The sequence below is a fragment of the Carya illinoinensis genome, chromosome 15 (genome assembly GCF_018687715.1).
Source record: "Carya illinoinensis cultivar Pawnee chromosome 15, C.illinoinensisPawnee_v1, whole genome shotgun sequence".
NCBI lineage: Eukaryota > Viridiplantae > Streptophyta > Magnoliopsida > Fagales > Juglandaceae > Carya > Carya illinoinensis.
The window spans coordinates 31,342,309-31,412,017 of record NC_056766.1 but is presented as its reverse complement, the minus strand read 5'-3'; the positions used below and the strand labels follow the sequence as shown (position 1 = coordinate 31,412,017).

Sequence of the window (69,709 nt, the reverse complement as noted above, 5' to 3'; positions counted from 1 at the left end):
TTGATGACTTCACTCGAAGCACTTGGCTATATTTACTTCACAACAAAACAGAAACCAGAAAATGCATTACATCTTTTTCTAATCTGGTTGAGACCCAATTTGACCTTAAAATCAAAGTTTTAAGAAGTGACAATGGAATTGAATTCCAAATGACAGACTGTCAATGTCTCTTATATTGATGCAATGCATATTATAAATAGAAACAGTAGACTGTCCATGCTCTCAAGAGGCATTTCATCAAACCCCCTGTGTTCAGTTTCTTATCTGTCCTTTGATTTGGATGGACTGAAAAATATGGCTACAGCTACAAGATTTACCAAACTTCTTAGTTTCTTGTTCTTTCCATACCAAATCAAGTTTAAAGACCAAAGAGCACAAAAAAAAAATGAAAGGAAAATCTCACCTGAAATTCCAAAGAAATAGTAGCAAAAGGCCACTTGGCCTATCATTTAATTCAATCCAATTTTCTTCTTTTATGTGCTCTGCTTTCATGCTTGTATACAATATTGGCTCCCCAACTCCTATAATATGGCATCCGCAAAAGAGCACCATCACCAAGAAGTTGAAGATACCTTTAGCTCAAATGATTCTAAATCATTTATTTGCTACCTAACTATTAGACAAATATACCCCTTGATTAGTATTGAGTTGGCATACTCGATTTGAGCTTTTAATGGTTACCACAGAATTCTCATAAATGATTAGTATCAACTTGGCATTCTTGAAAATGATCATTTTAGAAAAGAAATAAAGACAGGTTATCAAAATCTACAAAATAAATAAAGACAGGTTTATCCATTCTTGAAAATGCAAAAATAAACGAGTGGTAAAATCATTGAGCTAATAAATGAATGGCAAATTCAAGACCAGAGAGAACAAACGAAAATCTCACTTGAAATTTCACTTGGGCTATGATTTAATTCAATCATCGGCTCCCCAACTTATATAATAATACCGTGACCAAAGACGTTCCCAAAGAGGATCCCTAGGATTGGGAGGAATACAAAGTTGAACCCTCAAATTGTCCAAAACCTTTTACCTCAAATGATTCTAAATCACAGCACCGCATCCATACTCGATATTGGTCTACGCCTTCGTCATAATCCGGTTCATCACTATCAGAAGAAGCTGGAAGTTCATTAGACAAGAGTAGACATTCTTCAGTATCAATATGGCATACACAATTTGAGCTGATACCGTTATTTCAATATCAGGATCAAAATTATCATGCCTAAGATCTTCGTTAAAAAATGTAACGAGATATATTGCAATTCCGCTTATTTCCAAATGGTGTGGCCTCTCATTATCTATTACCCATTCTTCATTTCCTTTCAATTGGACATCATCAGCCCCTCTCTCAGCAATTTTATTTTCTAAAAATTCTTTATGATACTGTAACCACTTTGGAATCTCATTTTCCGGAAACATAGTGGCATTATAATATCCCTGTTAAAACAATATCATCATCATCATTTATTTTAAAGTCATGCATCCTATATCGAATTTAGAGAGAGAGAGGGAGAGGTTGAGACACATACATACCTTCCACAGTAATCGATTTGGCACTTTATAATTCCAAGTCTTCTCATCCATTTTGTCGCAGCCATTCAAGTTAATATGATATAGCGAGCTGATGTGGCTTCCATTGAATTCCATTATTCTTGATACTTCAGGAAATCTTTCTAATAACCTGCATCCCCAAACATTTACCAATTTTATATTTGGTGGAAGCTCTACGATTTCTTCAAGTTTCTCGCAATACAACAAGTAGAGCTCTCTTAAGTGCAGCAAATCCTCTTATGCTTGTAGGAAGTGTGATGACCCGCTTTTGCATGTATTTTCACTGAATGGTTGTTTTTAATTTAATTAATATATTGGTTATTTATTTTAATTTATTGCGTTTTAAAATTGGTTTTTATTTATTTGATGTTGTGTTTTATTTATTTAGTCGTTTTACGGTTTTTAATCTCGTTTACGGCGGTTTCTTTTGTTTTCCCGGAGTGAGGATTGGACCTCATTTCTTTCCTACATCTTCTCTTTTCCTTTTTCCTTTTTCTCTTTTTCTCTTTTCTTTCCTTTTTCTTTTTCTTTTTCCTTTTCTTTTTCTTCTTCCTTTTTCCTCCTCTCTCTCACGCGTAACCCCCCCGATCGTCTCTCTCTCTCTCTCTCTCTCCTCTCCCACGCCGGTTTCAACCTCAGCCCCGACCCACTGCCGTCCGACCACCGTGGTCGACACCACCCCCGCCGGTCGAACCCCCTCCTGCCGGCGCACCACCCCACCGAACCCCAGCCCCATCCGGCCAGCCGTTTGGCCGGAAAACGCCCAGCAAGCCCCACGGTTTTTGCCCCGATCCGCCGCCATCGCTCCACCTCCGGCCACCACCTCTTCACCACTTCATCACCGACTCCTTACCGTCCTAACCCACCCATTTCCGGCCTCTAATAGTCACCGAAACAGTCCCCGTGAGCTAGCTTTCCGATTTAGGTATTTTGGCCTTCAACCGCCGTTTTCGCCGCCACCCACGGCCAACCACCACTTCCACTAGTTTCATAAATATCCTTAGACCATTCCCTATCAATCCCGAGCTTTGGTTTGTCCCCGTTCAAAAGTGGGTATTTCACAACCCACGGCCACAGTGAAATTTCACTGTTACGTTGCTTTCCTTCCGCCGTTTGCAACGCCGCAAGCTTTCTAAAAATACCGTATAGCGTTGTAAGTATTTTCCAAACCCTATTTTCAGATTTAAATATATATTGCTCTTTCAATAATTTTATTTGCTGTTGGTTGGTTGATTCTGGACTGAATCCGAGGAGTTCGGGGATCGGATGGATGAGGACGGAGTTGCTTGTTTTATTGGTATATGTTGGTTGATTATTTTTGTGCATTGATATAGCATTTACATGGTGCATGCACGTGTGTTTTTATTTAATTGAGAAAGGCCTGTTTAATTAGCGTAAGTGGACTTACGGGTGCGTGTGTATCACGACCCCAAGCCGGGATGGGGTATTATCTCGGTGGAGCTCCTCTGGTCACTCGTGAGCAGAATAAACTGTGTGACGTCCCCTGGGTTGTCGCTGGGCGACGACGGGAGCGGGGCTAGGGGATGCTTGGCTACGAACGCGCCGGGCGCGGAACCGGGCATTGCTCTACTCACCGACTCCGTGGCCCTTCGCTGGCGAGGGCTAGAGGATGCTTGGCTACGAACACGCGGGGCATGGAACTGGGCATCGCTCGTTAGGTGTCACATGCGTGGTGGTACTCTGCGGTGTGGCACTGGAGCCAGGGTGTGCGGATGACCCCTAGGGGAGGTCATGGTGCATACGGATAAAATGGATAATGGTTTGAGATGGATATGGGCCAAATGTGACTTTTGGCGTGTGTGGAAAAATATGTTTTTATGGGTTTGCGCATTGGCATCACTTCATGCATATTGTTTGAGTTCTATATGCTTTTATCTGGTGGTGTTTGGATTTTACTTACTTGCAGCACCATTTTTGGTACCGTAGATTTTGGTGCAAAGATCGAGGAGGAGGAGGCTGAGCCCGGGGATGCGGCTCCGCCGGAGTTCTGAGTCGAAGCTATGCTTTATAGTTTGGTTTAAAACTATATTTGTGTTTTTTGTAATATTTTAATATGTACATTTTGAACAGCTTTGTATTAAACAAGATAAATTCTGGTACTTAGTTATGACTTTCGTTATCCGCTTTCTCGTGCACATTTGTTGCTTTTACACACGCTTGGCACTCGTCGTTAGGGTGGTGACCCGTGTTGTCATCATCCGGACGTCTCGATTTCCCCGTGTCCATGTGTGGGGATTTGGGGGCGTCACAAGAAGGCTAACAATTTTACTTTCCGATAGATCTAACTGAGTCAATCTGTCTGAAGAATAAAACATGTTAAAGAAACATGATATTGGAAAGGAATTTGATTCTAATTGTAAACAATTCTGATGATTCAACACTTGTAATGCATTGCTTCCATTGCTTGAATTCGTTGGAGGCGCCAATTTCGGGAGTTGTTCTTCATTCGATGAAATCTCATCTTCAATTGCTGTAGACCCAATAGCTAGAATGGATTGTCCATCATACTCCATCTGTTTTCTAGATTATCACCAAATATCCCAAGACTTTTTAAATGTTGCAACCAATGAATAATGTTAATTGGGAGACGCTTAAGGTTTTTGCACCAAGTTAGTTGTAATTCCTCAAGTCTAGTAAGATTGCTAATTGATAATGGTAGTTCTTCCACTGCAGTTTGCGATAGAGATAATGTAGTTAAAGATTTCATTTCACACCCAGTTTCAGGAAAGCTGCGAAAGTTAGAGCATCCCCAAAAACTCAAGTGACAAAGATTCTCCAAGGATCCAATTAATGGAATTATGCACCTCAACTAAATTTTTACAATTTATGGCCATCAATTTCTTTAAATTTTGGATGCTTGAAACATTTGGAACTTTTGTTAAGAAATTACAATTAGGGAATTCCATAATTGTCATATTCTGTAAAAAAAAAATAAAAAATGAAAGGAGTTTAGCACATAGATTAAAGAAACAAAGATATTGAAGATTATAATTGTAGATACCTTAAACTTGATGAAGCTTAACTCCCTGATGAAGCTATCACACATTTTAAAGATAATGAGTTTATTTCCAAGGAAATTGGGTGGCAAGGATTGTAGTGCTTATTCAATCCAATCAAGTACTCTTAATTCATTGGAGAGATAATTAGGTCCACTTGAAAAACTTGCATTACGATTGATAAGCACTCTTAAGTTTTTTCATCCGTTCAAATGCTTTGCGACTCAACCTTATCACGTCCTCGCCTTTGGGCATATCTATTATCATGCCTGCAACTTTGTTTGTGCCTTGGTACGCAGGAGAATACACAAAAGTGTTACCAAAATTACTACATAAAATTAAGCATCAACTTTCTAAAAATAACTAGTATTTTCTCACTATTGAAATGTTAGGATAATGGAAATGAAAAAGGACATTTAGATATGAGACTTTTGACTAATCTTAATTAAACAAAATGATATATTATATATAACTACAAATTCATTTTGATTTACAGGATATAATATATATATATATGTTTACATATTTCATTTTTAGATATATATTTATATATTAACTCATAAGGCCATAATTTTCTACTGGATTCCAGTTTTAAAAATGGAAATAAATGTAAAACTCGAGTTTTTTCTTTTTTTTACTCCTACCGTGCCTTCTTCCAACACTCCACGGATATCTTTGTGAAACCAGAGTCTACTACATTCACCAAGTTCAAGGGGTGATTCTAGTCGAACAATTCCTTGACCCATATCTTGTAGCAAGTCATGCATCCAAACATGTTCAAGTTCAATAGTAATAAGGCACTTTTTTAAAAGCTTGTCAATACCATAATCTGGAAAAAAATTATAACTGTCAAATATTTTCCAGATATTAGCCAAAGGTTCTCCCTTAAAGAAAAAGGTGATATCAAGGAACATTTCCTTCTCAGTATCTTCCAAATCATCATAACTTATTCGAAGTACGCTCTGAATTACCACAAGAAATCTGGTCTATTCCGGCGATTTCATAATCACTGGAAATAATATCGTTGGGAAAAATCTATCTCTTTTTATGGCGATTAAAAAATCCCCACAAAAAGCAAAATCAGATATAACCAATTACTAGCCAGGTCATTAATAAAAACTATTGCAACGATTATGAAATCGCTGGCAAAATACAAAAGATTTTCCCAACATTCTAAACTACGTCACTTTACATTAATCTTTGGGCGCGAATTTACTTTTCCCCCCGTCCCGCCCCCGCCCCCTCCCCTACACCCCCTCTCCTCAATTTCTTTCGTCCTCCTTTCCTTCTCCACTTCTCTCTATTCCTCCCTTCTCCAAAATTGCACGAGCACCATTACTCCACCCATTTCAGCCAAACAACATCTCCATTTTCGCCACACCACGCCCACCCCATTTTCCTACCACAAAAGCTGAACCAGACTCGATCAGCCTCTTCCTCTCTCGTCTTCATATCTCTCTCTCTCACTCTCTCTCTCTCTTACTCATTGTACCCTCTGACTTCGAACCCTAGGGCCTTCACTGTAGACCCTCTCTCTCTCTCAACTGCAGATTTCTTGTGGGTTTTGTGCTGCACGTGTTGTGGGAGTTCTTGGAGTTCTGAGTTGCTGATCGCTGGTAAGGCCCTTCTCCATCTCTGCTTCTCACGAACACACCCACATTCACTTCAAGTTATAAATCAGATGCACTTCTTTTCTATCCCAGTATTGTGCATTTATTTTATATCCAAATTGAACAAATAAAAGAAACTGGGAACTAATTTTAAATAGATGGTCACTTTCCATTTTGAAAGTGAAAATTGCAACTCAATAATTGAATAAAGCTAGATTTTCCAAATGGTCTATAATGGCTTTAGTGTTTTTAAATTTATGCTGCTGGCCTGATGTTTGTATTTAATTATCTGATTTTATCACTATGTTCCATTAATCAATCCAGTTTCTTAGTTTGGTCTATGCAGCGAGTTTCTAGGGTTTTTATTTGAAATCTATGCTTCTCTGAGGGTTGTATTTATCTGATTTTCTCACTTTGTTCCATTAATTGATCGAGCTTCCTCGTTTTTCAATGGTTGTTGGGTTTTGATTGTTGCTTTACCTTAGGTACGTTGGTTGTATCAGTTGCTTGGATTCGGTCCCAGACATTTCTGAGTTCTCATCTGTTTCTTGGTATGGTTTATATTTTCTTGTTGCATGGATGATTTGTGTTTTATTGGTTTGTTTCTGTCGCCGCTGGTGGTGATGTTGTTGGTTTTGTTGTGATCATTTTTCCTAGCCTGCAAAAATTGTAAAAGGTCCAAATTATTTATTTATTTTTCTTTTAAATAGGTATGATTTTGTTGTGAAGTATAAAAGAGATTCCTTTACATGATTTTACTTTTTAAATTCCATACAGATCCATTTCTATGTTAGGATTGGGCAAAGATTCTTTAGTTTATATTAAGGGGGCTTTGAAGCCATAATTAAGCACCCTTTATAAGTATTAGACAAATATATATATATATATATATATATATATATATATATATATATATATTATGCTAAACATGTTGGTGTTGGAAATTAGTTAGTGAAATCGGAATGTTCAATTAATTGCTAGCTAGACATTTTACAATCATTACTTTTTAAGTTTTTAACAAAGATGAATGATTACCCTTTTGTGATTACTGTAAGGTCATGATCACTAATGTGCCTAAGAAGAGTCTTTGAAACATTTAAAAACCGTGATCAACAAAAGAGTACTCACTTTGCATCATGCATTTAGGACACTGATAACTCATACATAGACACATAAATTCTATATTTTCTACATTATAATATGTTATAGACATTTTTTTTTTCTTTTAGAGTAGGTTACACTTTTTTTTAAAAAAAAAAAAAATTCCACACTTTAAGTACTTTATATTTAGCATTACTCTAAATATAAACGATGCAACATTTCACAAGTTGGCTCCTTGGTCATATTGTTGTAGGGATCTTTATCGAAAGTCTACAGCTTTTATGGTAAACCACTTTTGCTCCCTAAATAAACATAAAAACACACACAAATAGACGCACACTACATACACGCACTCTCTCTGTAGATCTCAAATAGACTTGGTCTTAATTTGGCTGAAGATTAAAATGACTTATTAATTGTTGCCATTTGTATAAATATATGGTAGGAGTCAGACTAGATCATCAATATTATTTCAAGTTCTCCTAAGACATAAATTCACTCCAAAAAAAAAGTTGGTGGGTATGAGCACCACTACATATATCAGGCATATATATATATATATATAATATAGTCTCAATGGTACCCAGCTTGTACTTGAAATTTCATGATCTTCGTCACTCTTATGTCTAAACAAATGGATGAGGTTTATAATGTCAAGGATATTGTTATCAACCAGTTTAAGTAATATATATGATTGATATAGCATGACAATGATCAAGTACTACTATATATACATCAGTATTATATAGTGTTGGCACCACTGTGTATTCCATTTTCTCCCTAGTCTATTCATATTAAAAAATGGAAATGTAATAAAATTATTCTTTAGAATCTAACAAATTTCTAAAGAAGGAAACCTTTACTACCCCAGCATGTTCCAGTAGGATACCAAAGATTGTTGCTGGTGGGCATAAGTGGGGGATTTGAAAGTACAATGCTAAACCTGAAAGTTTGATTGGAATTTGCATTCAGGTTTGTGGGTAGGTAGAGGTGAAATTTTTTTTGAATATAATTTGCTTTAGGGTAGATTTACTTTTTGTTTTGGGTTAAAACTGCTAATGTTAGTCCCTATACAGGTTGTCTTTAGACTAATTAAAACAGTGTTGGGTGATAATAAAGGCACCCATATAGAAATGACTAAGGTATTTGAATTCAAAAGGAAGGTCTGAAATGGGATAATAGTTCTATTTCGATTATGATGTACAAAGACAGGAGAATTAAGTAGGAAAATTACCGACAAAAATTATGCTAATCTACAATATATTAGTGGAAATAGAATTTTCAAGGTCATCTGAGCACCAAATGTGTTAAGGACGTGTCTCACTTCCAATCTTTCACTGTGCGGCCTCAATCCGCTGACGAAACTTGGGGGGGCTTCTCCTGCAAACACTCTGATGCTTAAGTCAGTTAAGAGGTAATTGTATTTGAGTTATCCTTAATTATCAAAGATTACCTGTATATATAGGCTCGTTTGCTGTACTTATCTCATTTAGGATTTCCAGGTACGGATCACTACTTAGTACTTTGAGTAATCGCGTAATTTCCTGCGGTTTTTATCCTTCCGTTAAAGGTGGTGCCATGCATATCTTCCAACAAACTCTATCCCTCTATGGCCCCTGACCCATCATCTGGACTTCTTCGATTTTGGAATACTACGGGCCTCATTGTATGTTTTAGGGCCTTTCGGTTGGGATGGTCCCTCCAGTTACCTCGTCAATTCCATTCACCTTCTGGCGGACAGAATTCATATTGATCGAACTTGTTGTTGCTGAAACGCTGGGTGTGATCATATGGGCCTGGGTGGTTGGGAAACAAATGGACACGGACATAGGCCCAAACCACGCGTGGCCTTTTGGTGCCTTCAAGCCTGTCACGCCCTCTCTCCTCGCCACTTTTTACTATTTTATTTCCCAAACAAATTTTTGTTATATGTATTTCTTTTCTTTAAAAAAAATAAAAAATCGAGGACCCCCTATCATTTCCCGCTGCCATGTCAGAGAAGAGAGAAAGCTTTCTTGCATCGGTTAATCTCCTTCTTTAGTGCAGGGTTAACCCACAGTTTTTTACCTGTTGGCGCTTCGCATTTCGTTATCCTTCAAATACCCCACTTTTCTATTTTCTTTCGTTCCTTCCCCTATTACACTCTCTGCCTTTCCATTCCCCTTCTTGTTCTTCGCTTACCCTCATATTTCTCGCTATCTTCTTCTCACCGTCTTTAATGGCCCCCCATAGTGAAGGTGAGGTTTCTGAAAACCCCTTTGAGGTCCCTGAGGGCACGGTTTTCGCTGGACATCGGTGGCGCTTGGGCATTGAAGAGAAACATTTCACCAAGATTTGGGAAGATTTTCATATTCCTAAAATAGTTGTCTTGGGAGTTCTTGAATTTGGATGTTGCGACGACGAGGGTTCTGCTGCTAAAGTGGCTATTACTATTCCCTTTCTACAGAATGGGTTGATGCTCCCCTTCTGCCACCCTTTGCGCTACCTTTTGGATCTTCTCAACATAGCTTCCGCTGAATTACACCCTTTTGCACTAAGGGCATACCTCTACGCCTGCATCGTATTCCACATGGTTTTGGAGCCTCTTGGCGACCCTTACGCTGACCTGACTGGTCGAAAATTTTTGGCATTCTATAATGTGAGGGAAGCTAGTAAGGGCAATGTTGTTAGCTTCCGCAAGAAAGACAACGGGCAAGCATTGGCCCGGTTCGAGACTCGCCATACCAATGCTAAGGCATGGACCTCCAAATTCTTTTATATCTCTGGTCAAGGTTGGGAATACCCCGCCACAGAAGACGTTTTCCGTGACTTCCCAGTCAAATCAATCTGGCGCCCTATTCCTGACGAAAAGAAGCTGTGGCTTAGAATGGAGCGTTTGTCATGCCATGAACTAGCTTGAATTGCGACAGTCTGTTCTTAAGCCAAAGCTAATCCTGAGGCGCTTTATACTGACCTCTTGCTGACCTCCTCCCATATTGATTGGTTCTTGATGTCTCCCAACCGGTCTTATTTTCAAGGACGTACCTTCATGATTTCAGCCATCATTCCTCCTCCCATGGTGAAACCCACTGAGAAAACTTCGAGGCATGAGCCTCCTAAGAAGAAGCCACGTTCAGAAGAGGGGGAGGAGGAGGAGGCCACTGAAAAAAGGGAAAAGAGGAGCAAGAAAAAGAACGAGGTTGGCAGTCGTCGAAAGAAAGCTTGCTCAAGAGATCCTTCTTCGCTTCCTTCTCTTCAACAAGAGACCCTGGCATACTCAGGGGAAGCCTAGGCCCTAGTACAACCAGAGGTCATCGCCGCCTCCTCAGGGGGAGGTCGCAGCCAGAGTTTTACCCCGCCTAATACCACTAAACCTTCCTCGCCTTTTCCCTCCCCGTCACCCCCATGTTCTTATAGCCTGAGGGACGTGCGGGGGTTTGGCTGACCTAGCCCTTTTTGACCTAGCCGCCTCCCTGCAAGTTGTGCCCAGGACGCAAAAGCCTGTCACGACTCCTGGCCCTGCATTTAAGTTTCTTGTGCTGGAGGGGTGGGTGAGTCAGGTCGAGCTGGGCACAAAAGTGGTCGTGGCCCTTAATCTTGACTCAGTCACCGCGGCGGGAGCTTGCTCGCCCCCTCCTTCCACTGTTGCCCATGTTGAGGCGACCACTGTTTTGCCCATAAGTGGCTGCATGGAAACACCGGATGCCTCACCTTCGGATGGGGCGGAAGGTGCAACAAGGAGTGTCCCTCCACACCCGGCTGAAGCAGGTAGTGAACCAAACTTCCCCAAAAAGCTTGCCAAATACCATCTCTGGAGGAAATACCCCTTCGCCAATTGGAACCTGGGTCGGACTCTCTCTTCCTCCTCTCCATGCCTCCTCTTTTGGCGGGGATACTGACTCCTTCCTTGAGGAGGAGTGGGTGAATTTCTTAAGGGAAGACGCCGGTCTTCGTGAGGCTGAGTTGGCCTACCCGCCGCCTCCTCTGCCCCTCGTGCGCTTGGGTGAGTTGTCGGGGAGGACGATGGCTTCGTCCGTGAGGCCTGGGGGGAACCCCTTCCAGACCCTGGTGAGATTGTGAGGGGGGATGCTAGCGGTGGTTATTCCTCAACAGCCGTTAATTCCCAGGTTGAGGCCATTGCCTAGATGGCTACCCTTTCGAGAAGTTGGCTCTCTAAGGTACTATGCCTTTTGTCCCCTTTTGCATATACCCCTTTCGTATCTTGGCCTCATTTCATATTGGTTGCTTATTTTTCTTCTTGCAGGGCATCAATGATTTGGCTGCATGGATAGTTACTAACCATTCCCGTCTTGAGAAGGAGGTTAAAGAGCGTCGCCAGTTGTGCTACATAGCCAAACGTGCTTCCGAGAGATGGCGAGTTGATAGAGCAGTATTGGTAGCCTTGGCCGAGGAGAGGGAGGAGTTGAAGATCTTGTTAGAGCAATCTGAGGGTTATTCCCATTCTTTGCAAGGTGACCTTGAGATGCGTGAAGCTGAACTCCTAGAGCTACACGAGGCTGTCGTCCTAGCAATTGCGGCCAAAGTTAAAGACGACTTCGCCTTGTCCATTCTCCGCTCTAGGAGGGACTCAGCCAGGCTGCGACTTTCGGAGGCTCAGGAGAACCTTAAGGTTGAGAGGTCTCACTCAAAATCCGAGCTCGCTGCTCACGATGAGGCACTATTCTTTCTTCGTGGAGACCTGGCCCATTCTCAAGACAGCTACAGGTCCTTCGAGGAGACTCTTCAGGCGGCAAACTCGGCTCTTGTACTCTACCAGCGGAGTCTATTTGAGAAGGTGGGGGAGCTAACTACTGCTCAGGAGGAGGTGGCACGGCTCCGCGCCCAGTTGGCCCACGTCCCTACTACAAGGGACCATGCCTTTACTTATGGGCATGGTTGTGACATTCTGAGGCTGAGGAACCGTCTCCTGGTTGATCCTGCCACCAACCTTAGGATTCTTGATCGGGATTTGTTTTATCATGAGGAAATTGCCCTCCGCGAGGTTGACGAGTTCGGGCGGAAAGAGATGCCTGACGCTTTCATAAACGTGCCCCCAGTGTTCCCTCCTGATAATGCCCCTTAATCATTTCTGCCCCTCATGTCTTTGACTGTGGATAGTTTCCTTGTGTTTCTATGTTTTGTACATTTATAACAATGGATTTTGATTTTCTCTGTTGAATGCTTAGGCTACTGCGTCCTTTTAATTCTTGTCTTCTTTATGGCACCACAAGCTGTTAAGGCTTGCCTTTGGTGTTTTAGGGTCGGCATGGTCTGAGGACCTACGAGCCCTTCTTTCATGGCACCACAAGTGCTACGGCTTGCCTTTGGTGTTTAGGGTCGGCATGGTCTGAGGACCTACGCGCCCTTTTTTCATGGCACCACAAGCTGCTAAGACTTGCCTTTGGTGTTTATGGTCGGCGTGGTCTGAGGACCTACGCGCCCTTTTTTCATGGCACCACAAGCTGCTAAGGCTTGCCTTTTGTGTTTAGGTTCGGCGTGGTCTGAGGACCTACGCACCCTTCTTTCATGGCACCACAAGCTGCTACGGTTTGCCTTTGGTGTTTAGGGTCGGCATGGTCTGAGGACCTATGCGCCCTTTTTTCATGGCACCACAAGCTGTTAAGGCTTGCCTTTGGTGTTTGGGGTCGACGTGGTCTGAGGACCTACGCGCCCTTTTTTCATGGCACCACAAGCTACTGGGGCTTGCCTTTGGTGTTTACTGGTCGGGTGGTCCCTGACCTTTCTTTTCATAGAATCTATATTCATCCCTAGGAACTCTTTCCTTCGTACAGAATTTTCAATGAATAAAACGAAATATATTCATAAATAGTGATAACGCAAACATCGGACAAAAGTAAAGAAAAGGAATACTTAAACAAAAAATACTATGAAAGTTATTGATAAAATTTCTTTAAGTGCTCCGCGTTCCATGGGTGCGGTAGTTCCTTGCCCTCGCTGTCTTTCAACCGGTACAATCTAGGCATGTTCTTGGCTATTACTAGGTAAGGACCTTCCCATTGGGGTCCCATTTTCCCCTCACCTTGGGTAGTCACCTCGCTTTTCTTCAAAACCAGGTTGCCTACTTTAAAAGTCCCGGGCCTTACTCTTTTATTGACGTACTGTTCAGCTTTCTTCTTTTCTTGCAGCATCCGAGCTTCTGCCATCTCTCTTTCTTCTTCAAGTAAGTCGAGGTATTCTTCTATCTTTTTGTCGTTCTGGGCACCCCAAAAATGGCTCGTTCTGTAGGTTGGCAACCTTACTTCCACTGGAGTAATCGCCTCGCATATGTATGCTAGCGTAAACAGGGATTCCCCAATCGAAGTTTTTTCTGTAGTTCTGTACACCCAGAGTACCCCTGACAGCTCGTCCGCCCAATCCCCTTTCTTCTCCGCGACCTTTTTCTTAAGGATTGAGAGTAATACCTTGTTTTTTGCCTCAACTTGACCATTTGCTTGAGGGTGGCCTGGGGAGGAGTACTTAGCCTTGATCCTTAACTCAACACACCATTCCTTGTAGTGGTCTGAGTCGAACTGGCGCCCATTGTCGGCTATAATACTCTGGGGAATTCCGAACCTGCAAATGACATTTTTCCACAAGAATTTTGTAACGACTTTGCCTGTGATTGTTGCTAATGGCTCTGCTTCTACCCACTTTGTGAAATAATCGACGGCGACTATCATGAATTTGACACCACCTTTTCCTGGCGGGAAGGGTCCCACCAAATCTACCCCCCACTGGGCGAAAGGCCATGGTGCTGTTACCGATGTTAACTCCTCCGGAGGGGCATGTGGTAATGGTGCGTAAGTCTAGCATTTTGCACATTTCTTGGTGAACTCTCGTGCGTCCCTTAGAGCATTAGGCCAGTAATATCCCGCCCAGACTGCTTTCCTAGCCAAGGTTCTTCCCCCAGAGTGATTTCCACATATCCCTTCGTGTATCTCAGCTAGGACATACTGTGCTTCTTGTGTGGAGATGCATCACAACAAAGGAATGGAGAAGCCTCTTTTATAAAGGATTCCATCGATGAGTAGGAATCAAGCTACCCTTTTCTTTATCTTTCTTGCCTCTTCTCTTGCTTCTGGCAATTTTCCTTCATCCAAGTACTCTACTACCCTGTTCGCCCAATCTGGGTGCTTGACCCCAGGACTCCTACCTCTACGCCGATAGTTGGGATCTCGATGACCCTTCTCTCGACTTGCCATGGTAGGGGTACTTCCTCCCCTCTTGATGCCGCTCGTGTCAATCTGTCTGTGACCTCGTTGTTCTCTCTTGGTATCTGAGTTATAGTGAAATATGAGAAGAGATCGCGTATTTCCCAAAATTGTGCCTGGTATTTCTTTAACTTTTCTCCCTTCGTAGCGTACAGGCCCAAAACCTGATTTACTACCACCTGTGAATCTGACCTGGCATCCACTTTGGTTGCCCCTCTTTGGGTGGCCACAGACAATCCCGCTATAAGTGCTTCATATTCAGCTTCGTTGTTCGTTACTTTGAACGCCAGTGTGGCCATGTAATACGTCTCTTGGCTATCAGGGCTTAGCAAATATATCCCCAGGCCTCCGCCTATTCGGCAAGACGATCCGTCTATAAACAATATACACGGCTTTCCTGATGGTGCTACTGCCTCCTCCTGGGGAAAGTCTGAGAATTCTAGTACAAAATCTGCCATTACTTGTCCTTTAATTACTTTCCTTGGCTCATACTCTACATCGAACTCACTCAGCTCGATTGACCAACCTATTAGCCTTCCTGTGCTATCCAGTTTCCTCAAAATTTTTGCCAACGAAGCCTCCCCTTACTATGTGGGCTTGAAAATAAGGATGCAGTTTCCTAGCTGCCACTACTAAGGCAAATGCCAATAATTCAATTCGAGGATACCTTACTTCTGCTCCTCTGAGTGCTCGACTCACATAATATACTGGATGTTGGACAGCTCCTTCCTCCTTTACGAGAATGGCGGATACAGCATGCGGGGAGACTGCTAGGTATAAGTAGAGTACGTCACCCTTCTCTGGTCGTTTTAAAAGGGGTGGATTGGCTAGATATTGTTTTAACTTTTCGAACGCTTCGTCACACTGCTCATCCCAAGGATGTACCTTCCGCAGTACTTGGAAAAAGGGGAGGCACTTATCTGTTGACCTGACTATGGCCTATATCTTATCTGGAGAGGCTTCAATTCCTCTTTTAGACACAATGAAGCCCAAGAATTTCCCCGACTGGACTCTGAAAGCACACTTCGTTGGGTTCAGTCTCATTTTATAACTGCGTAAGACTCTAAATGTCGTTCACAAATCCGTGAGGTGCTGGGCGGGCTCTTTGCTCTTTACCAGCAAGTCATCCACGTATACCTCCATAGATCTCCCAATCTGTTCCTTAAACATCTGATTTACTAGCCTTTGGTAGGTCGCCCCTGCATTCTTTAGTCCAAAGGGCATGACCTGGTAGCAATATAGCCATCAGTCTATTTTCAACAATGTTTTTTCTTCGTTTATGGCATTCATCCATATCTGGTTGTAACCTAAACATGTGTTCATGAAGCTCAACATATGATGCCCCCTGTAGCATCCACAATGACGTCGATGCGCGGTAAGAGGAAGCTGTCTTTTGGACAAGCTTTGTTTAAATCTATGAAGTCTACGCACATTCTCCACTTCCCATTCGCCTTTTTTCACCATGACAATGTTGGATAACCACTCTGGGTAGTAGGCTTCTCTGATGAAGCCGGCTGCGAGTAGTCTTTCAACTTCTTCATTAATAGCGGCGTACTTTTCCACACTAAACGATCTCCTCTTTTGTCACACTACCTTGTGTGTTGGGTCTACGCTTAAGCAATGCTCAATGACCTTGTTGTCTATATTGGGCATCTCTTCATGGCCCCATACGAAGACATCCCTGTGTGCTATCAACAATTGTATCAGGGCTTCTCTATCTACTGGCAGGACTTGTGTCCCGATACGGGTAGTAGTCCCAGGGCGGTAAGTATATAATGTCACGAGTTCCAGAGGTTCGTTGACTTCTGCGTGTTGCTGAACCCAGTCATCCCTGACTTCTATCTCTCTCGTGAGTTACCACTACAGGTGGTGGGAGGGGCGACAAGGCCCCATCTTGTCCTGCCACAATGCAGACTTCCTTCTTAACTTTCCTTAGTTCTTGCACATAGCATTCTCGAGCTAGCGCCTGCTCGCCTCGCTATCTGTTGGGAACTTCATCTTGAGATGGTAGGTGGATGTTACTGCCCTTAAATGATTGAGTGTCAGTCTTCCCAATATAGCATTGTAAGAGGAAGGAGCTTTTACCACTAAAAAGTCAGTCATGGTGGTTGTTGTCCGCGACCCAGTTCCTGCAGTTACTGGAAGCGTGATTGCTCCTACGGGCTAGATAGTATCCCCTGAAAAACTCTTTAACGGTGTAGGGTAGAGCCTTAGTTCGCCAACATTGATCCCCATTTTGACAAACGCTTCCCAGTACAATATACAAGCCGAGCTCCCATTGTCTACTAGCACCCACATGGTTGTATAATTGGCTATCACGAGGGTAATTACTAGAGCATCGTCATGCGGGTACAGGACTCCTTCCCTGTTCGCCACATCAAAGGATATCACCATTTGCTCATTACTAAGCTTTGGTTGTTTGTGCGCTCTTTCTGCTACGAAAACTTCTTCATATCTTACCTTCTGTGCATATGCCTTTCAGCCGAATGTGAAAACACCACCTCCAACAAAACCTCCTGCTATAGTTTTTATCTCTCCTATGGGTGCCCTGTTCCTGTCACCTCTTGGGCGCGATCTCACCCCCTTGTCTGGGCAGTCATTAACGTGACGCCTCCTTTCTGGACTGAAACTTCACCTTGTTCCTTACCTAGTCTCCTGACGCCTTATAGGTTTTGATCGCCCCGCCACCATTCGCTCCAACTCGTCTATTCCTGCTAACTCAGCGACCCTCTTTCTCATGGTCATGCAGTCCTCAGTCTAGTACGAGCTCGTCTGATGATACTTATAGTACCGACTACCCGTTTTGATAGGATGACAGCTTTCCCTTTCTCTCTCCTCCTCTCGTATGATTAGATTATTGTGCACCAGTTTGAGGTTGCGATCTGACCGCCCTTCCCTCACTCTCTCTCGCCTACTTGGCTTACCCTTCTTATCAGCCTGCCTGTTTCTCCGCTCAATCTTGGTATCTTCTTTACAAGGGTCCACCAAAGCTTGTAGAGTATTTTCAGCATTGACAAAATCATCTGCCCTGTCCATGAACTCCCTAAGGGTGGAAGGAGTCCTCCGGCCCAACTCTGCCATAAAAGGACTGCGTGGCCATACCCCTCCTAAAAGTGCGGCCAGAGTGATCTTCTCATCTTGGTCATTCGTTTTTAAGCGTTCTTTGTTGAAACGGACCAAGTAGGCCTTTAAGTTCTCATCCTCCTTTTGCTTAACCGTTAATAGGTAGGCGGCTGGGCGCCGACGTCTCCTGCTAGGCATGAACTGGGTTAAGAACTGCTTCGCCAATTCCTCAAAGCTGTCTATTGACCTCGGTTTGAGGGTCCCGAACCACCCCCTAGCGGTCCCTTTTAGGGTCAGAGGGAAAGCCCGACACGCAATCTCCCCTTGGAAACCGTGGAGCTTGATATGAGCTTTAAAGTTTTCCAGATGATCTACTGGGTCCTTGGACCCATCGTACATATCTATTTGGGGAACTTTAAATTTTGGTGGGAGCGGCACAGCCATAATATGTGCACTGTACAACAGATCTATTTGGTGTAGTAGACTTTCCACCGAGGAAGGACCGCCCATCTTTTTTGCCATCTCTTCATACTTTCCTGCTAGCTCCTTCAACTCGTCATGGATTCTGTTTTTCTCTGTTTGCTCAGTATCCTTTTCGACCCTGCAATGTGCCTCTCCCTCACCCTGCTCACTGTGAGCGGGCACATTGACATCATGGGAATTGTCATTCTTCTGTCTTAAGTCATCGTTCTCTTTTTGCAAGATTCCCATGGCCTCCAAAGCCTGTCTCAACTTTTCCTCTGCTACCGCTAGTCGTGCTTCCACAGATGACTGTAAGGCATCCATCTTTCGGCTGGCTACTGAGCGCGTTACAATTGGCATGTGAGAACCACGTTGAAACACACAGATCCCACAGACGGTGGCAAATGTTAAGGACGTGTCTCACTTCCAATCTTCCACTGGCGGCCGCAATCCGTTGACGAAACTTGGGGGGCTTCTCCTGCAAACACTCTGATGCTTAAGTCAGTTAAGAGGTAATTGTATTCGAGTTATCCTTAATTATCAAAGATTAATTGTATATATAGGCTCGTTTGCTGTACTTATCTCATTCAGGATTTCCCGGTACGGATCAATACTTAGTACTTTGAGTAATCGCGTAATTTCCTACTGTTTTTATCCTTCCATTAAAGGTGGTGCCATGCATATCTTCCAACAAACTCTTTCCCTCTATGGCTCATAGGCCCATCTTCTGGGCTTCTTGGATTTTGGCATACTACGGGCCTCATTGTATGTTTTAGGGCCTTTTGGTTGGGATGGTCCCTCCAAAATGTTTAACTTCTTTCAATCTAATTGTTGCAAGACAATTTTGTATGATGGTCTTCACACCCTACCCAAGAGCACCATATGAAATCATAAAGCCTAATTATCACAAAATGAAGCTCCTCTTGCAATAAGAATACTGAAAGTCAGATTTTAACTACAAGCATATAGAGTCAATGACCACAACCATGACCAATCCAAACTTCATCTAAGTTAATGGAACTTGCCTTATATCCACACAAGCTGCAAATGACTCCAATAATTTTCATCGTTAAGGAACAACGAATTTGCATCTGCTGCTCCAATAAGGACGTTTTTGTCAAAGTAAATCTAGTCAAGTACAACAATACTAACACCTTTCTTGTAATATTAATGGCTGCTGATGGTGATGATGATGTTTAAGATTATACATCAAACTTGATCTCTAATTGGATCAAATGATAAGGGGGGTGTAGTTACAATATACACACACACTACATTACTAGTAGTGTGGGCATCAAGTCTCATCGATCCTATAAAGCAGCGATTGTAATCCAATAGAGCTTAATATCCTTATTCATTAAACTTATTTTCATTCATTAGGGGTAAATATTATGTCCATGGAATTTACACAATTTAACAAGATATTGGAATTCAAAATAGTAAAATAAACTAACGAAACCACTAAAGGAAACATTAGACTCAACCATGGCAATGTAACACCCCAGCCCCACATTGGGAATATGCATTGGTAGAACTATGTTGAGACCAGATCTGTCCATGGTCCCCTTGGCATCCCTTGAAAATTTAACTTGATTATTTAAATCCAAATAGCTTATTTGGGAGAAAATATATAAAAATCCCAACAAATATAAAAACTTCCTCCATATTTTTGAAAAATATGAAAATGTAATTCTAACTCCATCTAAAATTCCCGAGGCTTCATAAAAGTATGAAAAATAAGTTTCCATATGTTTTTTCCAAGTCCAAAAATTTTAGGACCCCATAATATTAAACGAATATATATACCTAAAAAAATCTAAAAATTCATACCCACAAAAGATTAAAAAGCATTGAACTCAAGAATTTGTAAAAAAGGTATTTGGTCGTGGAAATATGAAGGTTCATTTATATATATTTTGCAAGACTCAAAATTCTTCCACTTCTAAACTCACAAAAGAAGTCTTCTAGTGTTTTTTTTTTTTTTTTAATTTTGATTAGATTTTTTTTTTTTTATACTTTTGCTATTCTTATATCTTTCCATTTCTTCAATCAATTTTACTTCATGAAAAATTACACGAGTAAACACAATTTCATTCGAACTAAAAATTTTAATCATGTTCAATAGCTAGCTTTAACCAGAATGTTTCGTATAAATGGATGGAATATGAAATGAAATTGCATCTATGATGCATATTTTGTATCCTTATAAACAATAAGTATAGTACTGGTCAATTTAAACAGCTAAGCAGAATAGAAGGTAACTGATTTTTCAAGTGTTGTTATAATACTTGTCAATACCTTAAGCCAACCTCATTGATCAGAGTACTAAATATTAATTGATTCTTAAACCTCTAGCCACGTTAAATACATGCTCATTGTCATGTGCCATACCAAATTTGCTTTTTACAGTGTATAGGTTTTGGTCATAAATATACGTACATTACTATTAATTGATGAAAATCTCATGCATGCATCATGCTTCGAGTTGTAAGCTCAAAGTATTTGATTTTCAAGTGCAGGAGCCAGCTTTGCAGTAGAGTACTACTGATCAGATTGTCTATCATGTATGACTAGAAATTATTTGATCTTTTAACCAGTAGTACTGTTGCAAGTGGTTCTTGTCTCTTTAAGAATCAACAGCTCCCATTTCTTTGCAGCTTTGATAAAATTAACTTCCTATTAGGGATTTGTGCCACACCTTTCTTACCACATCGCAAAACTCATACATATTTTATTAGCGGATCGATCGAGGGGCAAATTTGAGCCATATGCTTTACTTTGAATCGTCACAAATTGTCTCACCAATCTAGAAAAGCGAATTATTGTTTCATCTTAAGAAATTAAGTGATCACGGCTTGCTAGAGTTTTGTTTATATATATGTATATATAAACAGCTGGTTGTGATTTGGATTACATTCAGAGGATAAATATAACTATGCCAAAGGAGATTGCCTTTTCTTGAGTTTGAATCATGTTTTGACCATGTTTAATCCTTTATTTATATGTGTTAAACTAGTGGATTTGAGAATGTATTTTTTAACACTTTTCTTCAAGATTAATAGCCTAAGTAAGCAACCAAGATTTTATTTATATTAGTAGGTTCAATTAGAATTTTAGTGGGAAGCCTTGACAGTAATTTGCTGTTTATGCTATGCTTTCTAAAAAAAAAGGAAATAATGTTTCTTCTCAAGTTTTCTTCAACTCTAGTATGCTTGGTTTATTTAGTTGAGATTGTGGTTAAATGAGGGATGTTTAAGAGATGTATTAAATCTGCTAGTTGTCCATGTAAGTGCAGAAAATTTTGCACTGCACTCTATTTTGGGGCTTAAGAGATTTACACTCCTCTTGTTCCCAAATAATTTGGTTAATGTGATAGAGCTTGTGCTTGTATGCTTGTTTCCTTGTTTCATTGGTCTGATTTGCTTATGTCCTCCTTCACTTCTATACCTCCATATGGGTTCTTGGCTTCATTTTCCATAAGCTCCCCCATATATGTGGGGGATTTAGGTATATGGATTTGGTGGGAATTTTTCTGCATGGACATTATAGAATTTGAGTAGCATAATTGACCTTTGATACTAGTTTATAGACTTCTAAGAATTTCAATTTTTGGCTATGTGTTAACAGCCAAAGTTCATACACTAACAAGTGTTGGTGTGTGAATTTTTCCATAGGTAAGTTATATTCGTAATCTTCATGGATTTAATACTAAAATGTCTTTCTCTCCATATTTTAGAAGCATTAATTCTTTCTCTCCATATCTGCATGAAGTGCATGGTTTGCATATTTTCCTCTATTTTTGCTGCTTTTATATTGTGGTTGGTGTGGTGTTGCTGTTGGTGTTGGTGTTGTCCTTTCTTGCGCAAAAATTACAAACAGGTTGTAGTTTGTTTTTCCTTCTTTTTTAAATCAATTCCATTATCATTTTCATTTCCATTTTATAAATTGGGTTTTCCTACTTCCTCCCAATACATGCCACAATTTTACGACATTCTGTCTTTAATTACATCTATGGCCTTCTCTGGATATGGCTTTTCAAAGTCTCAAGCCTCTAAAAGAATGTTGCATGATAAATGAAATGGAGGAAATTTTGATTGAGAATTTCTTGCTCGCTTTGGAGAATTTTAGGATAGAGTCCTAAACTTTATTTTTTTTAATACTATGCTTGCGAGACTGTTTCAGACAGCTTAACTGGTAATAGTTTTTGGTGATGTGATTGGGAAGTAGATTGTAGGGTTTAAATCTTTGACATGGATGCAAAACCTGATGGCAGCGATTGCTTCTCTGTTGCTTAAAAATCAGTCCACTACATGTAGGTACTTATGACTTAACCTATCTGTTGTGACTGGCAAAAATACATAGATATCAAAGTATAGCTTTAAAATTAGGTAGGTTATTAAGAGTATTAGCCTCTAGATTGTTGCTAATTGACCCTTCTATGCTGTTAGATGCATACTCATCCGTTTATGAATCGAGGACCAGTCTCTACACATAATTGTTGTTTATTTTATCAAATGTAACATTTTATCTAATTCCTGGATTTTTAATACATTCGCTGACTTTCCTCTCTTATATGTCCATATTAGTGTATATTATGTTGATTAGTTCATAAACAATATATCTTTTCTGTTTAATCTTTTTTGTTAATTTGTTCACAAAGCTCCTATCTTTCAAAATTTCTGGAACATAGTTAATCATTGCTGTAAATTACATTTGTGCAACTACTTTAATCACAAGCATCTATAAATTGATGAGTTGGCATAAATTAGAATCAACTTCTATGATGTGTTTGACGTGAGCTGGTCTATCTGTTTACAATAGTAAAACTTTGATGAGTGGTTAAGAGTTTCCCAACTCTTGGTCTCTGTGTGTTTCTATCTCACGTTGGCTTGGACTGTAATCTGATTTTTTAAGCTAATAAATGAAATTTTCATTGAATCTAGGTTTATTTCCCCTTTTTTTTCATTTTACACATTGAAAAAATTGGACAGTTAGCTAATGGTTTTGACAATCCTAGATCCAGCATTGAAGTAGATAGGGTCATTAGACATTCTCATATAAGTTTGGGAAAGGGTATTGCTTATGTCTTGTTTAAAACAGGGGTATGATCTTTTAATCTCAATACTTATTGGTTAATTACATTGAAATTAACCAATGCTTTTTTATATGAGGCATTTTGATACGTGTTGCTGTGGGTATTAGATGTTAGTGACTCTAGCGGCTCTAATATATATGGGATTTGGAGTATGTCTTATCTGGGTTTTGAATAATATGTAAACTAAAGGATTCAGCTCCAAAGAAGGGTTGGATTTGCAAGGTTCCTAATTTGTGTATGGTGTTTGATTTTCTTACAGTCATATGCTGTGTAATGATATGTGGATAGGTCGACCAATATAAACCAAGTTTTGTGTTTGATTTAATAAGATGGAAGCTAGTATATGAACTGCAAGAATTCCCATATATTTTTATGAAAATCTATGTACTGATTTTTTCTCATCATCCTGTTCGTGTCCATATTTGGAAAGCTTTGCATTTTAGTTTCATGTTGATATCTCTTTGGAGATACAGATTTATATTAATTACGTACTATCTCATGTTCCTGCTATCTCTATTGTTTATTTAAGAATCTCTAAAGACTACTTGAGATTTATAATATAATCATCAAGGGATTAATCTATGGATTTCCTTTCATGAGTACTCATGATGCATGCCAACCAGCAGCTCAAATATTTAATTAACATATGCAGAGATTTAACAGCTCGTTACCCCCTTTGTGGGTTTTAGCTTTTATTGAGTTTTTTTTTTTTGGATTCTCTAATTGGTTTATGATTAATTTTTCAATTGAATAATCAGATTGATTGTTTGCATCAGAAAACTCATTTTTCATCTGGTTTATTAATAATTGGTTACTTAGGCTCTATTTCTTTCTTGGAAATAAATGCACATGTTTCACTTTGCATTTGGGTTTCATTGCAGTAGTAGCCCATATACAGCAGTAGCCTGTCTAACACCATGCACATCCTGCTGTTAGTTTGGAAAAATAGGTAAGTATGTTTGAAATTTGTTTTACTTTCTGTGTACAAATGCTGTGAGAGGGGAAAAAATTTTAAACTTTTTCTTTGGAATCCTAGGCTCAAAACCAGACACTTTGATCTGAAAACCAGTATGCAAAAACTTTTTGGTTTAAAGACTACCATGTATGAAGCTAGAATCCACTTCCTTTTTATTTTTTATTGTTTGTCTTCCATGTGTAAAGCTAGATTGACACTAACATATACTTCTAAAATAATAAGAACAAACAAATTTGAACACTTATATATATGGCATGTCTTTTTTGCTTTCCTTTCACAAAAATTCGTCTATTGCACTCCAGGCTCATGTCTACCAAATTTATTTCATTTGTATTACTTCAGGTTGGTCTTTGTGAAGTTGGAGTGAGAGTGGAGTGAAGTGGTCTTTGGGAAGACGAAGTGTTTCATCATGTGCTATTGAGGAAGTTAATTCATCGATAAATTAATGCAAAACTAATGCAATATTCAATAAGTGTTCTTGATAAATTAATTGAATCATTTACTATGAAGTTAGGATTATGGTAGTCATATTTGTGCACTATTTTAAAGTACTAAAAATAGGATGTATTGATGTATCATATCGGCCCATGCATAGATCAAGACCTCCAACAAATGCCATGATCTTTTGTTTATAATGACCTGCATCAGCATCTACAATTATTGTGTTCTGATGATGGGGATAGATTGTTTCAACTTCCTGGCAATCAAGGATGAAAACAAAAGAACAAGCCCTATTAATGTGTTCTGTAAATCACTTCACATGTTTGATCTGTGCTGGTGTGGGGCTACAGAACGAACTAATTATGATGCCATTAATTTCTTTCCATTTATGCTTGAAGACTGCCCTTCAAGTTTAAGTAACTCATCATTAGCACTTATTTATCCATGATGGAGCTTAGGAATTCTTGAACATCTTCTTGCCTGAAAATGACAACACCAGAGACCAACTTAAATTAATCACAACCATCAACCATTCACAGTGACCATGCACATTTACATACCAGCTTGGCCTTCAGCTTGTGTTTTCTGCATTCTACTAGACTTTGTGACAGCTTGCACTACAAACTTAATATGTTATGTGGTTTTATTTTAGTGCAGCGAGATTTTAGTGCACATGATAGTTGTGGTTTAGTTTTGTGCATCTGAGTTGTGGTTCTTTTCTGTGCATCTGTGTTGTGGGTCTGTTTTGGGGTAGTTGGTTGCTGTCATCTCAGATGTAGTCTCATTGAAAATTGATATTTATTTCTACTCTTTTTAATATTGAGAAGATCTTTTGTTTTTAATATTGAGTTTGAATGAATGTTTTGAGAGGCTTTAACCCTTTATGACTATGTGTTAAACTAGTAGATCATGGGAATGTACTGAATGAATGTTTTGAGAGGCTTTAACCCTTTATGACTATGTGTTAAACTAGTAGATCATGGGAATGTACTTTGAGAACACTTTTCTTCAAGATTAATAGCCTAAGTAAGCAACCAATGACTTTATGTATTCTCATGGGTCCGATTAGAATTTTCTTGTTGAGATCTCCTCTTGCTGTGAAATGTTATGCTTTCACAAAAAAATGAGAAGTCTTCTCAAGTTTTCTTCAACTCTAGTATGGTTGGTTTATGTAGTTGAGATTGTGGTTAATTGGATGTTTAAGAGCATGAATGTACTAAAGTTGTTAGTTGTCCATGGTAATGCAGCAAATTCTGCTATGCACTCTGTTTTAGGGCTTCAACTAGTCCATTTCATCCCCAACTTTGCTCAACCAAAGTTATTTGTTAGTATGAAAAAATATTAAATCAAGGACAAAAACCACAAAATCTTTTGAGTTTTAGCCCTTCATTTAATTTGGTTCCAACAAGTTACAGACTATCTGTCAAACTGTAATTTTTGATGAAAATTCCAGATTATTATGACACTAACTTGTTCCCTTCCATTTCTAACTACATTCCTATCATTTGTACATTCTTAACCCACATTCTTCATATATATGGATTGTATAAAATTCAATGGCCTTTATTGGACAGCAACCATGCTATTAGTCATGTTGATGAATTTCTTTACCATGCTTGAAATGAGGAGTTTTAAAGTTTTGGCTTAGTGCTAAGTATGAAGATAAGTTAAATGGATTGAGGTTGTGCTTTGTAACTTGTTGATTTTCCCTAAGTGAAGAGGAGGTAAGGAAAGTGCTTTGTAGTTGATTTTCCCTAGTTGGTTTATGTAGTTCAAATTGTGATTAAAACCATTACTCCTATAATTTTTTCCTTAATTTTTTGGCCTGATTTTGTTTTTGTTATATTATGGTATTGAGTTTAAACTGAAAATTACTTTGATTTTTGGATGCAGTTTGTAAAATGGACGTCGAGTGCTTTTGATTTAAAAGGCTTTGACAGAGCTTGAGAGAATTTTTTTGGTGAGCCATTTCAGTCAGGGGTGAGCCGAAACTTGCATAGTTGGGTATTGAAGGTAACGAATGCATCTGCAGCTACAAATCCTTGTTTTTCGTTTCAATAATTCTTAAAACATAGATGGATGTTTTATGTCTTTGTTCAATCAATGGAACCCTACTTCATCTTTAGACCTTTTTTTCTAATGTCTACGTTGTCTAATCTTCAAGTAATTCTTGATCTATTGACGACTCTACTTCAATGTATGAATAATTTGTTATGGCTTTTCTTTCACTTTGATAGTTTCACATGACTACTCATTACTTTTGATAGTTTATAAGAGTTCTAGGGTATGTATGTCTACACATATACACATACATATATATATATATATATATATGAGAGTGAGGGTGGTGGACATGTAGTTGCTTCAGATAGTTGAAATAACTATCACAATCCAACATTACTTATCCAATATTGACATGTGAAGAATTATCTTAATTCATGGCCTTGCTCTAGATTGTAGTTTTTTAATGCTTTATTATCTATTATAGCCTTACAATGTGTAGAGATGATAGTTTTGGCCATTGCTTAGTATAAACCAGCAACAATATACTATATAGGGGCTTTTAGTTTGCTTTTGATAAATTACTATATAGACAACTAGAGACTACGTAGCTAGCGTCATCTCTGAGTTTTTATCACCTTAATGCAGATGACAACATATCCGATACCAATTTTCCACCATAAACAATCACATAATGTCATAAACAATCTATTAAGATTTTTAACTTTTCAATTGCCTGATGATCTTCATCTGGTACATTTATGTTTATACAGCCAATTATCCTTGAACCATACATGACTAGAAACCTCTTAGATAATTTAGTTAGGCTCGAAAATAAATGCTCTTCAAGTTAAACATTTATTCTCTGTTCTCAACTAATGGCATATGGTCAATTTACGTGTCCAATTGATAACAATTCATTTAATCACTCAATCAAGATTGGAGTACCATCAGGTGTGAGGCACCATCAAGTGTGAGGCTTCTCCTATACTTGATGTCTAATGTACAACTGCGCATAACCTCATTCATTCCACTAACTCATTGTGGACTTATGGAAACTTCTTGTAACATACCCATCTTTCTCTTATGACCTTAATTCAATTCGATACACTTGCTAGTTCTATAAGGATGAATTATACACTTCTTGCGCAACAAATAACATGTTGAGGCCACTCATTTAATTGCATGAATGGTCATATATTTAGCCTTCATTTTTCCCCACCATTCAAACGTGACTTCATCAACTATCTATGATCATGGTCTTTGTTTATCTAACTCTATTTCCCACCATTTTTTTTAGATGGACCAAAGTTGGATGAACGAGCCCGATAGACTTTTATCACCTACATATGCCGAAGGGGTTAAAAATTTCCTCACACAAGCATAAAACCATGCAAGTGGACGAGATCGCATTCGGTGTCCATGTCGTACATGCCTTAACAATTTGTGGCTGCCTATATTTGAGGTGGAAACCCATTTGTTTATCAAAGGGATCAATTCAAATTACACCCAATGGATATTTCATGGGGAGGAGAAGACAACAATGTACATCAGTGACGACGATATTGGTGACGAGGTTATACCCGAAAATGATTACATCGATGACAAGCAGCATATCTTGGATGACATTCGGGTAGGCACCTTTGTTGATGTGCCCCAAGACAACACTACTGCGCCAAATAGGCCACCAATACCTAATGATTCACTAGCAACTACTTTTGACAAGCTACTGGAGGATTCCCGACGTCCTTTTTTTGGCGGGTGTACAAAATTTACAAAGTTGTCATTCATTGTCAAGTTATTACACATCAAATCAATCGGTGGATGGTCAATTAAATCATTTGACATGCTCCTTGATCTATTGTGGTCTTCCTTTCCTGATGTGCTCTTGCCACAATCATATGAGGAGTCAAGGTCTTTGGAGCGCGGGTTGGGTTTCAATTACCACAAAATCCATGTGTGCCCCAACGACTGCATCTTATTCTAGAAGGAAAATGCCGCTCTTGATGAATGCCATGTATGTAAGGCTATGAGGTGGATGCCAAATACACACGGATCAAACGTTATACCTCAAAAAGTGTTGCACCATTTTTTGTTGAAACCAAGATTGCAGCGTCTCTTTATGTCTATGAAGATAGCAGATGATATGAGATGGCATAAACAGCAACGGGCAATAGAAGATACCAGTATGAGAGATCCGGCTGACTCTGAGTGTTGGAAGAAATTTGATGAACATTATAGTTGGTTCGCTGCGGATCCTCGCAATGTTAGGCTCGGACTAGCAAGTGACGGCTTCACTCCCTTCAACAACTTGGCTAAACCTCATAGCATTTGGCCAGTGATCCTTGTCCCGTATAACTTGCCGCCGTGGTCATGCATGAGAGACCAACTCTTTATAACATCTTTGATTATTCCTGGCCCAAGGTCACCAGGGAATGAGATCAATGTTTACTTGCAGCCGTTGCTCGATGAATTGCTTGAATTTTGGAAATATGGGGTACCTACATATGATGCATCAACTAAGGAGACGTTTAGGTTGCATGCTGCATTGTTGTGGATAATCAATGACTTCCCTACCGAAGGGAATCTCTCTGGCTGGTCAACAAAGGAAAAATTAGCCTCTCCATCTTGTAATGCCAACACAAACTCCAATTGGTTGAAGTATAGCCAAAAATATTGTTATATGGGACACTGACATTTCTTACAACCAGATCACATGTGGAGAAGGAGGAAAGGGTTATTCAATGGTAAAGAAGATCATCGCATGCCACCAAGGGATATAGGAGGATACGATATTCTAACTTAATTGTAGATAATTGGGGATGTGATGTTTGGCAAATCTCGTAGGAAGAGAAAATGTGCTACTAAAGAGCTAAACTGGACAAAGTGTAGCATATTCTTCACATTACCTTATTTGTCAACACTTCGACTTCGGCATAATTTAAATGTTATGCATATTGAGAAGAATATTGCCGAAACATCTTATTCACTTTAATGAATAAGTCAGGAAAAAATAAGGATAATATCAATTCAAGGCGTGACCTGGAGATATTGGGCTATAGAAAAGAATTACATTTGAGGCGTGAAGGTGATCATGTAACAATGCCACATGCACTGTACACATTACACGGAGATGAAAGGAATAAATTTTGTAAGTGGCTGTCCGATATCAAATTTCCAGATGGGTTCTCTTCCAATATCTCGAACTGTGTTTCTCTACATGATTGCAAAATCACTGGGTTGAAAAGCCATGACTGTCATGTTTTCCTTCAAAAACTACTCCTAATTGCTGCTGGGGGGTTTTTAAGAAGTGACATTGCCTTAGCTTTAACTGAACTTAGCACATTGTGGGCTCGAACACTGGATGTGAATCGCCTATCCCAGCTCCAAACTGATATCGTCACCATTCTATGCAAACTGGAGATGATATTCCCTTCCTCTTTTTCTGATGTCATGGTCCACCTATATGTCCATTTGCCCTATGAGGCCGTACTTGGGGGTCCAGTATAATATAGGTGGATGTACCCATTTGAGAGATATCCCGTCAAATTCAAGCGGTATGTTAAGAATAAAGCCCGATCAAAAGGTTCAATAGCCGAGGCCTACATTCACACTGAATGCCTGACATTTTGCTCCATATACCTCCAAAATGTTGAGATGAAGTTCAATCGAGCAGACCACAACATTGATGCTGATGAAGAGGAAACTATAGATGGATTTAGAATTTTTAACCAGAAAGTTCGTCCCTTGGGTATAGCTTCCAATGTGCAATTAGAAGATAAACTCTTTAAGGCAACCATCTGGTATGTGCTCAACAATTGTCCGGAGATTAGACCCTATATACAGTAAGCATCAACGAGTTTACTGCTAAATTTACTTCCATTCAAACTTAACAAGTTTTTATAAATGCAATTCCCATAACGTCAAATATTTTGCTTTGCGATTCCATGCTCCAAATGTAGGGAACACTACGAGAAATGTAAGGTGCCACACCCAAATTGCATCGATCGCACGCGTCAAACTGACTTTCCAACTTGGTTCAAGCACCGTGTAAGTTCATCTCCATCCTTATCTACGTTGAAATATTATAGATTTCTTTGACATGTTTTGAAATGATGAAAATATACGTTGTGAATTTTCAACAATTTTGGTATAGATCCAGGAACATCGTACCAAGAATCCACTTGATGTGTCCGCTGATCTATATGCTTTAGCTTGCGGGCCTGATCGTTGGGTTGCATCATATGATGCTTGCATAATAAATGGAAAAAGTTTCATATGAAGCATCGTGAACTTCACCGGCATACACAAAATTCTGGGGTGTTGGTAACCGGGGACGAGGCCACAAATAACGTAGACTTTTATGGTGTTATTAATAATATCATAGAGTTACGCTACATGGAGTGGCGTCGGGTGTACCTATTTGAATGTGATTGGTTTGAGATTGGTAATCGAAAATGAAGGGTGCAGGTGGATAACCATATGATTAGTGTCAACATGAACAGGACTTGGTATAAGGATGAACCATTTGTGTTGGCAAGTCAGGCTAATCAATGTTTCTACATAAGAGATTTAAGGGCGAAAGGGAATTGGGGTGTTGTGCAGAACTATACAAATAGGAATGTATACAACATTCCGTCCGTGTCGATGATTCTGGAAGATATTAATGATGGCGAATCAAGTACTAATGAGGCCAATCAAGAAAATGAGTCATCATATTATTATGAACCAGTGTAGTGTGATAATGTAGATCCACTATCAACTCCACTAGATAGGCTTGATATACCACCTAGCCATATTGATGCACGAGAAGTCATGCATGTGGATGGTCAATGCACAGATTCATCCGGCTTTATTAATGATGACATGATTACTTCTGGTTCTGGAGATGCGTATAGTGAGGGGGAACATTCAGATGAGGAGGACCTATCAACAGATGAAGAGTATGTGTTAGATTTATATAATTACAAGCCAGAAACTTCATTGAATTAAGGTTGGTATAGCATATTAAAACCATTAAGTATGAAATACCTTTTTTGATTTATTTATTAAAACCATTAAGTATAATTTTTGAATTCTAGGACTGAACTAATATGTAGAAGATAACATTTATGTTTTCATATACTTATTTCCTCTAAATTTGTTTGAGGGGGAAACAATACTACGTTGCATTAAGGCTTCGCTGCACATACAAGTTTGGGTAGGATTTGCTTTCTCCTAGCTCGACCAATTTATCATGCAATCCCATCTTCAAGCTGGAGGCATGAGGAGCACTATTAATTATCAATGTATATAATTTAGATCGATAAGTTATTCCTTTGTAAATAACATGCTCATAATGTAAGGGTTAGTCTACCCAGAAGTAATTAAAACTGGCAGATAATTGATCTTTTTTTGAACCTTGTCTGTGACTTTGAGATTATTTTGTGGAATGGACCTAACGTTTATTACAATGATATTAACTCATACACACATAGGTGACGTAGCGGAACCCAGTTCTAGAGGCGGAGGGAGACTCCGTGGTATTCGTGCAAGGCGCCACAACCGACCACGAGGAGCAAAAATCTCCTCATATCATAGCCTTGAGAAGTGTAATCAATCCTCCTCGAATGACTCCACACAGCCCCCAAGTCCCCCACCATCCACCAATCCAATTCCCACACCAGCGCCTATTCGAGAACCCTCACCAATGCAGGAACAATCACCTCCTAGAGAAGACGCAAGATTGGAATACTCCAATATACCACAAACAAGTGTGTGTTTTTCCAATATATATTGAATGCGTTGACCTATTTATATGTGTTTGTAAGTGTAAAGATACTTTATAATTACATACACTAATCTAGTGAATTTTGAAATATAGTTGCGAACGCCCCCACAAAGCTCGTAGTAACGTAGCAACAGAGAAAATGAACTCGTGGGCCCGCTCGATGCATTGAGTTTGAGAAGGTGAGGAAGTACTAGAAAGTGCTTTTAAATATAAACAATGGTGAGACTGCCCCGTGTTGTGAACACGCTTCTATGTTCACGACACGAGTATCATGGATTGTTAAACAATATTGTGACGTGAGTTATGCGCGATGGACTGATGTCCCACAAGCCATGAAAGAGGAGCTCATTGATCATGTTCGGGTAAGTTATTGGGTTAGTTAATTTCGATTGATGAGTTGGAAGTGGTTTATGTAGTATAACCGTCACATTAATACTAGTTCACTCTGAATTGTAGTCTGACTTCGTGTTCGACTGGGAACACGAAAACCACCGATTGACAGTGACAAAGGCACTTCATAAGTGCTCCAACTCCTTTCATCACGACTTGCACAAGATTTATCAATCCTTGGAAGTCATGAAGAAGCGTTAGCTAATGGGACAAGCTTGGTGGACCCCTTTATATGGGTCAAGTTGTGTGGCAGGTAGGGCAGCGATGCCTTTAAGATATATGTGCTCTTTCTCAAATTAATTAATAAATCCTTCCATTTAATATGTCTAAATATAGTCGAGGCAAATCCGGTTGTTCAACATAGCTAACATTGGGTGTGCATGGCAGAAAATTTCATCTCAAAATCGGGAGAACCGAAAGAAGCAGGCAATTAATCACACATTAGGACGTAAATCATTCGTCCAAATACTTGAGCAAAATGTATGAGAATGCCTCCCAATTTCTTTTCATTTCAATAGACTTGTCCAAATTTTGAACTCATAAGCCACAATAAATATTGTCCTCTACACGTGAATTCATTTTCCATATGTTTTTGTGATATTATTACCACACTGTTGGGTAGTGGTTAATTTCAATGATCTTGAGCTTAAAATGCACATGTCAACCACAATAAACTTTTTCAACCGGGAAAAAAATATTCTTATACTTATTGCTCACACATGTAGAGCGCTAAGAATGGAAATTTGGTTGACTTCTATAAGGAGACGCGCTGGTCGAAGAAGAAGAATAAGTTTGTGACAGATGCTACAGAAGATGAAGATAATTACGTGAGTAGTACACTTACAGTCCTTGTGATTTATGTTTCTTTCTGATAATAATAAATGCATACATAGCACATGCCTAGATTGTTAATAATCGTTGTTTTGTCATTGTGCAGAAGGAGATGCAAGGTAGGTTGGATGGCCTAGAACCAGAGCAACGTAATGATGAGGCAACAACGACTGTCTTTAGGGAGGTCCTTGGCCATCGACTTGGATATGCTCGAGGACTCGGGGAGATGGTCATCCTCGAGTCAAGTAGACAATGTGACCAGCTTAAGATGCAATGCTACCTGTCTGAGATTGAAGGACACAAAAAAGATGTTGAACAACATAAGAAAGATGCTGAAGAGTATAAGAGTCAGCTGGATGAAATGAGATCAGAGATGCGGGCTCTTAGGGAGCATTAGATTCAGACTGACAGAATGCTTCAGGCTTTCTTTAAGGATCATCCGTCATTCACTGAGTCATATCGACAGACTCAATGTAACGATTCCCCCGACCCATAAGGGGGGGTCCTATGTTTTTTGTACTGGATTGGGTGGTTTTTTGTTAGTCAATATGACAACTGGGCAATATATATATATATATATTACTATATCTATATAAATATATCTATATCAACACCGGGGAGATGAATCTGTTTTGGGTGGCCTCTTTTTTAAAATTTTTTGAGCATATCTTTAGACTCCATACCTGAACCATTCCCGTATTACAATTTTAACGTTATCTAGTGTCCATGTCCCGGCGAGTCACAAGTAGGAGGCAATTAAGATTGTCGCGAAAGTAAGGAGTACAGTTCAAACTCAGTGTAAGTTCCTTATAGCTGGAAAATATTTTCTCACCCAACTTAAAGTACTAATTAGTAGTGCCATACCTTATGCTTGCTAACATTGATATAACACGTTATGTACTTGCTTTGAAAGGCATTTGCTTGAAGAAGACATTGGACCATTGAGCGTTGTCAAGAACTGCAAAACCTTGAGAAGCAGCTTGAAGGAGCTTTGCAACTAGCTCAACATTCACAGCTTGGAGAAGGTCTATCTCTCTCTCTCTCTCTCTCTCTCTCTCTCTCTCTCTCTCTCTCTCTCTCTCTCAACAATGCAATGAACATTCATTTTGCCAACAATATATATTAAGGTAAGCAAAACTTGGTCAAAGTAAATGAGAAATTAAAGAGGAGCATCTTGTTTTCTCCAATCACACATGAAGTTTGTTTTTTCCATTTTGATGGAGTTCTATGATGGCTGCTTGAGTTGCCTACAATGCCTCATTGCATAGACACCCAAGGTCTTGTCCTCAATACTTTACTGCCATATTTGAATGAATGAGTTCTTTTATGGATCAAATATGTGAAGCCCAAGAAGACCTTTTAAGAAAAAGTTGTGAAAAATATAGTCGTTACCATTAGAACTGGTCATTTCATCCTTAGTTTATATATCTCGGTTCTTTCCCCAACTAGCTAATGTGTTTACGTAGTGTCTCTAGTGTGGAACTGTAGAGTTTACAAAGGAAGAAGTTGAGGCATTGCTGAATGTAAAGTTTAAGGATTTGCCAGTTTGATTTTAAGGTATGATTTCTGTCCATGAATTTAAAACTTGTTTTAGACGCAAAGTTTGTGGGTTTCTTCTCTGAGCTTCGATATGGTTTTGTTTTGTTGCTATGCTTGGCAGGGGAAATTGGAACAAATGACTGAGCATATTAAGAGGCTCAAACTTTGCATCAAATGGTTCCAACAAACTGAAGAAAACCATGTTCTTCAGTTTGGAAAAACTTCAAAGTGTGATGGAATCTGTTGAAAAAAGGTGCATGGATACTGGTAATGTATTATGTTTATCCAGGGTAAATGGGGAAAAACCAAAAGTTTTTTTTCATTAGAAGGTTGTGCTTGTCCCTGTGTGTGCATCCACACTTGAACATATTTATATGACTTCTAAAGCATTTAATACTCACTGCATGATTCATATTTTGTGGTACTATCCTGTCTAGATTTTGTGAAGCATTAGAATTGAACAACTGATAAGCAGCATTAGTTGCATGAAAATCTGAATAAAGTTACTTAGTTTGGTTAGAACTATTTTGGTTATAATGAACCTTCTGTGTACAGTGATGGACTTGGAGAGAATGGTGATAATTTTTTTCAATTAAACATAACCATTTCAGTCAGAAAGAAATAATTTCATTTAAAACGATAAAAATCCCCTTCATTTGATGGACGTGTTGTTTCTTGTGCAATAAAATATCTGTGACATTAGAGTTGTTAAAAGGAAATTGTTTTTTAATGAGACTCATTTCTATTTTCTTAGCGGTTGAGATGAAAAGCAAGGCGGAGGAGTTCAATCTTCCATTTCAGACTTGAAAAAAACTGAATCTTCTTTGAAGGAGAGAGTTGCAAAGGAAGAATCAGATAAGTTGGTAAGCATTTTTGTAATTGGATTTTGTGTGAACGGCTGATACCTTTATGTTTCTAGCTCTCATTTCTTGTGGTCTTATGACTAGGATGCGATTGAATGCCATAGAAAAGGAAAAGAAGCAAGGGTTGAGGGTGAGAAGTTGCAAGCTCTTCTTTCATCAGACCTTGAAAAAACTCGGCAGGAGAAATCAGTTGCTGAACAGAAGGTAAACTCCTTGCTGTCATTTCTGTGCACCCCTGGGATTACTAAATAGCTTTGTTATTGGACACCCGGTGACAAAAAAAAAAAAAAAAAAAAGAATTTGCTGAATAATGAACCCCTTAGACTCAATGGTTGCTAAGGGGTTAAAGTTTGGTTGAACTATCCAATTACATCACTTATGATGCTTTCTCCATTAGAATTTGTTGGATCTGCAGGCAGCCTCCTTTGAGGATATGTATAAGCGAGCACAAGAGTACAATGTGAGTTTACAACAGCACATCAGCAAGCTTCAAAAAGATAATGAAACACATACCGAGTCACTCAAAAGAGTTGAAATGGAGAAATTGACTATTGTGGAAAACCTTAGCAATTTAAGGTGCCACAACAAGGCATTACAAGATCAATTAACTTCATTCAAAATGATGTGTCTTATGGGAAGTATTAATTTATATGTTTATTTTTCCCACCGGTTTTCCCATACTGAATTTAATGATATTCACAGAGTTCAACAAACTATTTTAGAGAGGTTTATTGTTTTTTTTTTTTTCCTTCTTTTTTTCCCCAGCAGATTAAGAAGTTAGAGTGTGTTGTTTATGATTTGTTTTAATATCAATGAATGATTAGATACTGGCATTACAAGTTGGGCTTATTTTCTATTTATCTCAATTTTTAAAATCCATGTGTTATCCCCTGCTTGATTAGGGAAATACTGTGGTAAATTTTGCAAAAAGAGTGGTTAGTAGATGAACTGCAAAGGCCTGAAAAAGGCAGTAGCTGTGATTGGAATTTGGGCATTGTTTATACTTATCACAATATCACAGTTGAATATTCTTGAATTTCAATTGATTAGGTAGCCGTGTGAAAACCACAATTTACACCTCAATGATTCTTTGACACGGATGATGTTTCTAAGTTCTTCTCATTTCCTGACGTTGTGATGGTTGTTTTAAGATCCTTGCAGATGCGTCACCCAATTTTCAAAGTCTTGTTCAGTTGCCTCTCATCTTTGATTGTAAGTGGGTATTTTGCATGTCTCACTTTAGTTTTTATGGTTTTACTTCTGATCTTTGATAAGCTTTTTAAAGCCCCAATGAGCTAGAAACATACTTGTTTTGTTGAAAATGACTGTTCTTTCTGCTCTTGTTGGCTGGGCTGCTCCAAATGTTGTAAGAGTCACACTTTCCTTCTAAAAATAACTAGTCCTTGTATATTGATTTCTTTATGCTTGAAGAAGCAGTTCCGATCTCTGATAAGTGTTTTTTTTATACTTGTAATATTAATTGTTTTGTGTCATATGCTGAATGTCAAACAATATTAGATAATTAGTTAGTTTCGCATATGTTATGTTTGCTTGGAAATTGTATATTTTGGAAGATAATGAAAGAATATCAGACATATGGCACTTCAAAAAAAATAAAAAATAAAAGAATATCAGGCATATGGTAATGGCCTAAAGATGAAAAACTTTCCGGTCTTCCTTTTCTCTGTTGTTGTGCATCCAATATATTTTGCCAGTTCGGCTAGAAATGGCTGATATTGATTTTTCTTGAGTTTGCGAGTTTCCATAGAGTTTCTTCCTATTGGACATGTCTTGTTCACGATTAATAAGGATCATTCAAAACAGTAGCCCACTGCTCATAGGGTAAATGTATTTTATCGCATTAGGTTTATCTTTCTAAACCTTGTAAAAATTACTAAAGGAAATAGGTGTGTAAAATTGGCTGAAACCTTGGCGAGCATCATCAACACCTCTTCATGCTCAAGGTTGTGATTGGTGATTATGCGATAATACTAGCATAATCAACAAGCTGGCCGAAATGGTGTTGCTGATAAACAGACAAACAATTCTGCAGTGTGATAGCCATCTCATCTCTGACAGCATTGTGATTTCTTTCTGTTTAAAGTTTTAACCTTTTCGAAAACAAATTCGTTTGACTTCATATTGCAGTACGGGATAGCTGTACATGGTCACGAAGATGCAGCAAAAGAACACGACTAGTACTGAAGGGATTGAAGTATTAGAGAGCAGACCCTTTGAAGATAATGTGTATGGAACGGGTCAATTCACTAGTTTATCATCTGCAAAGGTAAATTTTGAGTGATGAAAAATGTTATATAATGTAGTAGAAAATAAGTTGTTATCTCATAGGTTGTGTATTGAATATGCAAATGGTTTTGTTCTATTATTTCTGTTGAACCGATCATGCCTAGAAAATTGTTAATTTTTTGCATACTGAACTCAAATTCTGATTCCTAAACCATACTTGGCATTCAGGTATCCACTTTACTTCTGCTTCCTTTATTATTGATAGGAGTTCTCTGGTTTCTTTGAATAGAATGTCATAACTTACAGACTTACAAATATTATACTCTTAATCTCAACATCTTTCTGCAGCAAAGTTCCTTCTTGGCTTACGAAAGCTGCACCAGCTCATGCTCTCGTCGAAGCCGTTGGAATGCATACCCAAGATGCAAATCAGGTTTGTCATGTCTCTAGACATTACTCATTAGATGTTTCTTTACTTACTTTTATTAACATCCTTTTGCTTTTTTTTTTTTTTTTTTTTTTTTTTTTTTTTTTTATCTGCAAATGGATGCCACATTACCCAGTACTCAAGGTAAAAAATTTCTCTTAATTCCAATAAAACTTCAATTTCATTAATATTTCTGGAAATACTACAGTTCACAACAGTGATATATTCTTTGGTTTTTTGGTTTTGTAGTGCCCACACTTTTCGAAGTTTCAGTTAACCATTGAAACTGTTCATAGAGCTGACAATGGGCACTCAGAAAATGTTTGTTTCTTTGGATCTCTCTGTTTCCTTTGTCCAAGTTTGTACATCTCAAAGCTTTATCTTTATGTTAATTGTTAGCAATTGCATGTATCATTGTATTTAAGGAGTTCGTCACATTCTATTCCTACCGTTCTTTCATTTCCGGTATCATTGTTCTTTTCTTTCCGGTATCTGTGCCCTCACATGCTAACGTTTGTGTTTAAATCTTTGTTGGTCTTGTTGAATATATTGATGAGGACCTATTTAATCACATGCTTTGCAGCTTCTAATCAAGTGCATGTATATTCTAAAGTAATCTGAAACAGATCTTGGACCCTATGTTGTCTTTTGTGTTCCATTCCACAAAAGCTTTCTGATCGTAAAATGTGCAGATCTCTCGTAAATGGACTCATCACATCACAACATTGTTGTTCTTTGGGTTTGGGCTGTGGTCTTTATGGGATGGATTTACCGAGGAAGGGTAATGATTGATTTCTTTCATTCTTTCAAAGTCTGCTGCTTTTATCATGAAAATGAAAATGAGTTCTCATCTCAAATATATTTTGTATTGGATTCGAATCCTGGTTCACACTCACTTATTTGAATGTATTTTTTTTCCAATTGGAAACAGGGAGGCTGAAGAGTTGGCCGAGGTCGGAGCAAAATTGGTGGGTTTTCTTCTGTCAATTAATCTGTAATATTTAACTCAATGCCTCTTTTGACCGTACCATTATGGTTAGGGTGCTGATTGGAAGGCTGACACAGAGACCACGAGAAGAATAATAAGATATGGCTTATTACAATCTTAAATATTTCAATGACCTAAACTGATTTCCCCACTCTTGCTTCATCCATGTTTTCATTTTAGTGACTGCTGCTATTGCCATCTGTTATTTCACTAAAAAATGGAAACCATCTATTGGAAATGTTCAGAAGATAGCTACTATACTCTTTACATGCGTGTTTAGACTTCAGACATCTTTAATTTTGGCACTCTGTTTTGACTAGAGGATTATGCATTTGATGCCTCTTGAACTTACAAGTGAGCAGATATATCATGAGTCATGTTTGGATAATTTATAAGCATTTTTTCATCGTTCCTTACATTGCATCTATGATTTGAAAAAGTTGAAACAGCCATTTCTCTCACAATTCTTTTCTCCAATCTTTATGAAGGTTATACTCCTATGGCTTATTATAATAAAACAAAGTAGGGATAACAAACGCCTAACCAGTTTCATGATGTTCATATTGCAGGCATTTTCTATTGTGTATTTTCGGTATGATGGGGCGACAAGAGCCACGTAAGCGTTAGCTAGGGAATGCATCTTGTGTGTCTCCATGATTCATTGTTACTTTGTCGTTCATTTAAAAAAAAAAAAAAACATTTATATTTCATGTCATTGTAAAATAACTCACATGCTTTAGTAATGGTTGTTTCATTTTCACTCTTATATTAGGCATCGAACAATACAGATGTTCTTACTTCATGCAAAAGATTAGAAGAGTAATTGATTTGGCGAGGTGATATGGCTAGTTGTTGCTTGGGCTGAGCAGCAACAACGTCAGTTTGCTATCTTCAAGTTCGCCACCTTTCTTGATAAAAGTGATATGTAGAACTGTGAGTGCAACTGTTGATGAAAAGTCCCACTTAAATAGAGATGTGGAACTTGGTAGCTGTTTATTTTAGTGATAGTTGAGTCTTCAAATAACTTATAATAGTGATATTTATCTATTATATAATTAGTAGCTCAGCTTGTACTTGATATGATCAGTATAATGCACCACCCAGTGTAAAAATATATATGAGCTTGGTTGAATTGACGCATTTAGAAATTATTGAATTGGATAGAATGGTTTTAGATATTTTTGTTGATGTATGGATAATTAATTGATCATGTCAATCAGGTACATTTGGATGAATGGAGGAACAATAAATGAGAATTGGTAACCGAGTAAGAATACTGGGTTACTAGGTTATTAAAATTCGATTTTTAGGTTTATCCATTTTTCAATCGCTGTCAATAGTTTTAAAAAGCCACGAAATCCTTTGGCAGCGATTAAAAAACGCTTTTATACTTTTATGCTTTTATACTTTTCCATTGAGGTCTACTTTTACCTTTTAGATCTGATCCTAGCACTGTTAAAGCCAATGGAAGGCCCTGAGCATATTTTATTACTTGCTTAAAGAGTTTCACACTTCTTTCTTGAAAGCATGCAAGCTAAAAAGCCGAAGAGCTTCATTGTCATCCAAGAGCTTCAACTCATATTCTAAATCAACTTCAAAGATTTTTAGTAATTGTTGATCTCTTGTTGTCACGATAATTCTACTTCCCAAACCAAACCAATCACGATCTCCAACTAATTTTTCAATTTGGACCAACTCATCCACATCATCAAGAATTAGTAGAACCCTTTTAGAGTATAGTCTGTGCTTAATCACATTCATTCCTCTATCAACATCATAAATATCCAGTTTTTTCCCTAAGATCTGGAAATGAAGTATTTCTTGCAGCTTAATCAGACCTCCTACTTGTTTTGAAGTTTCTCTAATGTTTTTTAAGAAACAACTTCCTTCAAATTGAGAGTAAATCTGGTTATAAATATCTTTTGAAATAGTCGTCTTACCAATTCCACCGATACCGAATATCCCTACAATACGTATAATATCCTTCATTTCAATACTTAAATGCTGATAAATGTCTCGCTTACGACACTCTATCCCAACTGGATACTTGGCAACGTTTAAAGGTGTTTGGTTTACTATTCTTGAGTTGACCAATTGAATGATTTCCTCAACAAATTCTGACTATTTCCTATCAAATAACAGAGAAGATAAATTAACGACTAAGAGTGCTTTTCACAATAAATGACACATGAATAATAATAATAATAATAATAATAATAATAATAATAATATATGGTTTTCATTTTTTTTTCTTCATAACAAAGCGATAGCAGTAGATTACGATGTCAAATGGTAGCCTTCCTCCTTCCTTAATATGAATGTTTATGTATTAATTTGTACATTTCTTGTGCCCTTGTTAGACTTACATTTTCATTCTCTTGTGTGTATAAACAAAGTACTTCTTAATTTTTTTTTTTTGTCCATTCTCGGATCTCCCTCAAATCTAAAACTTATAATTGAGATCAATATTTATGAATCTTTATATCTAGAAACAAATTGCAACTAAAAAGCAGTGCTTATTTAAAGTTGTTTTATTTTTCTTATAAGGGCATGATATCACCTCATAACAAATAAAAAAATCCCGATCCTTTTTCTTAATTATTTTTTTCCACTTCATTTATTTGTTTTATACCTAGATTTAAATTTGTATTTTTCATGTACTCAGTTTCTCCAATAAACTTTAAGGTGAAATTAATGCGGTTATCATATCTTTATCAATGCCGAAATTGTTTGAGTTTTCGCTCTCACCAAGTTTAAAAAAATGCTGCTAGGGTTCACGCCGCTAGGCTGTTCGCGATTTCATGGTTGTTGCCGAGGGTATCTCGGTAACGGCTTCTTCTCGGTTACGTTCTTTTGCGGAATTGGTTCAAGTTTCTCCTCAGCCTCTTCCTGAGGTTTTGGTTCCTTTTCGGGCTCCTAAATCTGTGGATGGTGAGGTGTGTGTTTTATTTACTAAGGATGAAATTGATAAATCGGCGCCTCCGTTTCAGTTCTCTATTGTCCTTAAATTTCTACGTCAACGGCCTTCATTAGATTCAATCAGAGCTTTCATTCATGCTAGATGGGGTCTCACAAACCAACCTATTGTTTCATCGATGTTAAGGCCTCGTAATGTTTTCATCAGGTTGTCATCTGAGAAGGATTTTGTGAAGGCTTTGACGAGGGAGGCGACAGACATTAATGGTGTGGTGTACCATGTTTTCAAGTGGAATACAGAATTTCAGGAGGATAAAGAACCTGTTATTGTGCCTATCTGGATCTCATTGCCTGGTCTTCCCCCGAACTATTATCATGAATCCTTTCTGCGCTGTATTACGGCGCCTCTTGGGAGATATCTGAAACGGGACAACCCTACCAAATGTGCTACTCGGACAGAGGGGGCACGAGTTTGTATCGAGATGGATGTCTCTACGGAGCCTTTGATGGTGTTTTGGATTGGTATCCCTCGACAACCTCATAGTTTTTTGTAGCAAGTGATATATGAGACGTTACCTGCATATTGCATGAAGTGCAATATGCAAGGACACAATGAGAAGACTTGTAAGCAGAACGCCCATAAAAAGGTGAGTGATCATAACCCTAAAGATGATGGAGGGAAGGTGGATTCGACTTGGGTGAGTAAAGATCAGAAAAAATTCCTAGAGGAGAAGGAGAATGATATGGAGCAAAGAATGGTGGTTTTTGAAGAAGGAGAAACAAGTGATCCTATGATGTTGAAAGATGGTGGAACACATACACAAGTAGACAACCAAGAAATCGAGAACAATCCAATTGATATTTTGAATATTTTACTACAGGAAGTGGCTAATATGGATGGGGCCAAAGAGTTAATGCCGGTTTCTTCCCATGAGGATCTGGGTGCACAGAAGGAGAACTCGTTAAATGAGGGCGGATCTGATCTGCATGCTATGCCTAATGTGATGGAGGCCATGAATGAGTTGCACGAAAATGCATTAATTTCTGAGAAATATACTGGGGGGGATGATCATGATTGTCTGATTGTGGATGGTAATGTGGAGGAACCTGGGTTGATTGTTATGGATGATCATTACGGGAATATTGTGGAGACGAATGAACATAATGTTGTTGTGGAAAATATTGCGGAAAGAGAAGAAGGGAAATTTCAGGTTTGCTCGGAATCAGAAATGGAAGGACATGTACAACACCTGGCCAAAGGAAAGGATTGTATATCCGATTCTGAAGTACAAGTAGAGATTGAAAAAGGAAAAAAAAAAAAAAACAAAGGCTGTTAAGCTAAGGGGATCTGCACGGGTTAAAAGCAAACCCTCTAGATTTGCCCTATGATGAGTTCCTACTTATTCTGGAATGTGAGAGGCTTGGGTACGTCGAGAAATAGATTGAAGAAATTAATTGTGAAATTGAAGCCTAAAGTCTTAATGCTTGCTGAACCTATGATTTCTCATAGTCAAATCCAGGTATCGCGAGATCGGTATAATTATGATAGTTGTGTTTCAAATGAGGATGTGGGGGGAAAGCTATGGTTGATGTGGAAAGATGATACAAATTTGGTAGTGCAGGCCATGGGAGATCAGTTTATTACTGTAAAAATGTTGGAAAATTTGAAACCTATTCTCGTGACTATAGTTTATGCTAAATGTTATTATCAAGATCGTAGACGTTTATGGAGCGATCTAGAAGCAACTAATATGCAGAATGTGCCATGGATTGTTTTTGACGATTTTAATGTCATTAGAAATGATAGTGAAAGATGCGGGGGGAGGCCCGGAATTTCTGTGGCTATTGAAGATTTTAATAATTCTATTGATATATGTGGGTTAATGGAGATGCAGTTTAGTGGGTCATCGATGTCGTGGTGTAATGGGCACACTAACTTTACTCGCAGTTGGGCTCGTCTGGATCGTGGTTTATTTAATTCTTCGGGATGTGATGAGTATCCCGACGCCCATCTTAAATACTTGGCTAGAACGTCGTCTGACCATGCGCCCATGCATATTACGTTGGCCAGGAAGGTGGTGCCTTACGGTTTTCCATCCTTTAAATTTCAGCAAATGTGGACTACACATGATTCCTTTCTTGAGTGTGTTTCCAAGGTTTGGTTAGGAGAAGGGTCGGGGTCAGCTATGTCCAGATTGGCTTTTAAACTCAAATCACTAAAAGCTGCTCTCAAGGTCTGGAACAAACAGGTATTCGGAAGGACAGAATTGAACATTGCAACTCTGGAAGGGCGTATTAAGGATATTGAGGCTAAGCTACAGAGTTCTCATTCTCAAGAGGAGGAGATGGATCTTATGGCTTCCCAGTTGGAGCTTAAGGTCTGGCTGGACAGAGAGGAACAGAGATTATCTTAGCATGCTAAACAAAATTGGCTACCAAAGGGTGAAGCTTCCTCTGTTTTCTTCCGAGCAGTCAGTCGACGGAAGTATAGTCAAGTGGATGAGATGCATCTTGCTGATGGTAATATTCTTACTTCTCTCGAACAAATACATAATGGTGCTGTGGAATATTTTCAAAATTTTTTGGAGGCTCGACAATTGGGTGATATGCCAAACTTGGATGGCCTGGTTGATAAGCTGGTAACTGAGACCGATAATGCAAATTTATGTAGAGTGCCATCTCAACAGGAAGTCAAGGAGGTTGTTTTCTCTATTCCGGTGGATAGTAGTCCGGACCTGATGGGTTTGGTTCTGGGTTTTATCGATCATGTTGGCATATTATTTATAAGGAGGTTGTTGAGGCGGTGGCAGAATTTTTCAGTGGTGCAATGCTTCCAAGATTTTATTCAGCTTCATACTTGGTATTAATTTCGAAAATTCCCAATCCCAATAACTTTGATAAATTTAGACCAATTAGTTTATGCTCGGTGTTTTATAAGATATGCTCTAAAATTCTGGTTATTCGGTTATCTTCGATATTATCCAAAATTATTTCGCCGGAACAAAGAGCTTTTATTCAAGGTCGGAATATTTTTGAAAATATTAGTTTGACTCAAGAGATGTTCCATGGTTTAAATAAACCAGCTCGAGGGGGTAATGTTGTGCTAAAGATTGATATGGCTAAAGCATATGATAGCATTGATTGGAGATTTCTTTTACATGTGCTGAATTCCTTTGGATTTTCCGACGCGGTTTGTGGTATTATTAAACAATGTGTTACTACTCCTTGGTATTCTGTGGTTATGAATGGAATCCCGAAAGGTTTTTTTAAGGGGGGTCGAGTTTAAGACAGGGTGACCCGTTATCCCCATATCTTTTTATTCTAGTTGAAGAGATCCTCTCAAGGCTGTTAAAACAACAAATAGAATTGGGGAAGATTAAACCATTCTATCATCCGAGGGGAGCACCTAATATTTCCCATCTACTTTATGCGGACGATATAGTGATATTTACAAATGGTGGAATGGCATCTCTGAAGTCTATTTCCAAGGTCCTCAAGAAATATGGTGAATGGTCGGGACAAATGGTGAACGAGAGGAAATCTTCTATTTTTTTTCTCAAAATATGTGCCCTTAAATCAGCGTAGAATGATTTTACGTGCGACTGGTTTTAGTGAAGGGGCAGTCCCGTTCAATTACTTGGGCATTCCAATAGTTTCGGGCAGGCTTCTTGTGGCACACTTTGAAGGTATTATAAATAGAGTTCAAGATCGAATAGAGGGGTGGAAGACTAGGCTTCTGTCCAATGGTGCTCGCCTTATTCTTTTAAAGCAGGTCTTGCAAAGCATTCCAATTCATTGCCTCTCAATTTTACATACTCCTAAAGGGGTGATGGATAAATTGGAGCGTATATTCAGTACTTTCTTTTGGGGAGTTAGAGATGGGAGGCCGAAAAAGAAATGGAGGGCTTGGGAGGAACTCTGTCGACCTGTTTCAGAAGGGGGTGTTGGGTTACGGAAGCTGCATGAGGTTCAGACCTCTCTTCATATGAAACTGGTTTGGAACTTATTACAAGGTAATTCTATTTGGTCGAAGTTCTTTCTTGCTAAATATGTACGTCAAAAACATATTTCTATTGTGGATCCCTTAAAAGGGTCCAAATTCTGGAAGATGTTATTGCATAATTTATCGGCGGTGCAAAAGTATTCAAAATGGAATGTCAGAGAAGGTAATTTATCTTTCTGGCATGATAAGTGGTTATCGGATGGCCCTCTTACTGACCACCATGAAGTTAGAGAACCATCAGCTTTATCTTTAGCTGAGTGTAAGATTGAAAATGGATGGAAGGTGGAAGTGTTCGACCAGTTGGTAGAGGCGGAAAAATCAGAACAGATCATTGCTGAATTGGGAAGAGTGAAATAGGGGAAAGACGTTCTTATTTGGCTACCTAAGGCTCATGGCTCTTTTTCCACTAAATTTGCATGGGACTGCATTCGGATATGTGGTCCAAAATTACCATGGGTTAAATGGTTGTGGAACCCTGCCTTACCGAGGAAAATGTCAATAATTATGTGGAAAGCTCAACATAACTGTCTTCCAGTAGATGATCGAGTGTGCAAAACAAGAATTCCATTGACATCAAAGTGTGATTGCTGCAGTGAAGGGAGCTATGAAGATCATAACCATGTTTTGGCAACTGGAGATTTTGCAGAACAGATTTGGTGCATGTATTCTATAAAGCTGGAGATGCCTTGCTTGGAAGGTAAATCATGGAGAGAAAAAGTGGAATTCTGGTATAGGCGTGCTAAACATTCTTCTCAGAGTGGCCAATTAATTCATGTTGCCTAGCATTATCACCTGGAGATTATGGATTCGACGATGTACAGCTAGAATGGAGAATCGGCAGGAGTCTATCCAATCCATTTGGCATTCGATCGTATATTGGTTGGCCTCGGTAGGGGAGAATCTTAAGGCATCAGCAAGTTGGTCATCACAGGACGAAAAGATTCTGAGTTGTTTTCAAATTCCGTCTAAGCAAAGACGGTTTATGTCACATATAGTTAAATGGATGAGACCCCAAGAAGGATGGTATAAACTGAATGTGGATGGCAGCTCATTGGGTAATCCGGGTATTTCGGGGGCAGGAGGAGTGATTAGAGATTTTAGAGGAAATTTGGTTTCTGGTTTTGCTATAAACACTGGCAATCGGACCAATAACTTTGCTGAATTTATGGGGCTGCTTCAAGGAATCCGGATTGTAAGGTTTCTGGGTTTAAACAAGGTAGATATCGAGATGGACTCGAAGCTTGTGATAGATTGGCTACTGAAGAAAAGATGTGGTCTTTGGTATTTGGAAGACTACTGGGAGGAGTTGTTAAGCCTACTTGAAGGAATGACATTTCGGATTAAACATGTTTATAGGGAGAGTAATTCTTTGGCTGATGGCTTTGCACGATTGGGCGCTGCTGGAGTTAATAAAACATGGAATAAGAGTTCAGATTTACCTCAGTTAGTTAGGGGCATTTTTCGTTTGGATAAGAGTGGGTGCTCTTATCTTAGATTAAGAACTTGTTCTGGGTAGTTTTTTTTTTTTTTTTAATCTGTTATGGCATTTTTCTCTTTCTTAAGTTGTAATCATGGTTTTCCTCCGCCAAAAGTGAGGTTTTCTTAATAAAATTGGGGAGGGGCCACTCTTGGACATGTGGCTCTGACTCTTTTTTTAAAAAAAAAAAAAGAAATTGTTTGAGTTTTCTTCATAAAGTTCGCTTTAACATCACACACACATAAATATATATATATATATTCAAAGAAATTAGAATACCTGTCATTCTTTAATTCAACCCCCGACATATTGGCTAGTTCCTTTAAAGCTGCCTTCCATTTCAGCACTTCTTCATTGCCCTCGAACCTGTCTTTAAGTTTAGAGAATGCTTTTCCAAAACTTCCTTTTTGATGTCTTACATCTGATGGATCTACTTCGTAAAATACAGGTAGAACATTTTGTTTTACTATTTCCTTACACTCAAGGATCTTCAATAGTTCGTTCAAGGACCATTTAGATTCTGCATGGTTTTTAGATAGTACAATGATAGAAATCATTGACCCTTCAATAGCTTGAAATAGTGCCTGCGAAATTTCCTCTCCTCTTTTGAGCTCGTCGTCTATGTAAGTGTTGATTCTCCTTTCATTCAAAGCACGGTGTAGATGAGAAATAAATTTTTAGCAAACATCTTCACCTCTAAAACTCAAGAATACGTCATGAGTCCATGGACGGACGGAAGAAGAAGAGGACCGGAGAGAGGAAGAAGCTCCTTGTAAGGCCATGGAAGAAGTGGTCATCTTCTCTATATGTTTGATAAGTCCTTCACAAGAGAGGTGCAATTATAGAGATGTGGATCACAAAAAGAAGAGAACCGGGGATGTTCCTTTTGTGCCTTTCTATGCACTTTGATGTGCTAAATTCGGTCTAAAAGCACTAAAAATTGTAAGGAAAAAAAAAAGAAAAAAAAATAAAGAGGAAAGACTGTTTTCCACTCAAGAAAATCAATAAAGAAGAACCCATAAGTATAGAAATTGATATAGCAAGGGCATGTTTAGAAACTGTGTATGTGGGGTATGTGGGCGTACGAGTCCCAACATGAGCTCCCCTGTCCCTCCTTTACATAAATAGTACTCTTACATGCACCTGCTTGTAAATATTTGGAATCTTCAATTTGATCTTTGATTTATAATATTTAAAAATGAGGAGGAAGGAAGAACAAAAGAGAACAGATATTTAAATATGAATAGAGTATGTGGAGCAGTCCAATGTATCAATGTAGTACAGAAATGTAAACATGATTGCAAAAATGAATAGGCGGCAAAACCTGCATGTATGAATGTATGCTGAAAATAATAATGGAGGTAAACAACTTGTATTGAATATAAACAAGTTAGAAGTAAACAAGACTACAACAGGTGGAGAGATTAGGGATGAAGAAGAAGAGAAGGAAGGAGGGAGAGAAAAGAAGGCTCTGGGAATGATACCTAGAGTTGTGAAGCAAATGCTCTAATGAGTTTTGCCTAAGTCTGAAGTCAGACGTTCCTTTTATAGAGCAAAGAAGCACTGTATACAATTATTAAAGGGATACAGTGAAAGTAAATAGTGAAAGCATTACAGCGAAAGCAAATAGTAAACAATATTGGTCCGTGATTGAACAGTGTATTCATCCACATGGAAGCATTGTGGCTGTCATTCAATGTCTTGAGTTGTCAGCCTGTGAAGCAAGATTGGATCAGTCATCAGATAGTCTTGAAGTGTCTTCTGAATCGTGAACAAAGCAGTTACTGTATGGGGCTACTGAAGATGCTTCTGAATTATCTGAGTCAGAATTATCTTCTTTCACCAATTGTTGAAGCAGGTAAATCAGATCCTTTTTTGTAAGTCCTTTAAGGACATTCTTCTTTTTGGATTTAGAGCATTTAACAGATTTCTCATAAGAGGAAGCAGTTGCTTTCTCTTTTGTTGAAACAGCTGGTGCCTGGATTAGCGATGATCGGTCAATAGCAAGAAAATCTTCAGAGTTCTTTAGATCTGGAGCAGCCTGTGAGAACTCTTTTATAACAGAGTTAATAATGTTTTGCATGTGAGGGAACTTGTCCCACCACTTGACAAAAGTGTATCTCATTAACATATCTCCATTTTTTTCATAAGACCATTTTAAGATCCATGGAGTTTTGAACCATTTGCAAAAGTGAAGAGAATATGGAAATTTTGCCATATATCTATCCAATCTTGCAGGAATTTCATTTTGGAAGCATTTAAAAGCTTGTTGAAGCTCTTCAGGGAAAATTTCAGGAATGAGGCCAAATTCATGCCACCATTTGTTGAACCATAATGGAAACTTTCCTTTGAATTTTTTGTCAAAGTTAAGAATCCATGAATGAGACATTTCAGGGGTTTGGAACAACATAAATTTGAACCAGGCATCGATATAATCATAATAATTGTAGATTATATCAGAATCAAGGAGTTGTTTAGAAGTAGAGGAGTGTGCACCCCAATCTTCTTCAGTGATGAGTTGGGAAATATAAGCACTATGAGAAATTTGTTTGGAGCTGTCAGTTTGATCATAGATTGGTTTTATAACAAGGGAATTAGTGAGAATCAGAATACTGCAGTAATATTGGAGATTCTTCATTAGATTCTCCGGGATCCAGTGAAAGTTTGGAGGAAAATATCTGGTAGCAATTTTGTATGGGTCTGCATCTATTGATCGGTTAGATTCAATATAGAACAGATTCCATGAACACATTTTTTTGATGTATGTGGTGGAAACAGTTGAAGCAAATGAAGCAGGTTTTGAGGTACTACCTAAAGTAGTAAATCTATTAGCAATTTCAATAGGTGAACCAGGTTTGGTTGAAACAGGTTTTGGTGGTTCTACAACGATCTGTTTTCCTTTGTCCTTTTCCTTGCTCATGGTTGCTGCAAAAATTCACAGGTAAGGAAATCAGGAATAGAATTGGCTAAACCTTTAATATATTCAATATCAAAATCAAATACACTTAAAATAGCTTGCCATCGGGCAAAAACATGTTTTGATGCAATGTTTTGACCATCTTTTTCTAAACTTTTTTTTAATTAATCACTTTAAAATTTAGAAATGCATAGTACTATAGCTAGTATTTATTTTTAAATAGGACTATAATTATGTTGTGCATGATTCAATGGAATCGAACAATTTGTTCAGATGAGCCTGGTGAAATAATTTGTTTTTGAATGCCACCATAACCAGGGGAGACTTACGGGTCTAATAATTTTTTTATCAAGTAAATCATTGATTTCTTTTTACAAAATTCTAAAGTCTCACTATTCATTTGAATAGGGCGAGCTTTAGTTGTAATATTTTTTTCAAAAAATTTTTTAACATAAGGTAAAGAAACTTGTTTTTTCCTATGCCAAAATGCATTTGGAAAATCATAACAAACATCAAAAATCAATCGTTTGTTAAAATCAGCAATTCTTGATTGAAGTAGGGGACTAGACAATTGTTTAGAAATCTTTTTGAATTTGATTTCCTGCTGGAAGAAATTCAAATGTTGGTTTTTTGCTGAAAACAAAGATTCTAAACTCTTATCAGTGTCAATTTCAAATTTTGAAACAAATTTAAATTTCACTTGTCCAAAAGGATCAGTAGTGATTCAATCTTTAACATAAATAAAAGGATATATAGCAGAGATAAAAAGAATTCCTAATATGACCTTGTGGGACATATTTTGGACTAAAATAGAAAGAATTTTAAAACATGACAAACATGAGCATTGTTGAGCTCATAAGTGATCTTCATCTGGGATCCATTTGCCGCAGATAATCTTTCAGCAGATTTTTCATAGTATTTACTAGGTACTAATCCTTCTTGGATACAATTCATATCCGATCCGGAATCAATCATAGCAACAACAGAAAATTTAAATTCATGACAAACAACAATATTAACACGTAAAAACCATTTAGGGGGAATAGAACGACGAATTAAAGCAATCTGATTTTCTGAAGGTTTCTCTTCAGTTTTCTCAGAAATAAGAGGTTGCTCCTATTCAAATGGAGTATCATGATAAAAGTGTTTATCAATTTTAAAACATAAAATTTCTTGTTTTATAGTAATATTTGAACTTTTGAGATTATTGATCTCAGTTTTGAGTTCAACAATTTCTTTTTTAATCAAATTAACTTTATTTTGTAAATCATGTGTAGAAATTTCTTTAGATTTTTTCTTTTGAAACCTTTCTAAAGTATCTTGAAAATTGATCCTTTGTTTAGAAGATTCTGATTCTGAACGAACCATAGTATTCTTAAGTTTAAGAAGATATTCTTCTTTGAGCTCTGGATCCTGTATTTGGCAAATCAGGTTTAGCAAAAGATTTTCTTGTTCTTCAGCTTTGGTTAAAACATTGATTGTTTTAATCGTAGGCTTACAACAAGAATCATTACAATTACAATCAAGCTTAATATTGGGAGAATCAGAGGATCCAGTGTCTAAGTGATATTCTCAATCACTAGACCTGAACTCATTAATGTCAGAGGAAGAAGCCTTTATTTCTAAGAGTTGAAACAATTCTTCTTGATCTATGACAATAATATTCAACTCATTAAACTTATTTTTTAGTTTATTAGGCTTTTGGGTGCATTTATCAACAAAATGTCCATTTTTGCCACAATTAAAGCATTTTCCTTTTGAAATATTTTGAAAATTCTTTTTCTTATAAAAAGATTTTCTATTTAATGGTTTTTTATAAAAATCATCATGGGATTTTCTCCTTTTACCACCATGAGGTTTAGAAAACTTTCTAAAATGTTTATGCTTTCGTCTAGAAGGAGCAATAGGAGGAAGGCCAAATTGTTCACAAAATGTTCTCATTTCGTATTTGACTTTCTTACTATTTTTCAATTGTTGACGAAGCAATTTTTGATCATTGCACATACTAATACCAAACCTCTTAATTACCTTGAAAATATCACCATAGGTGTAATTATTCTAATTGAGAAATCCCGAGATATTAGTAAGTTCATCCTTGACTTTGAGAGCAAATAAATGAGATAAACCATCAATAAATTTTTCTTTCCAGTATGGCTTCTGACTATCATTATGAAGCATTACCCTGGACATAAAAACATCTTCATACCATCGATAATCAGACATCTGACGGCATCGTAAATTATTCCAATAATCACTAACACGATTTGAAATATTTGAAGGAGTACCAATAAAATGTTTAATAATAGTATAGATCAAAGTATTAACACCATCAGGTGGTGCAAATCCTGCATCTGGATTGAAAAGAGGTGATCCATTGTCATCTTTTTTGACAGCATGTTGGATCTTTTCTCTGGTCACCATAGTAAGGTGCTTATCTCACCAGTTACAGATCATTCCAGTAAAACCAGTAGTTAAAATAATAACAATATCAGGTTCTCTGATATTATTGTTAATATAAGCATTTGCAACAAGAGACATCTTACTCATGGTACTGAGGATTTCTTGTTCAGACATTCCATCAATATTCCATTCGTAAGTTTTGTCAGCCGAATAAGAAAATTCAGATTGAAAAATCTTTTTTTCAAATTGTAAATCAGGAAGAGTAGGTTTTGAATACCAGTTCTTCGTAAAACTCATCGGATTTGGTTTAGAAGAAAGCCCGGCAATTTCAGGATTTAAATCAAAATCTTGAAAATTCTTTTCAAGTAAATCAATATTTTTTAAAGTTGATGAATCACTATCAGAGGAATCTTCATCTGTAGTTTGAACAAAACTATCTTCCTCTTCTTTGCTAGTTAAAGCACTAGTGGAAGGTTTTTCTCGTTTAATTTCTTTGAGCATTTGATTAATTTTATCAAGAGTCTTGGCGGTTTTGTTTGAAAATCAACTCTTGGCCTTGTCTCTGGTAAAATAATCAAAAGTTTTTCAATAGTTTGATGGATTTGCCCTTGGATGTTTCAACATTCTTTGTTGAATAATAAGCAGAAGTATCTAAGAGGATGTGGAAAGTCTTCAATTTTAAATCGGAATAGTTTAAAACAGGTTGGGCAGCTTTTGCAGAATCTTCTAGAAATATATTGAGATTTTGATCTCTTCTTAATGGATTTTTCAAAACAAAACTAACAAAAAAAGATCTGGATCCAACAAAAAAATTTCTTCATAGACTAGGTGCTGGAGTTTGATCAAAACTCTGGCAGGAAGAATTTCATGTTCTAAAATCCATTCTCTGGGAAGGGTAATGTCTTTCCAGAAAATCATTTTTGGAACCTTAATGTTCGCATCAATTGAATTAACAAAGTTTTATCTCTTGTAGATTTTAAAACAGCTTTTAGAATTTAAAACAGTTTTATCTCTTTAAAACCCTGTAATAAATACAGTAAATAACAGCAAGAGGTTTGCTACCTTTGACCATGTCATAACCAAAAGTAGCAATATTTAAAGTTAAAGCCTTTAAAATATTATGATCATCCAAAATAAGAGGTAAATCAAGAAGACAATCAACATAAATAGGACCATTGAATAAAGAAGATTGAATCATTCCAATAATGCTATTTTCAAACTGGTTTGATTGGATCGGTGGAATAGTCCATCGATTCAAATCAACAGAAAAGTCTTCCTCATTAATGATATCCGGGGGTACAGTCCTGGAACTAATAGTTGAATTAGATCTAAACTTTCTACTCATTTTGTTATTAATCAAAACAGTGTCTCACACCTCAGAAGTCCTAGATACTCTTATACCTAATATCACCCTGGCCTCTAATTGCCCTACGCTCTCCTAGCAACGGGTCTTACAAGACAGTAAGCCTCTTGACAAGTCCAGAGTTAACTGGACAAAGTAGGAGCTCGGTTTTTGGTTTGAAGAACAACAAGACAAGTGAAATGAAGAGTAATTACGAACTATTAATCACCAAATAACTACAAACTATTAATCACCAAGAGCCAAAAGATGGCTCTGATACCATAAAGGAGCGGAAAGAGCAGAGGAGGAAGGAAGAACAAAAGAGAACAGAACAGATATTTAAATATGAACAGAGTATGTGACGGCAGAGCCATCCAATGCATGAATGCAATACATAAATGTATTCACTATTTTTAAATATTATAAATATATTTTTTAAATGTTTCAAAGATGCATAAAGTATATTAAATTTATTTTGTATTATATACGACAAGAAATCAAGGAATCATGCGTGCATCTTAATTAAAAAGTAATATAAGTGGGTTAAATGTGTTAAAAGGAAATATAATGAAACTTCTTAGCAATTTTCGTAGTGTCATCTAATAATTAGGGATTGATGTTGGACGATTAAATTTTGAAAAGAAAATACTTAGTTACAAAAAGGATTACATAAAAAATAAATCTACAAACTGATCATGTGGCTTGATGTTATGTATTAGATTATAAAATTATTTTTATTATAGAATATATTTAATAAATTTCATGAAACTACATCAATTTGTGAGTTTACTTTAAATAATCTATTTGTATAAATCTGTAGCAGTTCTCTTTATGAAATATCAATTCCAAAGTACATATAAGAATCAACAAATAAAATTAAGTTTCATTTGATTATATAGTTCAGATGAGATGTTTTCTTTAAAGTTTAATAAAATATTGTTATAATATAATTTTTTAATATTAATTTTATTTTAAGATTTGAAAAAGTAGAATTATTTATTATATATTGTATAAATATTTGTAAAAATTATAATAATTATATAAGATAAAATAAGATAGTTTATAAGTTTATATTGTATAATCTTAGATAGTTTATAAGTTTATATTGTATAATCTTTTTGTATATCTTTCCCTCTCAAGTTCAAGAAGAGATCATAATTCCATGGATGGATCTATGGAGGCGATAATCAATTCAAGGTTAGCGATGGGAGGTTTTACCAGAGACACCGGCGGTGCAGTAGACAAGGGCGAAGATGATGCCTCCAAAAGTCCAAGCCACATCGAGAAGGCCGACCCTGTTACAGGGATCGGACTTCTTGTAGCCGATGACGGTGGCTACGGTGATGTAGAGGAAGAGGAGGGTTGCGATGAACTCGGCTTTGTAGAGGAAGAGGAGGGTTGCGATGAACTCGGCGATGAGTGATCGGTAGAAAGACCAGAGCTTGAGTTCTGCCATGTCAATGAGAGGTGCGGGTGGAGGGTCGACGTAGTCTTTGCCATGGTGGTGGCTATGACCCTCTTCGCTCACTTCCTTCGACATCTTTCACACCTGAGTTACAATTACTATTTTCCCTCTGCTCGCTTTCTGTTTTCCCAACTTTCTGTTTCTCTCTCTCTAACCTTTCTTAGTGAGTGGAGAGGACGAGGGAGAAAGTCTTCTTAAAGAGCGAGAGGAGGGTAGGGAAATGGTGCACCATCGTTGCGTTACAAGATAGTATTCGGTGCCAGCTGCATAGCGTGATTCTTGGGCTGTGACGTAATAACAGTTTCCTTATTGTACCAGTGCTCCATTTAACCGTTTAGGTAACTTTTTATTTTTTATTTTTATGTAGTAAATGAAGAAGTGATTTTAAACAGATTGATTTTATAAAAAATGTGTTCTTAACTTGATCGGATAAAATATGGGAAATGTGTTCCTAAGTGATATACTTTTGGAGCGGTACTACTCTACTATAGTAGTATCGTTTTTTAATTTTTTAATATATTTAAATATTTTTAAAAAATAAAAAAATAAATTAATATATTTAAAATTACTTTTTTAACTATTAAATAAAAAAAATTAACTAAGTAATCAAATAAAGCGCTGTGTAATAAAGAAATTGTTACTTCATCACAATCCGAGAATCACGCTATGGCAGTGACATCCAATCTTATCTTGTAACACAATGAGTAGGTGCCAACTCGTGATTCTTGGGCTGTAAAGTGGTAATAGTTTGCCCTATCAATCTAAAAAGCAGCTACCAATACTTTTATTAGAAAATGATAAGGTTATTATCATTTTACTATTTATTTATTATTTTTTTATTTGATTTTTTTTTTAATTTTTTATTTTACTTAATAGTTAAGAAAGTGATTATTAATAAAATTATATATTTTTTTTAATTTTTTCTTAAAAATTATTTAAAAAATAATAAAAAATAAAAAATTTCTAATACCTTATAAATAATAAATAGATAATAATAAGATAATACAACCTAAGCTATAATAAACACAAAAGAAAACAGAGTTACGAGAAGAATGCATTCATGATCTCGATGGAAAAGTTATTTATTTAATAAAATGTATTATTTTTATATAATAATTTACACTTAAATGTACATAACATTTATATATAATTATTATAGATAAATAGATAAAAGGTGTTAAAAATAAATACAAAAAAAAAAACTTCTTAACAACTTTTATAAAATCAATTAATAAAATGTATTATTTTTTATTTAATAATTCACGTTTAAATGCACACAATATTGTGCGATGTTAATCCTCATCAAGTAGGCCAGGCGGTTGATCATCAATTTGGTCTGAAGGATGGAGCCGAAAGCCTAAAAACATGGAATATGTGCTGTACGTTGCCCAATGATTATACCTTTTGTGACTTTCAATGCTCTTTAAAGTGATTACTTCGGTCTAAGCAGTAATAATGTCTCGTTTGAATAGCAGTAGAAATGAGATTTCTTTTGAAAATAAAGCCTCGACGAGATGTGAAATATATTAATTTTAATAAAACAATTTATAAATAATAATAAAATAATTTAATAAAATTTATTATTTTTTATTTAATAATCCATGCTTAAATACATTTAATATTTATATACTATTGTTGTAAATAAGTAGATCAAACATGTTAAAAAATAGATAATAAAACTTCTTGATAACTTTTATAAAATCATTTAATAAGATCATGAATTATTTTCGTTTAATAATCCATACTTAAAGATATATAATTATATTTAAATATGATGGTTGTAGACAAATGAGTCAAACGAGTTAAAAAAAAGATAGAATGAAACTTTTTAGTAATTTTCGTAAAGTCATTTAATAAGATGCGGTTATCTTCTCTATATTTATGATAAATGTTTCATAAGAAAGGTGCAACTATAGAGATGTGGGTCAAAAAAAAAAAAGGAGAGAACTAGGATGTTCCTTTGAGTTTGTAAATATTGTCGGTCAATTTATAAGGGAAAATATGTTGTTAACTTATCAATTCGATAGGATGGATATCCTTTTGTGATTACTTTCCATGCGCTTTGAGGTGAAAGCAGAGAATAATAGAATCCAAAGTTAGATATTGATAGTAAGGCTGTTTTCCCACATGTAGCACCCGTGACCCACTTTTTTATTTTCTCTTCTATCTCTGGGTAATGTATTGTTCCAGGACACGTTATGTACTAACTGTTTATGACTTGTGGACTATTGCAAGATAAAAGATCAGTTGACGGAATAAATATTCATCAACTAGAGCCAAGAAATAGATGTTAAAAGAGATAGATGTTAAAAGAGAAACTAACTTTTTGCCTGAAATGGGTGAATATCTTATCTGAATATTTGACGCCAGATAGAATAGCGATTATCCTATAAGTTAATTTTAACAGATGATTCACAGGAAAGAACAGGAGAAAATCATCCAAAAACATAAAGAGAAAAGTCTCTAGGGTTTAACAGAATATTATCAAATCAAGCAATCTCTAAAATCAGTCCACAAATCGAATTGTTATAGCTAAAAATCGTGTAACCAAAATCAGTCCACAAGCCGACACCCGTAGCTAAAGTTATGGTTAAAAGACTGAAATGCACTCAAAACGGCCCTAATTAGAAATATATCACAATCAATTTTCATATTTGTGCTAATCTGCCAACTCATGGTATCTCAGCGCCATCAAGGTGCAATCTGACAGCTCAGCATCATCTGTCTCGGATCACCCTGCATCAATATTCCTAGCCATGCATTGAAGCTGTAAATAATAATAATAATAATAATAATAATAATAATAATAATAATAGAAAATATATAATATATAATATTAAAAAAATGTATCTTAATTCAAGATTACAAGTTTTTTTTTTTTTAAATATATTAATTTTTAACTCATCAATTCGATAGGATGGCTATACTTTTGTGAGTACTTTCCATGCGCTTTGACGTGAAAGCAGAGAATAATAGAATCCAAAGTTAGATATTGATGGTAAGGCTGTTTTCCCACATGTAGCACCCGTGATAGCAAGCGCCCTTAGAATTCATGATCATAATTGTAAAAGCTAAAATGCATTGCAAGCCAGTTGTTAATGTTTGTTCAAGCAATCATACCCTGAAACTTTTATATAACATAGATCCCAGGCATTAATAGTCATGTTAAACTGACAAAGTGAAAGAAAAGCAGCAATTAAAGCGAAAAGTAGAGACGTCGTAGAGAACGTATAGGGGCTATATGTATTTTATCCGTTAATAATTTAGTTGATGATATGAAAATTGTCATTTCATTTTCAACGGTTAAGGGCTTTATATTAACTTTTGACTCTTCAACCAAAAGACAAATAGAACAGTGGAAATGGGATGGCGGTTTTGAAAAAACTGTGGTTTGTGATTGTGGTATTTGGTATTGAGAAATGATATTTATAGTCGTAATTGTTTAAGTGTTGTATAGTCTATTTGAAAAAAATGAATTAATACAGGATTTATTTGAAAAAAAAAATAACTTTTTAATCATAGACTCTACTCTTTTTCAAAGCGATTATACGACGTTTGTACACTCTACGACTATATGTAACATTACTATTTAATATTTGGCAACTAACTTTTTGTTTGAAATGGGTGAAAATCTTATCTGAATATTAATATTCCTAGCCATGCATTGAAGCTGTAAAAAGAATGAGAAAATATATTAGAAATTATATAATATATAAGATTAAAAAAATGTATCTTATTCAAGATTACAAGTTTTTTTTGAAATATATTAATTTTTAGTATTTATTACTGAAGAGAAAAAAAAATTAAACATTTGGAAATAAATTAAAAGAAATTAAAAACAAATTAAAAGAAATTATAAAAATAAATAAGATTTTAATATATTTTAATTGAATTATCATTCACTTTAAAATTCTAACTAAAATTTTAATGTATTTTTTTTATTTGATTTAAACTCAAGTTCTAGATCTCGTGTGGCCGCATGTGTCAGTAGCCTATATCAATTTTTTCGTGCGTAGTAATGCAACTTTTACGATGTTAGGAGCTTTTATGATGTAAACAGTTTTTTCTTTTGCTTTTTACTTTTATTTTTTAAATTTCTGATGATAGGGTTCCGTTGGTCATCGTGCATTTAGAATATGCTCTGATATCATTTAGAAGTTAGAACACTCTAATAAAAGCCAACAAATGATATATAAACCAAACTTTATTTAAGAATTTAATTAATGCTAATGCTATTACAAATTAATCCGACGTCACCGGATTAATCCGTGATGAAATAAAACAAAATAATTATGACAATTGAAAAATATTATAAATATTATATCTCTGGACAATAAGGTAAATTTTAAACGAGAAAAATTAAAATGAGATTTAAAATTAACATCTTATATATATTATTGATTTAATTTATGTTCATTTTAATAATTAGATTTCGAGAAATTCTATAAAGTAGTCTTACACTGCACACTTCTACTTTGTGATTTGTCATTTTTTTCTTATTTATACACATATATTTAAGCAATAAGATAGAATGTAAAAAATAAGAGTTAATCTTATAATCGGTCCATCTGTTTTTCTTCAAATAACAGCCATCAAATGAGTGAATTCCACGTAGCCTCCTCACTTTAGCTTCCATGTGCCCCAACTGCATGAGAAAACCACACGTTGTCCCTCTCTATTCTCTCCCAACCTACCCAGATGACTATCCCAGAGGCAACGCGAGCCCCCTCTCTTCCCTAACATTTCCATCATTATCAGCCAGAAACTTCTTTACTTCTCCCTTTTCATTTAGTCGATGAGAAATCAAAATGAGCAGACTGAAAATAAAGAAATAAATCAAAAAGAGTTGGAAACTTAAAACATGCCTGTCAAAGGTTCCTTCTTTATGGTGCTCATTTTTATTTTTTACGATGTAACATAAACTTATAATCCTGTTTTAATGGTTTGGGAGGTTGAATTTCTATTTTGGTTATACAGAGAAGAAGAAAGCCCCTTGTATTGATGGGTTCTTGGAGATATCTGATAATATGTTGGGTAGAGGGGGTTCTGAGAAATTGGAGGGTTTTTCAGAGAATGGGGTTGGTAGTTTAGGCAGTGCTTCATCCATCTTCCCTGTTTCATAAACACCATGTTCTATACCTCATGGGCAACTGCACAGTAGAAGCCCTCAACTTCTGTGTGGAAGGGTCTGGACAGAAGTTCTTGGTCCTTGCCCATGGCTTCGGCACCGACCAATCTGTCTGGAAAGGCATTCTCCCCTCCTTCGACCCTTACTCCCGCGTCATTCTCTATGACAGAGACGGAATAGCCGCTGTGGGCACAACGATCCACTCCAACAACATCGAGAATATTCAGCAAGTCGTCAACGTAGGAATCGAGAGTGGTGTAGCGATGAAAATTGAAGTAATCTCGTGTGGTAATCTTCATAGTTTTAATGTGGGTAAGGCCGAGCTGTCATGTTCTTATTGATGGCTGTTAAAGGGCTGAAACCAGCCCGACCGCTCCAAAGCGGTTCTGAAAAAATAACAAATTATATATTAATTAAATAAAATTGTGTGATATAAGGTTTTCATATAAAATTTTCTTCATTAGACCTTAATCCAGAGTATAGAATCAGAGTTTTGAAATTATTATTTATCTTAAAAATAAAAGCAGATAAAAGATATATTTTAATTATTTATATTCTTCAATTGGAATTATAGTAATATTCTCTATTATTTTTCAGTTTCACTTTGCTTGGCCTAGACACTCCCAAGTGAACTACCAGTATTTAAGTTCTATTTTTTTTAAAGGATTTACGTTCTATTTTGAAACTATCCACGATTGAGTATATCCGTATGATAGAGGGACTTGTTTTCTTGATTTTTTCGAAATATATTTGCGAACAGTTTTTTTAAATGCAATAAAAGAAAGAAACATCTGTTAGGTAATGGCCAGGAAATATTTCTTTTACATATATTACTTTTGGAAAAATATAGTTGCAAGTATAGTTGTATACTAATCTGTGCACTAATGTGATGTGATTGGTCAAAAAATAGATTTTATTAAAAACAATGTTAATTTAAATTTTAAGTATGAATAAATCAGTATTGGTACACAGATTAGTGCGCAACTGTACTTGTATGTAGCAAAACTCATTACTTTTTGATCGGAACGAAGGCATTTTCCTGTTAGGTTGTGATTAGATATTAACCGAGTTGAGTTGAGCTTTTTTATAAATAGTAATAAATTAAGATAATAGAATAAGTTTCATAGAGCTCACTTAAGATAAATTTATATATATTTAGATGTTGGATTATGGTTAAATTTAAACTCAATTTAGATGAATTTAACTGTTTTTATGTTTTAAATGTATCTTTAAGTTGCGTTTGAATGTTAAGCTGAGTTGAATTGAGATAAAAGTTAAAAGTTGAATAAAATATTGTTAGAATATTATTTTTTAATACTATTATTATTTTGATATTTAAAAAAATTAAATTATTTATTATATTTTGTATTAAAATTTATAAAAATTATAATAATTAAATGAGATGAGTTTAAGACGAGACTAACGGCTGCCAGTAAAGAAAATAGGGAAAAAAAAACAATATTTTTGTCGGTCAAGTCCAAAGCTACTTTTTAATCATTTCAATTATAAAAAGAGGACAAAAAATGATAAAAAGACAACGGTAAAAAAGATTCCAGAAAGACGACAGTATTTCACATCGGATAAAGCTAGTCGGCCGCCTGAAGGTGACCGCATTTGATGACCGCTCGACGTGGAAAATATATTTTAGTTCTGACGTGGCAAGTGAGAAAAATACTTTCCCGCTGCTTTGGTTTCTCCTAGTACGTACAGTGTCTCCTCCCATTACACACGTCTCCCTCCTTCCCAAGAGGAAATCAATATCCCATCCATCCACCGGCCCCCAACTTCACAGCACCGACCACCACCAAACTCGGCCCATCTCCGGCGATAGAAAGTCCCACACAGTAGTTCAAAAACCTGGAGGAATCCAAAAGAGGGGACCGAAAAACCCATACACTCTGTTTCTGATTCAGCCCCCCGACAATGCCATTCACTCCATGGCAGGTTCAGGTAAAATGATAGTTCACTGCACATTGAGTGTTACAAAATTTTCGTTGTAAATGTGTATCAATATCCCATCCATCCACTGATTCCCATCTGTAATTTGCTCTCTGTAAATATTCTGCTATAGCAACTCTGTTTCTTGGGTATAGATTCCGTAAAGGCCGTTGTTGTATATGTCCTTAAATAGCCACATTTTTGTATTAACGTACGTAAAGGTGCCACCGTTTAGTTTTCAAGTTATCCTTATGAATTAACGTACGTAAAGGTGCCACATTTTAGTTGAAGTTGTGTTAAAAAATCTGATGCTATATTTCATCTACGTTAAAAAGGTTTGTGTAGGATGTTTTAACTGTAAAAAATTTTAAAACCATGCATCTTGTTTGTTATAAAGACAAAGAAGCTGTACTACCAAATTGGGATGGCAGAAAAAGAAAATCTCAGACTTATTTACAGTAAAAAAAATCTCATTTATTTTTTTGTTTTATTTGTTAGTATGGTGATGTGATTAGTTACCGAGTTCATGGTTTTGAAACAGAATATCAGGTTGATAAAGTAGTAAAAAGTATCTCCTATTTAGTTTCGTTATAGTTCTTTTACGTGCTAATGCAATTTGATTCAAACCAATGAGCATCTAGTTGAAACCATTAGAGGATATTCTACCATTTATACTAGGTCGTCTCCACCTGCTTCTTAGATGGGTAGCTTGTATTAATTAAATAGACATGATATTTAATAGGTCAATTATTATAGTTAATGGTCAAGCACCTACACTTTATGTTTATATGACATAAAATGCAAAATAAATCTTCGGATACTAATATAAATTGTATACTAATATAATCGTATTTATAATTTCTCATGTCAATAATATGAGGGCATATAAAATGATATGCTAATTCAATTATCGATACTAATTGTAGGTTCTCTAAGGCTGATTTGATATGGCTTCTTTTGTACAGTTGACGGATGATGAGTATGATGAAATAGTGGTTGATGATGGGCCTGATAATAATGATGGTGTCGAAGAACCTAAGACTGATGATGATGTCGAGGAACCTAATGTTGGAATGACTTTTTCTAATGAGGAAGAAGTCTGGTCTTACTATATGAAATATGCTAAACATAAAGGGTTCGGGGTTCGCAGAAGGAATTCTAGACAAAGCGAAGATGGGAGGGTTCGATGGTTTACATTGGTATGTGCGCGGCAAGGCACAGCAAAGAGTCAGGCTTCCAATATCCTAAAGCCAAGACAAACAGAGAGGGTAGGGTGTAAAGCAAGAGTTAATGCAGTTTTGAATGAGGATGGCGGATATACCTTGTCTAGTGTAATCTTGGATCACACACATTATTGTAGTCCAGGGAAAGCAAGACACTTTAGATGTTTCAAGAAGCTAGATGCTCGTGTGGCTAAGAGGCTTGAAATAAATGATGAAGCCAGAATACGTACGTCTAAAACTTTCCAGAGTGTAATTGTTGAAGCGGGGGGGGGGGGGTGTGACGCCCCCAAATTCCGTTTGGGATCGGACGGACATTTGAAGCGTCGAGACATGTAACACAAGGTTACCTGCCCCCGTTCATGACATATAAGATGCAATAATCCTAACATGCATCTAACATTATGCAATATTCGCAGCGGATAATTTTTTTCTTTAGCAATCCTATGCACCAAACTGAAAATATCCCAATACTTAAAACATACTTCATACATAAAGATCCATTGAATAACTAAGATCACAACACTATTCCAAAATAGTTATGATCCAAAAGTACTGGAGATGCAACTCCATCGTACAAGTAGTAATTTAACTACTATATTAACATTAACGACGCACCGTCGTTCAGTCGATTGTGTCTAGTTGGTCAGCTCCTGATCCTCCTTCAGGTCCTGTAACAAGATCTACCATTCGGGGGAATGGTAGTTGGGACTACCATAGTGAGATTTGATTACAAATCTCAGCAAGTTAACAAAAAACTTCCATACAGACTAATGATGCATGTATGACAGTAAAAGCATAAATGCATAATCAAATTCATAAGTAATTAAAGCATAACTTAGCGTACAACATAGCATAATTGACATAGCTTAAATTGAATCATGAACTGAACTTGACTTAGCATGAACTTGCTCTGAAAACTTGAATTAACATGAAAAATACATACTCCACAGTTGTTGTGGCCCCATGTATTCTACGTGTAAATACATACTCCACAGTTGTTGTGGCCCCATGTATTCTACACAAGCTTGACTTAACATTGAAAATACATACTCCACAGTTGTTGTGGCCCCATGTATTCTACACAAGCTTGACTTAACATTGAAAATACATACTCCACAGTTGTTGTGGCCCCATGTATTCTATGTGTAAATACATACTCCACAGTTGTTGTGGCCCCATGTATTCTACACATCACTATGCAGTTAAATACATACTCCACAGTTGTTGTGGCCCCATGTATTCTACATAAACTTGACTTAACATGAAAAATACATACTCCACAGTTGTTGTGGCCCCATGTATTCTATATGTAAATACATACTCCACAGTTGTTGTGGCTCCATGTATTCTACATAAACTGAATGTACTCAAGATGAAACGTGACTGGAATACGAAAGGACTGAAGTCCTGACGTAACATAACGTGACTTGAACATAACTTAAAATACATGACCAACTTGAGATAGAAACATTTCGTAACATGGCATAACATATAATAGACAATATATTTAACATGACATACTTGCAACAGTGAATATTACATGACTTGACTTACATGTAATAGATGACATACTTAGCATGACGTACTTGTAATGTACAGTAATACATAACAGAATATATTATGTAACAGATAAAAATTGATGACAGAATAAATTATGTATAATAGACAATTACATGATAACTTGACATGGCATGACACATATGATAACATACATACATACACTGTAGTTCTTTTACTTAGCACACATACACAGTAGACTGCTAGTAAGTTAAAAGCTAACTTACCTCGATCTCCGCGTTTCTTATAAAACTTCAAGTGCGATCACGAGAAACTGTAATTAGTGATTCTAAAAGTTAGAACTAAATCACTAATAATTTAAAATATGGAAAATACTAACTTAAAGAGTAAAATTTTCATTTTACTCTCTACATGTGGGAAAATGACCGTTTTACCCATAACTTAAGGATTTTGCATACTAACTCCAAAAGTTTCCAAAATTTACATTCCTCATGTAAATTTTGTCCTAAACTTAAATATCAACTCAGAAAAATTTAAAACAACACACAACTATGGAAAACACACTATGACTGAAACATCCATAGGCCATTTCCCTTGATTTTTGTTGCAATTCCTTCCAATTTCAAAACTCATGCTTAAACCAAAATTTTGCAACAAACATCTTCCAATTCTAAGTTCAAAACCATACTTAAAACATCCATTTAGAAAAAGCTAATAATTAACACCAAACTTTTTTGTAAAAAGATCCAAGCACTTGAATCACAAGTTTTGACCTTAAATCAAAACATCTCCAAGAATTTCAAAAAATCAAATCTTACTTCTAACATATTAATAATATCATCCTAACATCAACCATGCTTTAAATCATCGAACTAAAGTCACCAAAATCACAAAATAACATTTGGAGTTTTTGGTTTTACACTTAGTCCAAAAACATAAACTTTTTCCTCAACTAGTTTTGATAAATCTCTTGATCTATGACTTATAAGTATATGATCTTCAAACCAAACCATCACATGGTTTAAAAAGATGTCCTAAAACATATATAAGCTTCTAATTCAAGATCACATGGTTAGAAATTAACCAAAACATAAATTTAGCCAAGAATATCCACACTTTGGCTTATTTGAATATCTCTTTGCATAAAATTTCATATCTTTGAAACTAACATCAAATATCTTCAAAATAATAATATAACATGTATATAAGATACTTAGTATCCTCCAATAAAATTATTACAGTCATTAGAATAGGTTTAGACCACCAAAGAGTTAAACTTTCTCAAAACAGAAACTGTTTTTCCTCTTCCAGTTTCTAAGTTTCTAAATCTAAGAAAATCTTTCATCAAAACCTTTAATCATGCAAAAATCCTCAACCAATAGTCATATATACATGTTAACAATACTCCATAAAAATTTCGGACCAATATCTATCCATTAGCTTGGTCAAAAACTCCAAACTATAACATACTCTCCAGATTCACGCCCAGAATGACCTTTCCATGGTTAAAAATACTTTTGACTGACCAAATGACCATGGAATGATACGAAAAATACATCTACGGAAACTAGACTCAAAGAGGAACAACTTATATGAAGGAGACTTTATGATAAAACACTTACAAAAGCTTCGAAATGAGTGTGCAAAAGAACTCCAAAAAGCTGTCCGAGAGAGAGTGTTTGGTATTCTTTCAATGGAAAGCATAAATGAAGATAATTTCGTGGGGAGGGGTGGCTGGAGATACTTGTGGATAAGATATGGAAGAGATGAGACTGGAGTGAGAGTTAAGTGTAGGACTCTCTTACCCGAAGTGAGAGTTAAGTGTAGGACTCTCTTACCGGAGTGAGAGTGGAGTGTAGGACTCTCTTACCTAATAATATCTACAAAATTCAACTCAAGATATTTTTACCCAATAATATCCACGAAATTAGCTTAAAATATTTTCTAAATGTGGAGTAGAATTGGAAGAGTAAGGTGGTTAAAATCTTTCCATGTGTATTTTAAATCTATGTTCTTAAGATATTTTCCAAATGTGTATTTTGCTTAGGTGTCATGATCTCACACCTTAATTTCCTTCACAATTCCATCTAATGGTTTCTCTTTGTGCTAAGTATCTAATACTATTCATTATGTGTGGTTAAGATCTTGCCAAGTATCCAAATAAAATTTCGCTAACCTAATTTAGACATTTCATACTGTGATTTTGAAAACACTGCGTTTAGTACGTTTACCGAGATTACTATTCACTCCAAAAATAAACGTAATAAACTTAGTACTGAAAAATCCTAAATATTCAATTAAGCCTAGTGGTGTAGACTATAATGTATTCTGACACTTCTAACTATCTCAAATAATTAAAATCGCATTTCTGGCACCATAGTGAGTGATAACACTAACTATGTTGACAGGCTAAAACCTATGCGATTAGTCGATTCGTGTAAACTTACGGAATTTTCACGAGATTCTTAAGGTCAAAAGAAATTCCATAATTGAATTTCTAGCGGGTTGTTACAGGGGGGGTATGAGAATGTGCCATTTGGGCAAAAGGAATGTCAAAACTACATTGAGAAAGCACGACAACTTCGCCTCGGAGTTGGAGGCGTTGAAGCTCTAACTAACTACTTCCAAGATATGCAGAAAAAAAAATGCAGAATTTTTTTATGCAATCGATGTGGGCCCTGACATGAGGTTGAAGAATGTGTTTTGGGCAGACGCCCAAAGTAGAGCTGCGTATCAATCATTCGGGGATGTTATCACTTTTGATACAACATACCTAACCAACGCTTATAAAATGCCATTTGCGCCATTTGTGGGTGTGAACCATCATGGTTAGTCAATCCTATTCGGGTGTGGATTGATATCCAATGAGGATGCAAATACTTTTGAGTGGTTGTTTGAGTCATGGTTGAAGTGTATAAATGACCGACCACCAAATGCAATCATTACAGACCAAGATAAGACAATGAAACTTGCAATTGCGAGGGTGTTTCCATCTTCTAGGCATCGCTTTTGTTTGTGGCATATTACGAAGAAGCTTCTGGAGAAGTTTGGGTCACATTCTTGATATGACGAGATCAAAGATAGTCTACACAAATGTGTGTATGACTCATTAAGTGAGAATGAGTTTGAAGAACGATGGGCATATTTGATTGAAACCAATGATCTTCGCGATAATGCTTGGTTGGGATCGCTTTATGCTGATAGGCAGTTTTGGGTGCCAGCTAGAACAGTTGAAGTCCGAGTACCCGGATGACGATCCAAATGTAGGTACTTCCATAGCTGGTGAGGTTACTCCCATGGATGGCACAACAGGCAAAGTTCTTAGTCCGTTAGTTGTTCGGAGTAAAGGGAGACCCACAACTAAGAGAAGAACACACCCCGTTGAGAAGGCTCTCAAGAAACCGAGTACTAGAAGGAGACTGTCCACAACTGAGGTTGATTATTGTATTAATATTTTTTACACGTATATTAATTTTTGTGATACTAGTAGTTAGTTCATAATTTCACAACTGGTCTAGTTGAATCATGTATTGTAAGAAGTATTTTATTTTTCCTAGATTGCCTACGTTATTGGAAGTTCCAGCTTGATAGTTTAGAAAGGAAATTTTTTTATCTTAGGCCTAAATATATTATTCTCTATATTTGTTGATATGCATAGAGGAGTAGTCACTTATCAAGAGAAGATAGACGAAATTACAGTATGAGCGACACACAGCATGAGGTTCCACAAACTCAGGTACTTACATGTTACTTTAGTGATATTTGTGTTTTTGCTAAGTATTATTTTCTAGATACTTATATTTATATATAA

The 69,709-nt window shown here is 36.8% G+C and overlaps 2 protein-coding genes and 2 long non-coding RNA genes across 4 annotated transcripts; 2 read left to right on the top strand and 2 right to left on the bottom strand.

The window, feature by feature from the left end:
• The first annotated feature begins 38,473 nt into the window (after positions 1-38,473).
• Positions 38,474-38,916, top strand: LOC122295429. Its single transcript, XR_006238066.1, has 3 exons — positions 38,474-38,589; positions 38,720-38,727; positions 38,833-38,916. It is a non-coding gene; the product is annotated as an uncharacterized LOC122295429 (long non-coding RNA).
• Positions 38,917-39,216: 300 nt separating this feature from the next.
• Positions 39,217-40,163, top strand: LOC122295427. The gene is made up of 3 exons (XR_006238065.1): positions 39,217-39,364; positions 39,515-39,551; positions 40,141-40,163. It is a non-coding gene; the product is annotated as an uncharacterized LOC122295427 (long non-coding RNA).
• A 914-nt stretch (positions 40,164-41,077) lies between these two features.
• On the bottom strand, positions 41,078-41,560 carry LOC122296806 (disease resistance protein Roq1-like). Its single transcript, XM_043106603.1, has one exon. It carries the CDS (start codon positions 41,558-41,560, stop codon positions 41,078-41,080), a length of 483 nt encoding a protein of 160 aa, XP_042962537.1.
• Positions 41,561-49,457: 7,897 nt separating this feature from the next.
• Positions 49,458-56,310, bottom strand: LOC122297650. Its single transcript, XM_043107768.1, has 3 exons — positions 56,035-56,310; positions 55,845-55,998; positions 49,458-50,892 (listed from the first exon to the last, which is right to left on the bottom strand). The coding sequence occupies exons 1-3, from the start codon at positions 56,164-56,166 to the stop codon at positions 49,700-49,702; spliced, it is 1,479 nt and encodes a 492-aa protein (XP_042963702.1). The 5' UTR covers positions 56,167-56,310; the 3' UTR covers positions 49,458-49,699.
• Positions 56,311-69,709: the final 13,399 nt, after the last annotated feature.

What these genes read in the sequence shown, in the direction of transcription:
- LOC122296806 (XM_043106603.1), bottom strand. Translation starts at nt 41,560, where the DNA reads ATGAAGGATATTATACGTATTGTAGGGATATTCGGTATCGGTGGAATT.
- LOC122297650 (XM_043107768.1), bottom strand. Translation starts at nt 56,166, where the DNA reads ATGTCGAAGGAAGTGAGCGAAGAGGGTCATAGCCACCACCATGGCAAA. An exon ending in ACCGATCACTCATCGCCGAG is followed by an intron (nt 55,999 to 56,034) that starts TTCATCGCAACC and finishes TACAAAGCCGAG; the next exon opens with TTCATCGCAACCCTCCTCTT. An exon ending in CTGCACCGCCGGTGTCTCTG is followed by an intron (nt 50,893 to 55,844) that starts GTAAAACCTCCC and finishes GAATTTTTGCAG; the next exon opens with CAACCATGAGCAAGGAAAAG.